Source organism: Phoenix dactylifera, chromosome 7 (assembly GCF_009389715.1).
Source record: "Phoenix dactylifera cultivar Barhee BC4 chromosome 7, palm_55x_up_171113_PBpolish2nd_filt_p, whole genome shotgun sequence".
Taxonomy (NCBI): Eukaryota; Viridiplantae; Streptophyta; class Magnoliopsida; order Arecales; family Arecaceae; genus Phoenix; species Phoenix dactylifera.
Window position 1 is genome coordinate 1334185 of NC_052398.1, and position 70550 is coordinate 1404734.

A 70550-nucleotide genomic window follows, 5' to 3' on the forward strand; every position below is an offset into this window, starting at 1 on the left:
GGAACGTATTGTTAGTGGGCTTTTGACTGATCTTATGTGTCCAGCTTTAGACCTAGATGACTATTGATGATGATACAGCAGCAGCAACAAGAACAACAAAGGAATGAAATTGGAGAAAATGCCTTTTGTTCATTTGCTCATGTTATGTCAAACCTTGTGTAGTAAGCTGTGCGGATAATATCATCTAACAATTATTCAATATTTTATTATTTCGAGACTTCGTTTATTTCTTATATTCCATTGCTCGTTCCCTATTAGTGTTCCTTGGAAAATTATTTCTTCAAACCTGGAGATAAAATGTCTTATTCCCATCCTATGCTAAAATTTTGAATAAAACAAACTATGCAATGCAGTCATAGATTCAGCTCATAATGTTCTAGTCTGTATCTTAGAAAATTTTAAGATCAACCAGCTATTTGTTTACTGTGATATATCTGAGTGATTTATGTTGATTAATTGATGAGACTAGGGATATCCAAAGAACTATTCAAAGGAGTAATTCCCATGAATGAGGAGTGCTGCTATGCTCCATTCTTTTGTATGTCTTGAAGTTATGCTTTTACACTGCCATGAAAAAGTGACATTGGTTGATGATTGTATATGGAATGACAAAAAATACTTTTTTGTGCACATCTGATAAAATTTACATTCTTGCAAAATACATGCGATGTGACAAAATGTGAAAGCCTCTTTTCAGAGCCAGGTCAATGTTTTGGTTTTCCTCGAAGAAAATTTCTTTGGCTTCAAATGTGTATTGAACTATATATGGGGACTAAATATCACTTAGAAAAGCATGGATTCCTATCAAACATATTATGCTGCCCCAGCAAAAGGAAAAAAAATGGTTAAGTAGGAAGAATGTGCCCTTAAAAGTTTGAATACCCGTTTGAAATTTCAGGAGATGTTGGTTGCTTTTATGCAGCCTGAGGAAGGTTGTGTCTAGCTGTTTGCAAGAATTATTTGCAGAAGTTTTCAGAATTATAGTGTTCTTAGCTGAGCATGTGAAGATGCAACTATTTTACTGGAATTAAACCTTCTTTTTTTCTTTTATTTATTTTGACTTTGCCTGGCTCTTCTTCGGAATTGTCTATGTAAACATCCCGAAATGAGAAATTTTGAATCTTGTAAGTTCTAAATGAATGTTATTTATCTGAACTTGGTAGAATTCTACCCTGCTCTAGGTCCCACAATTTTTTTAATATCCCATTAATCTGACTAGTTCAAATGGTCTTGTGATCTGTTATTTCGTCATTGTTCACTGTGACATCATAGCACGTGTTTAATCTGGTTAAAGAAAAATGAAGGAGAACACAGATGCTGTTATGCCACATACACATTGTCTTCGAGGTTAATATTTCCAGAAAATTTTACTTTCATGCCTAGGACACATCAATGACTGAACATTCACATAGGTTGGAACAGCCAGTCAATTCAGACATGGTGTTTTGTATGATGTAAACCAATTGGTTATTGTGATCTTTAAGGATCTCAATATCACATCTTCTATTTTTTGGCCCAATTTCTTTCTAAAAAATATTAAATATATCACATCTATTTGACTCAATTTCTTTCTCAAAAATGCATCACATCTGTTTTTTCAGGCCTGTGACTGACTTCAATGATATTGTGCTCCACTTCATTGAGTGCATATATGTACATTTTGAGACCGGACTGAAGGCCCTTGCATGTAGAGAGGTGCTTATTGTCCTGTACATAAGAGAGAAATTGTCCCTGCATATTTATATCTGAAAACAGTATAAAATACTAACAAGTTTGGTTTTCTTTTGTTTTTTGTTTCTTTTAAATTAAGGTACAGAAAGGTGTTCCAGCTTGGATGCAGACAAATCCAATCACTAGTACCCCTTTTTCTAATAGAGTGAAAGGATATCATGCTCCTCTTACGAATCAAGTAAAGCCACTGTGATTTGATTTTCCCCTTCTTCATAATGACTGTTTGAGCTACATTATCTAATCAAAGTAAAAGAAAGAGCTATGAATTTGGACAGTTGGCTGATAATCTGCAATTTCGGTCTTTCTCAATAGTCTTCAGCTTTTTCAAGCACGGACAGATCTGGAAATGATGCGTACAACTTGGTTTTGGGAGTTTTCCAGGAACCAGCAATCCTGTAAGTTATTTAGATCGTCTAATATATAAATACATACACATATTCGCAGATACATACAATTATATAAGGAAGCATGCGTCGGTTCATGCATGTGTTAGTTGAAGGACGTTACTTGCTACATGGATGTGTTTGTTTTTTTTAATTTTATCTTTCTTCCTCACGGTGAACCTCCGTTTGTGGTTGCCAACCCTCAGATGAGACAAGGCTCGTTATTTATGTTTTTTGAGCTCTTGGTTGACCTGCTGTCCTTTTTATCTATAAAATTTTAACATTTCTAGAGACTTGATTATTTTTTTTTTTTTGTTTATATGGTCAGTGCAGTCATCAAGATTTTGTTTGTTAGTGAACCGTCTCATCCGAGATATGAAAGTATACTTTATTAACAAGAAGCAGATGCATTTATCCGGCTTAGGTTATGGCCTTACGGAGTTATCCTATCTGAGGGAAATTAATACACCTTTCCATCTTTTTCTTTTTTACTCTTCGTTATTTCCGTCTATTTATAACTTTTCTAGCCATCATACGTGTATATCAGTAGAGAGCCATTTCAAAACCGATTATTTTTTTATGACAGTGTATAAATGCTTTTATATGCAAGCCTTTTGATGAGTGCCTGATTATGTCCAAATCCTAAATGTTGTTCTGAGTGTTGTAGCTTGAATTATATTTTGGCAGTGGCCGTGAACAGGGGTTGCATGTTGATGAAGTTGTCACGATACTGGGGGTGCCAAAACATGTTGTCATGTAGGCTCGCTCTCTCTCTCTCGCGCGCGCAATCACGTATTTATTTCCGTTGTGTAGCTGCTTTAGACATTTGCTTTGCTAATTGCATTTTTTAACCAGGGATGCAATTAACTACCATGTCGATGTGGGCCACATTTATTCTACTATAGATGAATATCACTTCAAGTCCGCATGCAATGGCTGACATGCACGGAACAAATCTCGGAACCAAGCAATCAAGGAAAGATTCTGAGGGGCAGTTTTACACAATGCGAACATCTTCACCAACTTGGCGAGATAATAGCAATAAGCCGCATCTTCCTCTTTTTTTTTTCTTTCTTCTTTTTTTTTCGCTTTTTAACGGATTATTCAGACAACGCGTATTCGAATACATTCAAAAAAATCAAAATACACGATCTCACATAATGTCGATGGCAGCTTTCATTCTTCTGTCTACAGGATGTATCATGAGTGGTGGGCTGCGTATGCAACCACCCAATGAGTCATAAATACACGAAATTGTAGGCGGTTAGTTTTGATAGCTTTCACGTGCTGGAAACTAGTTGGGTGTCTCTGGCCAAACCCACTAGTATTAGGTGGTGACCGGCATTCCAGCATGCACCGGTAAGATTTTTTTTTTGTGAAGTCAAAGAACAGCCATATTCTTAAATGGCAGCGGCGTACTATCGAGGAGAGGTAAAATGGAAAGGGACGGTGTACTTGGGTAGTAAAACAAAAAAAAAAAAAGAAGAGAGAGAGAGATGTTCGCTGGTCAGCTACATTGTCCTTGGTTGATGTGGGGACTTCTGTACGTTCCATAACGTTGTAAGTTATCTTTTGCTTAGAATGGCGTGCCTGGAATTAATAATTGATAGAGAGCTTTCCAGCTTTCTCTGGGAGGATGGTCCACTTGATGCCATCTACTAATTCTCCGGCTCCTGATGGGAGAGGGTTGTATCTTTAGCGCGACTCCACCATTGGATCACCCATCGCACAGATCTCAAATCTCCAGTGGGTGATCCAACGGTGCACTCGCACGAAAGAAGGGGAATCCTTCACTCGCGCTAAAGATAGAACCCGGCTCTTGGTGGCTGGCGCGCTCGCCCCCGCGAAAGTGCTTGCTTTTGGAAAAGAAAGGTGTCGACTTTATTAATCTCTTCATCTTAAAAATTAGTAAACTGAAGAAATAATTTGATAAATTGTTAAATGAAAATATTAAATCAAAATTAGATGACACGAATTTCCTTTTTCAATTAATTTTGAATATTTTTCTTCCCCTAAAATTCTATTACCTTTAGGTTAAGTTTGAATGCTGGTTGACTGTACAGTAATTGGTTGGAATGGGTAATCAAATACAGAATACATAGTGAAATAGAAAAAGGGAAATGAATAATTCATCAACACTGTCATGGAAGAAACTTGTTCGGAGTTCCTTCTCAATCTTCTCAAAATTATTATTATCTGGGTTAAATAGGTCCAACCCACATTGACCCAAATGAAATTATTCCCTAAGAAGTAAATGCGGTTGGTAAAATAGCACCTTAGTTTATAAAATTATTCCGAGGGCAAGCGTCCGTCCAAACTCACGGATGCCTCATCTGCTTGTCTTCAGTTAAGGTCAGATATTTCTCTTCCACAGCCAATCACACGGTGCCAACGCCATTTCACAGGGTTGTTTATAAGGGAGAAGTGTTTTAAATGCCCTCTCTGCACCTATGTTCCTTGCCACACGCCCAAAGGCCTTCGAATCTCAACAACCACCAACAACCTTTCAGAGGAAACACAGGCAGGAATAACTCTAAAAGCTAACCACCTTCTCCCAACCCCCGTCATATCTCCAGCGATTTCTAAGACCTGTCTGGCTGTCTCAACTGCTCCCTTTAGTCATTCACATAAATCACTCACATAAATCAATAGCGTATCCTTGCTTCACCCAAAGCTAGAGACCAAGTCTACTTCTCCCAATCCACTTACATGTTAAACTTTTGGGACAAGTTGTGATTTTAATATAGTATCAGAGCAGAGATTTTAAGTTCGAATTCTATCACTGCATTTTTTAATTCTATCATTAAAAATTTCATATATTTGGCTCATCCATTAAAGAGAACGAAAAGTCCAACCTACGTGTAAGAGGAAGTGTAAAAAAATATAAAATATATAAATAAATTTGCCTCATTCTATTAGCTTAAGTTTTTGGAACAAGTGGTGATTTTAACACCTGATACGCTTGTGCTTGAGAGTAGCTTGAGAGTACCCTCCTGTTAAACAGCCCACCACCACAACCACATACCCAAAGAAAGAGTACTATGAGATAGAAGGGCCCCTTGACTTTAAATCAGGCATACATATAGGCAGTGTAGTCTCATTTTGCTAGAACTGACTAGTAATATACATTCTCTCCCCACTCAAATGGAGTTGGAATATTAAGATAGATTATCCCAAGATTGATTACTGTTGGGAGCTTCTTGTTGATGAAGATGATGAGGGGGTATCGCATTCATCGTCGAGATCATCGAAGCCCCAGAACTCGTTTTCCTCCTCTTCCTCTTCAGGCATCTTCCATCGATCTTGCAGCATCTCCTCCCCATCCTCCAATAGCTCCAATACCTGTCGTCATCCATTTCGTTCTATTAGCAATATTTGCGTTTTCTAATGCTATGGGATGATTAAACTATCAGTAGACTAGGACCTCTCTCTTAGATGCATGTACTGGGGCGTGGCATGTTCTGAATCTGTCTTAACTATGATTTCCAAACTGTCAAGCAAAGGTATTGCAACCATGTGCATCCCGTGAGTCACGAGAGTACAAATAATGGGGGAAAAAAACAAGGGCAAGAACTGTCCATGATATCCAAGTTTCCTACACTTCAAACTACACTTTCTCTACACTTCGAACAATCAGAAAGCTATACCAGATTCATGAATATAAGCACAGCACACGACAGATTTTTCAGGGACTCCACAACTTGCATGAAAACATCACACATATAAAGGTGAAGGCAAAGGCATGCCACCAGGACCCTTGTTTGATGACAGCAACTCTTCCTTTTCTTTTTGTGGTTACATGGAATCAATCTAGGTAAACTAATATATGGCATATGGAATTATGGATGCTGACTGACGCTTGTGACTTCTATATATTTGATATTTGGAAGAACATATTACTCAGATATTGCAAGTTACCTTGGAACATGGTTTATAATTACCAAAACTCTTTTTGGTTAAATAAACATATCCCTTTCACGGTGCGCTTTTGTCATACTCTGGTAATTTTACATTCGGCAGAAGAAATCAAGATGATGTTTAGGAGCTAATCAAGGGAAAAAGAAAGATCGAGAATTGTGCATGAGAAAGCTGCATGTGACCAAACACTTTCACCAAAATGATTCATGTCTTGGAAGCAACCTCTGTTTTCAAGCTGGCATGATTATTAAAATGCAATTTCAGAGTAGAGTCTGGAATTAGCTACCCACTCAGGACAAATGAAGGCTTTGCAACAGCTAAAAGCAAACATCTTTTGATGATAAAACGAGCACGTTATAAATTCCTTTTGATGGTTGCACACACAAAAATCGCAGGCCTTTATGTTTCCTGTCAATGCTTATATCACAAGAGAGCTTTTTTCTTTTCTTTTCTTTCATCAATGCTTATATTACAAGAGAACTTTCACAACTTCTAAGCATCATATTACCTTTTGCTATATATTCCTTTTTATAAATATTTCACATGTTTATACTAATGATTATGAGACCCCTTTAACCATGCAGTGCACCTTCATCAATATCAAAAGATATTTGCATCGAGCTGTTAACAAAGATCAGGCAACGTACTAGAAACAAAATTTAGTACCTCGGTCATGGATGGACGCCATGCTGCAGTTGCCCTGATGCAGAGAGAGGCTATGAAGGTAAGCCTCTTCAACTGTCCCATGTCGTAGTCCTGCTCAAGCCGTGTATCCACCAGTTTCTGTATCGCGCCATCGCTTAAATAAGGTTTTGCCTGCCATAAAATTTCTAATTTAGCAGTACAAATATAAATATATAATGAGGATTGTATTGTAATTAAAAAGAGAGGATCCATGCGGATACAAGTTTAATCCAAGTTTAGATGACATCTACCCAGCTAAGCAAGCTTTTGTGAGACCCATCCACCGGTTTCCTCCCTGATATGATCTCCAAGAGGAAGACACCAAAAGCAAAGACATCAGTTTTCTCATCAACGATCCCATGCATGAAATACTCCGGTGCCAGACACCTAGAAATGTCATAAGCTCCATAAGACATTGCTTATATAGCATTCCATGCGAATGTTCATGTCCAGACAATTTCTATAATGTGCGTAAACATTCATCGAAATCGAATTCTGAATTCATGCCGAAAACATTTTATTTTTCAAAGAGGAGAGTTTTCGAAGATCACCAACCCGAATGTCCCTTCGATCGGTGCGACGGCGCGGTGAGTCCACTCCGACGGAAGCCATTTTGCGAGCCCGAAATCTGAAATCTAAGATGGCAATATAGACTCGGTTTTATGTCACCGAAGTTATATAAGGAATCGATCAATTGACAGGGGAAGTGAGTCCTCCTGCCCAGTACCTGAGGTTCAAAATTTGTTGTCAGGAGTATATTGGAGGCCTTGATATCTCTGTGAATAATCCTTCTCCGGCATCCCTTGTGCAAGTAATGAAGCCCACGGGCGGTGCCGGCTGCAATGCCGTACCTCAGCTTCCAGGCCATCGGCGGCGATCTCTCATCTACAGCATAAACATAGAACACACTTGAATCCACCTTATACTTGGTTCTTCTCTGTTTTCTTATTATTATTATTTTGGATTAGAGTGGTTACCATGGAGATTGGAGGAGACAGAACCGCGCGAAGAGAAGTCGAAGATAAGGTGAAGATCGCGATCGATGCAGCAACCCAAGAGAGCGGAGACGTTGGGATGTCGGACATGGCCAATGGTTCCAAGCTCCTGTAGGAAATCCTTCTCCTTCTGCTCATCGGTCGAAGCTCTCGTCAGCCTCTTCACCGCGATCACCTGCCCATCCTCCAGGACTCCTCTGTACACCTCGGCGTACCCTCCTCTGCCGACCAAATTATCTGCTCGATTCCAATGCCAAAAAGAACACGAAGATTAGAAAAGTTGGCAGCTGTGTCCTTCTCATTCGGACAGGACGGGCCGTAATTAATCAGAGCTAGACCTTGGTGAAAACCATCTGTTGCTTTGTGGATTTCTTCATAGGAAAAGCATCTCCAGCTGGGCTTCTGAGTCGGCTTCTTGTCCGCCCATGGCTCCATGGATTTGCTGTCATCTTGACCAGCGGAGGTACTCACCTCCGGACTTCCTCCTACTCCTCTTCTCCTCCCAATGGAGACAGAGAGAAGGCGCCTGAAACTTCTTCTACTAAGAAACAGCTGCCGCTGCCGCATTCTAGCAGGGGTAGCTAAGAGAGAGAAGGAGAGAGAGCTTACTATCTGTTGTCTGATGCTATGTTTGAAACGTACTTCGGAAACCGAAGGGGGAAGAATGGAAGGAAAACAGGAGGAGGAGGAGAGAAGCCGAACCAAGGGGAAGCAAATGGGCAATTACAGGAGGAGGACAGGTGGAAGGGAGTTTTAAATATATTGAAAGCTGGAAACGGTCGGTAAAAGGCTGCATGATGCCGATCAGAGAGAATGCTTGGTAAGCGATTACCATGAGGCATTAATCATGGGCGAACGAACATTTTATTAGTGGAAACAAGGATGGGAGTCCCTTTCTTCGCCACCGATGCAAGCCTTTTCTTGGGCCTTTTTGTATGTGATTGCTTGTGGAGTTTGTTTTTCTAACAAATTGTTTATTTGGACAAAAATTAGGTCGCAGAATCAATTGATAGCCTGATGCAATGTCTGCCCTTCATCATATATATTAAAATACATTAGATATGCTGCACTCGGCCATCAAAAATAGTCTGATGAAAGAATGTTTAACCTAATTTGTAACAATTCAGGATCACGATCGCCCTGTGGTAAGCCTTAATAGATCCGTATTGCAGTGTCTCCTAGTTCACATAAGTTATGAGGCAGGTCTACTTTGATATCATTTATAACAACTCAGAATTTTACTAAAAAAACTAGTCGGAAGGTGTTATTTGAATTTCTTATTCCTGTACAAGTACCCAAGATCTTCTTGACAAATAATCGATATAAAACTAAACACACACCCATACGGATCCTCACATAACCCAGTTCTCTATCATCAATAAGCATGAGGGAGTGGTAGGACCGTCGCGCTGAGGGGGGGGGGGGCACCAACCAGGCCTTATCTCATCTATGGTGCTCATGTCCCCGACTTGGCCCGTTTCGGGTGCGGCTCGTGCTTGGATTGGTGGCTTCATGTTGATGTTGGGGCACTGATGGGAGGTAACCATGAATGGTTTTGGATCAAATGTTTGGTGCCTCTGGTATCATATTTAGTGGAGGGGCCATAACTCGGTTGTCTTTGCGGTAGGCAACGAATTAGAGGTCTAAATGGGTCACGTCATGCCAATTATTCGATGGATGCACAAGTATTCCACCTTTCCAATAATAGTCAATAATGAGGAGGTATTTGTATTATTTACTGGTATATGCATCTATTAGTTGTGCTGGAGTAATACTAGGAATGTCATGAGATAACGGAAAACATAAGAGTTGGCTTCGCTATTAAAAAAAAATATATAAAAAAAAGACAATCAAGCTATAAAATCGATCATATTTTATTTGCGATAGTTAGACGAGGGCAAAAAAATTAGTTGAAGAATGTTTCTATGACACTAGGGTCAAAGAAGTATCCCATCTAATAATGCAAGTTGAGGCTAACTAGCCACTTCTGATGGCTTTGCCTTCCTCTTCATTAAAAAAAAAAATTGTTAACTACCCACCAAGAGTATAGGTTTTGATTAACGGTCGATACCATCCAAACAATCTTTAGACGCATCCCAGAATAACACGGAATGCATGCTCCAAATTCCAGCCTAGTATAAATTTCGCACCATTGGATTTAGTTTGGATTTCCGGACATACAACGGGCCTGCGCTGCCGTGTGTCATCTCTCTCTCTCTCTCTCACACTTTGGTCACTGTACGATTTTGTCATACCCTTTACAAGAAGCCGGCCGGGTCTCGGATCCGCACGCCTCCGCTGTCGTTTACGCACCGCTGTCCACTCACGGGTTCGGTTCCCACAAATCAAATCAACCGTTTTGACTCGACATTGGGCTGGGGCCGTTTCCACTGCACGCTTCGATCACTCACCATCTATACGTGAGACCCTCCTGATGGACGGCGGTGGTGAATTATCGGGAAAAACAGGGGGGGAGTAAGATGTCCCAACAAATTCCCAATTCCCAATTCCCAATTCCCAGTGTGTGCATTTGTATGGCTTCGTTCTTTCTGAAGGGGAGAGTGAGAGAAGACGATACCGATCGAAAACCTCTTACGTCTGGGGCAAGATATCTATCTGGAATTCAATTCAACCGATCCGTTTTTTTTTATTTTTTTGTTTACTAATCGAATAGCAAGAAACAAACTGAGATTGCATGCGATTCCCTTAAACCAAGAGGAAGAGGAAATGGATGGTCACCTTGGGAACCGAAGAGGAGAGATTAGCTCGAAACGTCTGATATCTTGAACGATCGTTTGGCGGATCTCTGCGTCTCCCGATACGCCGTCTCTGAGCTGTCCTTCTCCCCTGTTGTGGGATTTAAGAAGAGATGAGGGAGGGGGCAGAGTTGGCGACATTTGATGAAGATAATTTAAGAAACGGAGATGGAGCTCGTGATGTCGCCACGCCTGGAGTGAAGGGATTTTTACTGAGGGGAAGGGGGCTCCTGTTAGAGTTGCACGACACCGCTAAGTCCTCGGTACGAATGTTTGATTTGCCTTTTGTGGCCGTTCGATGCCGTCAATCTTTTGTAGCCTTAGAATTCAGAAAGAGAGGACCAGAAAAAACAGTAGTAAATTACGGAGAGAGAGAGAGAGAGAGAGAGAGAGAGAGAGAGAGAGAGTAAAAGGAGGGAAAAGGAAGGCGGGAATTTTAATAGCTCGGGTCGGCTGTCCGAGATACGAACATGGCTGGTTGCATGCAAAAAAGTAATTTAAAACTAGGATCATTCGGAGGAGATGATAATCATCAGTGTGGTCATAACTACACGACTTGAACGGTCCAGATTTTGTTTGCTTTATTAGCATGCCGCATTAGATTAGGCTTGAGTTTGATCCTAACATCCGTGCGTGTTTGTTGCCTCTTTTCCTGAAGTTAATCCTGTTCAATATTCATATATACATAAGCACTTTTTGTTTGAAAAATTGAAAGAAAATACATTGGACACGTCAAATTTCTACGAGAAATATTTAGATTTCAAAATTTTGCAAAAAAATATGATTGACACTACCATCTTAATTTTTTGCCATAATATGATCCAACCATTATTTACGCTCCCACATTGTTCATGAACCTGTGCGAAAGACTAAAATACCTTTATCAAGAATGGTTTGAGATACCCGCTAGTTATTTGCCATTCTACGAGAGGGGTCCATTGGTTTCCGAGTCTTTACCGCATCTTGTGACCCTATACTCTCTCAAAGAAATTAGCTGACACCAAAAATATTGATCGAAAAAATATTGAACATCTCAACTTTAGACCGAACTAATCTTTTTGATCTTGAATATAAATCAAGGTGAGTGATTTCGGCCCTAGATAAGAAGCTAGCCAACCGAGGAGCCAATTGACATATACCGACAAAAACGTGAAATGATGCCTATATTGTAAATGTACAACTAACTATTGCCTGGCAACTGATACACGTCACATCAACCAAGATAAATAACAAAATAGATTACTCTATATAAAGGGATAGTTCGGAAGATCTCGAATATACGAAATCATTCACAAAATACTCAACTCCACTGAAATCTCTTCATTTTCTTTTATAGGTGGACTTTGTTCAATGTACGGCCGACCATTATCTTACAATTAAAGTATGTTGCGCCAAATCAGATTATTAATTAGTATTCTATCCTATATAAATTTTTTTTTTTCACACTGTTGCTCTATTATTCCGACTTAAGTGTAAGAGAGTTCCCGCCAGAAATTTTTGGCAAGCGAATTTTTTGCAAATTAGCTTTGAAAGCGACAACTGCCTAGTGCCTACATTGAATATAAGTTTAACAATTCTAAAATAGCCGATGTGGGATTATCCAATCAATATAATATAAAATATCAAGAAATTGAATAGTTTTAAAACAGCAAACAAGACTACTCTCTCAAAAAAACGCTGAAATAAAACTGTTGTATTCACGTCTCCGCTTTAGACCCCGCATCTCTCAAGAGTTCCCATTTCTAGGTTATGACAAAGGCCATCCTCAACAAAAAGAGGTATACAGGATGCTGGTTTGGTGTTCAAGTAGGAGCTTCTATGGATCTGGAACTGGTGTCAGATTGATTTGTTTGGTTCCTTCTATTAGTGCTCTTGGAACAAGCATAAGCTTGGGATCCATCACGAACGATCTCTATGTGGTGTCGCTATCAGTGGGATGTGGATCATATGCGGATCTCCAGCTTCTACAACACCGTCATGGTCATGGTCATGGTCATGGCCATCTGATCCTCCCATCTCTTCCCCGCCTGCATCGCCACCTAGAACAAGTTCTCGCCATGAGATAAAAAGAAAGGCGAAGAGTGGAAAAGGCCGAAACCGAAAAAAGATCAAGCTTTCGCCATGACAGAGAGATTTGGGAGTCCCCAACACAGAGCATCAATCCAACTAAAAGTTAGAGTCAGCACCTGATCATCCACAAGCGAGATGGTGATGACACCAGAGCCTAATTCCCCTCCCAAGACCAACCATCCACTGCATATCGCGGGATATGCAGTGCTGGTTCCTGCACTCCAACTGCCGTGACTAGTTGAAACTTGAAACATAGACGAGAGATGCCACTCCCTGGAGGCCGGGTGCCAGGACTGGTTCAAATATAAGATTAGTGCTGGTTCCTGCATGCCGGTTGCCAGAACTAATTCAAACTAGTATCAAACACGTACCTGCACGCCAGGTGCCAAACTTAGTTTAAACACGACACGGCGAGATCCTGCATGCTGAGTGTCGGGAGCAGCACGTACCATATAGCGTGGAAGATATATCCATAGTCCCTGAATAATTAGATTTCTGAGATTTTTTTTGATGCATGCGATGGTGAGATATATTATATATACTAGCCCCTGCAATCTTATACCATACTTATGTAAATTATATTAATTTCTAATAAAATGAATATAATTTATGAATAATAGTAAAACTAAAATATTGCATGTAGACTTAATCATATATTATAACTTAAATCACATTGTAACTCAAGTTGCAGTGTTTAATTTACAAGGAAGCTCATTTTTTGTATTTGGAAGGAAGAGAAGAAAAAAAAAAGTCATCTCGGACAACATTTCATGAAACTTCTTGCGAGCGGAGGCTAAGGTCGATGAAGATGTTTTGAACGAAGAGGTTGGCGTTGAAGCCATCAAAGACCTAAGTGTGGACCTGGGCACTCATGAGGAGGGAGCATGCGACAACATATATAGACCTTGAGGATGAAGAAGGTGAAGAAGAGGGGCAGAAGGGGTGGATGGCGACGAAGAAGGAGATGGAGCGGAGGGGTCGGATGGTGCAGTGCCTCTCGAAGATGACAAGGCAGGGGCGTGGCATCGAGGAGTGCAACGGAGAGGAACTCGAGAATAAAGCATGGAGGAGAAGGAAAAGGATGTAGGAGGAAGAAAGGCCTGGCGAGCTAGCTTCTCAACTTCTTGGGAAAAAATAGGCAGTTCAATTAAAAGCTCATGCAACCCAGCGACGGCCGTGCGAGGCCGCCACCAATCGCATCTGCTTGAAATCACATGCAGAGCCAGTCGATTCACCTTCCAGCCCGCTGAAGACTACCCCTCTTGCACTGGCTACTAATTTCAGGGCAGAACGACCCCGTACTAGAATTCTGGGGAGGATTTCACAGACCTAGCTTTAGCTTGAGAATGCTAAAGCAATACAAAAAGCTGTGATTAACCCTATGACACGTTCACGCTACAGTGCATCACTCTATGTTCTGAACTTTATCATATGACGACATTTATGTCACGCTATATACCATGTCGCACTGGACTTTATCATACAACTGTACTATATCACGCTATGCTCCAACACACTACATACTATTATGCCAGGTAAGCAATTTCGGTCTCTTATATTATAATCATGCTGTTACAATATATCCACACAAAAATCAACAACCATTCAAAAACATATTTCATTATATCATTCCATATTATATGGTACAAAGTCATATAAATCTATAATGTAACTAACTACTATTCAGTAGCATACCGTGTCAAGCGGTACTATAACGTACTATACAAGAATCGTACATGACCACAATGTTGCCATACAACGACACTGTACAACTTTACGTACATACATAAACAAGCAACACTGTCCTGATTTAAGGAAAAAAGAAAGTTATCATGGATTAGAATTTTTATGGCTACGGGCGAGGACATCTTCGCAGCTATCAAACACTCAATGCAACTTGGTTGTGCTGATTTACCATGATAGAATTGGTGGTGCACCAATTTAGTTACAAATCTACTGCTCTAGATTATACATTAATTTGAGCTTTACCAGTATTTTTAAAATCAGAAAGCTGATTTTAAGCTCCAACTTCTGTAAAATCATGTTTTTCTTCTTCTTTTTTTCCAATATAGTTTTAGCATATAACACTCTCGCCTGTACTTTAATAAATAAAAACTGCGTGTGCAGCAATTACATCATGCATATTGGGGGATTTTAGCTGGTCCCTGTCCAGTCAATCCAGGCAAAAAATGGAAAACGAAGGTCAATAACCAAAATTGCCAAAACAAAAAACAAAAAAACAAAAAAAAAACCAACAAAATATCCATTTATTCTCTAATTTCCGAGACATACCAGACTCGTTTTTAGCAAATGAGTATAATTTTAGCAAGAGCGAATAGGTTTAGTACAGACAAAAGAGTGCTTGGTATTCTAGCCAAGATGAAGAGCAGAACATTACAATTCCCTAAGCACCAAAAAAAAAAAAAAGAGAGGAAAAGAAAGTAGTTCTATGAATGAAAGCTACAGTTATAAAGATGGAAAGCTTTAATGATAATGAGCTAATGTATGAATCAACCTGAAGGTACTGATCCATAAATGAAATGTTCAATGAAGAATTGATGCAACAATTTGCATCCAAAGAATTGGGCTCATATAATACCCAGAGAAGGATTGATCTCCATTCTCAATGCCAGAGCTTCATGCAGAACCCAGTTGGCACTGGCGGCGGTCTCTTGCTGCAGACTGTTTCCGAAAAGGTGTCCACCAGCTGTCCTGCAAGGCTCGCAGGATCATCAATCAGAGTATCAACATACACACTTACAATTCTTCTCTCTTGTGGTGTTGCACGCAAGCTGAACCAAGTCAGAAACTTAATCCTAAAGTTGGTCTCAATGTGTCCCTCGCACTCCAGCCATCTAACAACCTTGACGCAATACTCGTATGCTCCTTCCAGTGACCCATCTTTGATACACATCTCCTCGCACTTCCCTACACTTCTTTTCTTTGATGAGCTCCCTGGTTCCCTATCTGCTTTTGATGGACCATTCTCAAGTGCACCGCCCCCTGACTTGACTTTACTGCTCCTTGCAGAACCTTCTTTACCAGCTTCCAACCTGCAGGGCGTGACAGGCAGGGTGGAATCAGAGCGTCCATATGGAACAATCACCATCTCATTACCAACCGGTGCATTACATTCATTCTCCGACTTTGGTACATCCACTGTCTGGTTGTGCTCCATTGAATTACTGGAACCTCTATGGGACTCACTCTGAATGGTTGAATTGGGTTCCTCATCCACGGCAGAACCAGAGTGTCCTGGCGTTTCCCCAAGCTCGGTACCTTCTGTTCCACTTATGTTGCCCATAATTGCATTCTGTGAACGGCCTGCATTTTTGCAGGTGTGTTCAGATATTTTGTCTGAGTCAAGAATCTCAGGCTTCTCACTATAACCATAACAACTTTCAGGCGACTTGTTCAGGTCAGCATATGCAGCAGTATTGTTAGATTCATCTCCTTCCGAAGTATGATTAGAAAGGCCACTGCTGTTTGTTTTTGGACTTCCACAATGAAGTTTAATTGGAGCTGCTTCTGGTACCAAGTCCTTTGAACCATTCTTTGAGATCCCTTCAGTTGTGATTCCAACTTCCCACTTATCCAATTCCCTTGAGTTGTTCAAAGCAATCACCTTGAACATGTATTTTGTAGCTGGAGAGAGTTCTGTTACCTGGAACCGTTTGTTCGGGTTACATAAAGTACAAGAGGGTTCTGTGGGATAGTCTGCAGTTTCAGCTTTTCGATGCCACACAATGAAACCAGCTCTCTCTTGTGATAATGTTGTATGATCTTCTAAGTCCAACACAACAGTAAGAGAACTTGCGGAGATGGCCTCGAATTTTATAAAGCTGGATGATATCAATTTTTCTTCTGCAATTGGAAATAAAAAAGGCTTATTCATGAATCCTTAAGCTAAGGCCAATTTATCGAAAAGCTTACCCTGTACTCGACGGTGAACTGACAGGGCACTAGAAAGCATAGAGTCTAGTAACTCTACAGCACGTGCGCACAGCCTCTGAACTTCAGCACCAACAGACAGTCTGTTGACAATGCCACGTGCCATGTTTGGCAGATCAGTGATTGACCCAACCTCGGCCTCCAGCTTCTTCATTGCTGTGTCCACAATCTCATGCAAGCTTTGATATTTTGCTGTTAAGCTGAGAAGTTTATGGCTAAGAGAAATCCGATGGCATAGTACATCTACTCGTCGAGCATCTTTTGCTATCATGAGTTGCTTTTTCCAGCATCTGCAGGAAAGGGGAGAATTTTGAACTTAACCACACCTTCTAGCTCCTTTTTGCACTACATAGTAAATCTCAATATCAACGATATAAATCAGAAGAGCGGCAAAGAGGGATCTGGACGATATGCTCAACTCAACTAAGCCTTAATCCCCAACTAGTGGGGGTCAGCCAAAGGATCTGGACAATATAGAAATTAATCATTTCATAGATGAGCAAGTCGTGTATATTTCTATGCGGTTATCAAGCCAGAAAGATAATAAGCCAAAGCAAAGAATTAAAAACTTCAGAAGAATATCAGCAGATAATGTCTACTCGAAGTCAAATGCGATTGACGCATCCAACTCGTTTAATAAGAATTATTGGCGTTAGTATCCTAGAGATACTTGACCAAGAATCCATCATAATGTGGAATCTTTACAGCCCTGAAAATGTCCTTTGAAGGAAAGAATCCATGCATATTTATAGAGTGGGCTGGCACAAAAGGAGAGGCAACTTTTGTATTGTCGGATATTCTATAACCATGTCAATTATTTAAATTAAATAAATCCATAATCATAACCATAAAGCCTAGTCCCAGATATATAGCGAAACTTGAATTTATAAATAAACTGCATAATAAAGATAAAATAATATAATAATTTCTAAACCATATGACAATGTTATGCATACTGAACCCAATTAGAACAATATTTATTATATCTAAAATTAAAAATAACAATTTATTGTTTTGAATAACAGTAGTTATATGTAACAGAAGACTCATCCTGCATGGTAGTAAAAAAAAAATCTCATTCATAAGCATCTCATATATCCTTCTACTGTCATCCTATGTTGCCATAATGACAAACAAGTTATTCCATAGGATCAGATATTTCTATAAATCTATACATTTTGAACTATTTTGCCATTTCATTAAAAGTGATGACACAGATCCATGAGTTCTTTAAAAACAACAAATCTTTACCCAAAAAACAAATTGCATTTTATAATTCTCTTTAAATCTGTCACATCTTAGGTATGCCCATGTCACTACTAACAGCTAGATATGTAGATTCAGAAGAAATTGATTCAGTAGGAGTGAGCATTCATCTTTTACTTCTAAAGAATTGATGGTGGACAAAAGTCATTATGGTAGTCATAGGAAAGCATAGTCCCAAGGAGAGAAAGGACAAGACTGACAAGAAACACCTTGTCCTATCAAAGGATGCGAATTATTAAACTAACATGTTCAGATCAAACGGTCTCATTAATGAGTTTTATGAGTTCTCATTCCAATTCCTACATTCACAGCTTGGCAAATATTAGAAATATGACAAAAATCAGTATATGCAAATCTCAAACCTTGATCACAGTCATAAGAACAGAACATCTTTTGCAAAGACTAAAACCTATTTTCCCAACAAATTATCAAATCAAAAATATGATTTATGTTTGAGTTAAATTAAGCAAAATTATATCATAAGAGATTGAATTCTATTTTTATCATTCTAAATTTCTTTCTCATAAATAGGGTTCTTTCAGTGGAATATGAAAGAATCTTATTCAAAATTTTGCTTCATTTATAGCATCCAACAATGATATCTTAGACACCAAACAAATTCAGGTAACATGGGTTATGCACTATTTTTGGCAAGGTACACTGTCCCGGTACCGAACCCCATACTGGTGCCACTCTATTATTGTGTTGGTATGCCCGTACAACCCGATTTGGTACTGTATAGCATACCTTAGTTTCTGGTGGCCCTTCTCTCTTTCTCTCTCTCACTCACTCACTCACACTCTCACACACACATGGGGTACATTTTTTAATATAAGAATAAGTTTCTTTTTCCTGCATCTATGGTTCAAATATCAAGGGCTCATGCATTACTTATTTTTGCCTGCTCAATTACATCAAGGCCCTTCAATCAAATATCAGGATCACAAAGGAACGGTATTGACAGCGCACTATTGTTCCGTATTTAAGAGTCTGGGAAAGATAAGAAAGCCCTAAATGAACCTAAATACTAAAAATTTGACACGTTGAAAACAAAATAGAAATCTAATTATAACCCTATCATTCATTATGCATCAAATATCTCAAGTCAGTATTGAGTCGAATGCAGCTTTCATCTGTTTTAAACCTTATTTAACTAACCTGGAATCATACATTGCCTCCATATCCCCTAAAATAGGTCCCCATGGGAACCATTGTCTATCTATAGTGTATATATGGGACATTTAATGTCTTTCTGACTTTTCTCGCTAACATACACAAATGGTCAATGTAATCTGACGCACACAGGCAGCCTTTTTTGAAAATAACCAATATGGGCTTGATATGCAGAACTTTAAACTTATGAGCATGATGACAAGAGCAACACTGAAATGCCTGCTAGTGGATATAAAGGGATGCTACAGATGCAAGCTGATCATGAATCACTAGTCCGTGAACGAGCTACAGTTGCAAGCTAATCATCACCATGAAGTGCCTGAGGAAGATGAACAGGAAGACCAAGTTGGTCAGTCAACTCCTAAAATAAAATATGTATTTACACTTCAACGATCTAGCAACATTACACATTGTCTAAAAATGTGGCTAGCATATGATGAGTACTGGCAACAAATGAAGTAATTCAAGTACAAGAAGCCTAGATATCATTTCTCTTATTACATCTAAAGGAAATGCCAACGTCATACATGAAAACAAGGAGATAAATGCAGCAAGATGCCATCTTAGAAGGTTGTGACATTATGGATGTCAATGAAGAAAAATTATAAGCAAATCTATACCATGGTCAAGGATAAAATAACGTGTTGAAGATGAACTTGAAGAAATCCCAGTCATTTCCGGAAACAATCTTTAAGATGCAGATTTATATGGAAACTTAATTGGAAATGAAGCATGTACCAATTACAACCATTTACATATTACATGGTTTAGGTACAGAACAAAAAATCAAAAAGTTTAAAGTATGCATTGAGGAATGATGTTCTAACAAATGAAGTATGCTGCTGACATAGCACTTGCGTGATGGGATTGGCAGATTTTTTTAATAAAATAGCACAAACTAATGAAAGATTATTTACAAAAAAACCATAAATTTAGACATTAAACATTATAAAAGTCTAGGAAAAAGGGGAAATTGAACACATTTAGTTGAAAACCCCAAATCATACATGTAATTGGTCATCAGAAAAACATGTTCAGCAGTTTACACTAATGCAACAAACAGTTCTATTATGAAGAATCAAAAAAAAAAAAGATGAAAATAAATAACTAACAAAGAATAAGCACCACTGTAACCTGTAAGATGCAACTATGATAAGATGAAAGAGCATCAATAAGTTGGGTGGATGGAAGGGCGTATTTTTGTTGGGGAGGGGAACTCTGGTGCTGAGGAATCGTACACCAACAACTCGAGCTGCCTACTATCTTGGTCTGTCCCACCTAATACCAGCTTGCCGCGCCTAATACCAACACACCCAAAATTGTATGTCTAGAACAAACTTGCCTGGGCAGCCTAGGTCTAAGCAGAGACCACTTGGGCACCTGCCAGGCAGTCAGGTAGCTATAAGGGTTGCCCAGGCAGCTACGCTGTGAGTGGGGTGGCTAGGAGCCATCTTAGCGTAGGCAAACGTCTATCAGAACATCGCTGAACGTGGAAAGCACTTTCTATCCACTAAGAGGGTAAGATTTAAGAACTGACAATTCAAAGCATAAGTTCCATTTTTTGTACAACGGATTGCTCGTGGATCCACATTATAATCAGGATCCACTACGATGATTGGCAAGATGACAAAGATCTAAGGATTAAACTTTTCTGACCTAAAGTTGCCCGTTACTTGGAACCTTGACCAAATAAAGGCACCACTAGACATCATAAAAAGTAGAATACACATCAGTCTACATTTTTAGGTTGAAACTATGAGCTCAATAACCTTTCCTTTTGAGGCCATGTTAGAACCACTTGATGAAAATAAGGAGGTCTTCCGTTCAAGGTACGTCGTCTCGGTACTGGGCCCCGTTCCGATGCCACACTATCACTATATCAGTACGGTTCGATATGGAGCCTATTCGGCATACCGAATGTCAGTATGTCCCCTATACTGTGTACCGGTACCGAACCGATAGTATGGCACATTCCGCACTATCCAATTCGGTACAGTATAACGAACATTGCTTTTGTTACTTAACAATATAGAAACAAAATGAGCATGCCACCAGCACTAATCCACATTTTCTCTAATCAATGTAATACACAGTTAACTCATACTTAAAAAAAAAAACCAAAAAAAAATTGTTAAGACAAGCCATAAGTAGTTCTAAAAGGTATGTAGCAGGCCAAACCCCTCAAACGACCCAAACCATCATCCTTTTGCTCCAACAATGGCAAACTAACTCTCAACTAGTTCAGACAATTGCTCAAGTCTTTTGCAGTTCAAAGTAAGTTATGACTTTTTATCTGATAGAAAAACAGAAAACAAGTTTGTTAGTACTTGGAAGAGTGTTAAGCTAAACAGAGAGCCTCACTGACAATCAGATAAAAGGTCTACTGTGATGATTGTGAAATTCCTTATGCTGAATGTTATGACAAGCACTTAGCACAGGAAAACTGATGGAAAAAGGAAGTAAAGGCATGTAGATAAAATTACCCTAGTAAATCATTCACTTTTCTGCAGTATATGCAGTAGTAGCTGCCATCCAATCTTGCACACTGTCCATTCTTCAGAATGCCAGCTCTTTCATGGTTAAGTGCACACTCGAGATGACATGAGAAACCACATGAATTACCTTGAGATGGAGCATCTGAACTACAAAACAGCCAAAGGCTAGGGTCCTTGTTGTCATCATACTTGTGACATATACAGCAGGAGCACCGTTTGCAGAATGCATCCTGTAGGGTAAGAGTAGCCCTGCAAGCTAAATTCTGACAGTATCGAATATCCATAACTTCATTGCCATCACTTGCAGGGAGATTATTTGTTGCAACAGGTAGACGTGATGGATGATCATTCTTTCTCTGTCTTTTGGATGGAGTCTGGGAGTTAGGTTTTGGCGGTTCTGGAGTTGAGTCCATGTCTTCTCCATGCTCCCTGGATTTCTTCTCAGACACAACTCTGAAAAGATATTCTATCATTTTCTGCTTTGTTAAGCCTGTGTACTTCCTCTCCTTTCCAAGCTCTGCACATAAGATCTCTAAAAGGTCCCGGCGGCTCCATGCCTGCAGCTTTTCAGGGGCACTCTCTGGCCATTTTGACAATTCACGAATGAGTTCTCTCTTTTCCTCAATGCTCAGCTTACGGCACTTAGCTGGGTCGAGTACAAATCCTGGGTAAAAAACATGTCAAATTGGACGACTAAATGGCATGTGAAATAAGCAAGAAATAGACTTTGGAAGACTCTGCATGGCATTAAAATGAAGTCAAAGGACATCTAATAGAAGAATTCAATGAGGCGGTATGAGGGTTTTTTGGGGGAAAAAAAAATCTCACAAGATGGAAGGCAAATAACAGCAATCAAGTAAGATGCAAAGATGGCATGAATCCATTTGGTGAGCGATATAGTTTGAAAGGGTTAAAGAATATAGAGCATTTCACGGGTTAAAATCCTGGGGCATCAAACAAAATTAGATGGGGTGTATTGGTGTACAATAATTTACGTAGGAACATAAATGACTTTTAATTCTCAGGCATGCTTAAGTGCTTGGCATATAATCAAACATAAGAAAATGACTAATTTCTATCTGTTCACAAATATAAAGCCATGAGTTAAAAACCTTTTAAAGCAAGCATTAACAATCGCTCTCTCCTTTAGTTCGAAGCAAAGATGATAAAAAGTAAAGCACATTTCACTTTAGAGATAAAGAGGGTGTTTCAATTTAACTAATCTGATGTATTAAAGACAATACATACAAAGGAGGCATACGTGAAAGTTGACTTCGCCAAGTCGGATGGAAGCAATTTATATTTTTTTCTATACAATTATTAAAAAAATAAAGTAATTAATTCAGTTTCGTAATTAAAGAGAAAACTTATAATTTCTTTAAATATATCCACATACCTAGTGGAGATTAAACTTCAAAATTCGATTACGCATTCTAATGGAAATAAAAGAAAAAAATAATCTAATGCATGAAAAAAAAAGAATCTTAGAAGAAAAAAAAGAAGGAATCGAGAGTCAGATTCCTTTATTTCCCTTTTGCACAAAAAATTAACAAAAACCCCCAAATACACCGAATCTAAGCATTAGCCAGAAAGACAACGACTAAAGCCAAGAAATCAAAGAAAACCCACAGAAACCCTTAAAAAATCCGATCTTTCCCAAGCCCATCAGCCCAAGTTCAACTTTTTTACCCCATAACCCAATCTAACAACACAATCAAGAACTCTAAACGCATCGATAGCCAAAACCCAACAAAAAGCAGGAAAAATAAAAAAAAAGAACCCACCAGAGAAGGGCGGATCCATGGCGGCCGACATCAGCTCCTCTCCCTTACATTACCGCCTCAAAGCCGAACCCTGCAACAGCGCCCGACCATCAAAACCAGAAGAAATCGAAGTAAGGAAAACAATAATCCCAATCCCCTCCAAAGACTACCATTTATATCCATTGAAAAAAGAGCGATGAGATACCATTACCAAGAAAGGAATCCACGGGTAACCGGGTCTCCCTCTCCTCTCCTCGTGCTTTTTCGCGTCGCCCCTCCCCAGCCACAGAGAGAGAGAGAGAGAGAGAGAGAGAGAGAGAGAGAGGAGGTGCTAACGGTGGGGCGTGGTGTCTTATGATAACATTAAATAATAAAGAACAAGCGAATCAGGGCTAAGAAGGCAGTAACCAATCAAAGGGAAAGAGAGAAAACATAGAGACTTAATTAATGATTAGGGCGGGGAGAGGAGCAGCAGGAGGAGGAGGAGATGGAAAGGGAAAAGAGGCTGCATGTCGTCCTTTTTTTTCTCTCTTTTTCTTCTCCTCTCATGGGACCATCGTTCCCTATTGAGACTTAGAGAGGAGAGGGGGAGAGAGCGCAGAGGGTAGAGAAAAAAGAGATGTGGACAAAGGAAAAGGGGGCTTGCGTTGCCCTTCAAAAGGTTAGGTAGTATGCAAGTTGGAGTCGGCATTTCTCTCTTAAGACAAACTGCCTCCTTTTTCTTTTTATTTTTTTCCTGCTAACTAGGTGGGAACGTGGAATAGTAGCCACGGTGGGCTAAAAAAATCCAATGCGGAGTTCACACGAGATCTTGCTTAGGCTCTCACGGGTGCATGGCGAGGGAGCAGTCCACACGAGATCGCCATCTTGATTCGTGCTAATGGTGGTGACGATGGACAAAGAAACTGTGTTAGGTGACGACATCATGATGCTACGCTTGAGTACATGCATGCATGCATGGCACTTGTATCTGCATGTTCTGGATACATGACAAGTGTTCTTATGCAAGGTGACAACAAATCGCATGCTTTTTTTTTATGCAATGAAAAGAAACATATCATGCATTTGGTGTGATGGCCGGTGCAGTTTTGTGTATATAATCATCATGCATGCATGCTTTTCTTCTCTCTTGGGATAACCAATCTTATAGATACATGATGCTATAATTTGTACGTTTTAAGACCATTTACTTAATTATTATGTTAACAAAATGTTACATGGACAACGGGTGTCAGTGGATCATTAACATGCATGCTCCCTTAGGATGTAGAACAATAGTTTAGGCTAAAGAACTTGATAGCTACTATACTAACTTACAGGATATTAATGTTTTTGCCGTCGAATTATAGAAGTAAATTCATGTAACACAGCTGCAACATGAAGCAAAAAAATGAGTTCATTATCTTATCATTCCAGTACTGGGTTAAATACTAAACCATCTTGGTAAATAACTATATCATCCACCTGTTCATGGTAGTAATATCGACGAACACTTTTGCAAAATCATTCTCAGTTTTTAGCGTGCTGCATATGAAAGCCAAGGCTTTTGGCCATTTACCATCATAGGTTTAACAACTTTTGAAATTTCTAGACTAACTTTTCAACATTGGAGGATTAAATATGTGCATATAGCTAGTGACTCTGGAAGAGGCTAGGAACATGAAAGAAGCACCGAATATTGTCAAAGTCGTGTCATTTGACCAGGCAGTCATTTCACAGATTTCTTTTCTTAGTAGTTGAAGTAGTTAAAGTAGGTTTCCACGAGCACGACAATGGAGTCAAAGCAGCCGACCGTGAGCACTCCCTTGACTTGCTTGCAATGCCCAGCGGCATAACATCATGTGGTTGAAAGAAAGCCAGCTACCAGTAGATGTATATAATAAATTCAATAAAAGCTGCATCGATCTTCTCCTACCTAACTTGTACAATGTAAGAGATCCTTTCAATACAACTTTAATTTTCATGCACCTACACGCATGTTCATGCTTTTCTTGGAATTATTAGGCTGGTTCTAAGGAATCCAAGGTCCAAACTGAAGACAAAACTTCTTTAAAAAATAACATAAAAAACATTTAAAAATAAGCCTTTGTGATCGGGGTAAAGGAAAAAAAAAAGAAGCAGAGAGAGAAAGAAGTAGGCAAAAAGAAAACGAATATTGAAAAAATATAGTTCAAAATGTGAGGGTGAATTAGAATACATCAGATACTTCTCGGACGTGTAAGAGGGATTCTTTTAACGTGCCAAGATGCAGCGAACCTCCAATAGGGGCCCAAAAAGGTTTCCAATCTTCATGTTTTCGGCCATTCTCCATTTGTCGATACAGATAAACAAATAAATAGTAGAATTAGGACCCATGATAGCGACGAATGCCGACCAGCAGATAAGATTAGAAGTCCGGGCATCACCCACCGACGCCAATACGTGCGCCAAAACGATGCATCATAGTTCAGAAATCAGTGTCTTTTTCTATCAGAGGAGGATATGTTTATCTCCTTTTGTTGTCATTGAAAACGAAAAGAATCACCACCCTCTGCGCTGCGACTTTTACACCGCATGATACTATATAATCTTAAAATGTTGCTACATCATCTATTTCAGAGATGATGGCTTTCTTCGTCACCATCACGTCCTATATTATCTCATTATATTTCAGAAATGAATAAAAGCCACTCGTTTTTGAGATAAATGACGTGATAGCTATATATATAAGGGTCTCATCTTCTCATCGCCTAAAACTAATTAAAAAACTTTTACCTGACGGTTGACAGCTTATTTATTTTGTTAATGGGCAGGATTAATTTAAGAAAAGCCGGATCGGGATTCTATTCTCTTGGGCCCCAGTTTGGGTGGATGGGGATTCTTTGAGTAATAAAGTAGAAGCAATAAATGGCACTGGATCCCCTACAAGTCGGGTTGCATGAGTCTCCTAGAACGAGGGGGACGTGGTGGTTCCTAAGACTGACACATGGAAGCGTGCTTTGTTTTACCCACTAGCATTTTATATTGGATGAGTCCCAATAAGCGACCAAGTAGGATTTTTTTATTATTATTTTTTTTACGAATATACCATATAATATGGATATGGATACAGCCAAAAAAAAAATAAAAAAAATAACAGATTCTAAAAACCAAGTAGGCTTTAGGAATTTGCTGAAGCATAGAAAATTAAAAGTATATAAAAAAAATATATATACAAAAAGACAGAAAGAAATGCGCCAATGAAGAAGAGGTAAAATGGCAAATCTGCATGAAATAACCTAGATTCGGTGGAATACTTACAGGAGTATCCTCCAAAGACAAGAATACCATGCGTTTGGATACACATAACTATGAAACAAGCTTCACTAAATGAGTAGCTGTTATGTAGCATACTGCTACCTATACGGCTTTACTATATCTGTAGCATTCTGAAACCATCATGCACTAGATTCTTTTTTTTTCTTTTTTTTCTTTTTTTTTAATGATATTAGAGTACTTGGGAAGTAGCTAGCCACCAACTTTTGCAAGGACAATGAAAAGTAACTGCCAACTACCGTAAGGACCGGTCGCTCTTTTGCATGGTTGGTCCGGATATTGCAAATACTGTAATGTAACACCCAACCTTGTTCCCTTAATTTGTAGTTTCCGTGAAGCCAAATGAGGGCCTGTAAACTTGGCATGGGATGTTAATTTAAAAGCAGCATTATCTTAAATAGAGGTGAACAACGAGTTCCGCAAAGGAATCCAATCGGAATAACAATTTGAAAGACATGCATGTCTAGCCCAATTGTTCTAAGATCTTAAACCAATTTTGGTTATCCTTGGCTCTTTAGCTACAATCTCGATCTTGAGCTGACACATTTGTCCCACTAACTAAGAGAGGATTTATTTTGTAAGCAAGCACAATGATGCCACCACAAACTTAAGTAAGTTTTGCTTCTAAAATTAAAACCTAAAGGCAACCAATGAAGTAATTGAGCTTGAGTTAGGCTGGGTAAAAGTTTGCTACCCTTGAATATTGGTGGGAAATTGGGGTTAAAATTTGGACAACTGACTTGTATAGTCTTTATATAGTCCAGATCCACAATAGATGCATGGTGGAATCCCAGCTCCCGTAGCTCGTACGAGCCTGCAATTAATTATATGTAAAGCCGTGAAGCTATAATAAACCACCTATCTCTCTCACACACCGAACGTCGTTTTGCTCAATTAGGTTAGGTCGATTCCCACTAAAATCAAACTACATGCAACCCAACAAGGAGGATTGACAGGACAAGACCAAATTGGCGCCTACGACTGAAAAGAACATAAAGGTTAGATGGGACCAAATGTTGATAACTCATGGTTAATTTGGGTCCACCCCAGCCGGTCTCATCAAAAGGTACATTGCCGGGAAGACGAAATGGTTTTAGAAGGCCATGTGGTAGCTCAAATGTCCCCATTCATAATCTTATAAATGCTTGTTTTTCCTCTTTTTTTTGTTATTTGAACATAGGTCTGGATGGTAGTGAGAGAGTACACATGTGAATTGTGGGTGCATGTGTGTCTTCGTGACTTTTACGTATCAAATTTGGATCATAACGCCAAATATGATCCGATCAGAGAGAATGAAGATTTTTCTTCTCATGCTCAACTCAAATCTTTCAAAAGAAAATTAGAAAATATTGGAAGAATTACGAAAGTACAGATTAAGTCAATTTTTTTATTAATGATAAAATAATTAAGGTATACAACCTCTATTTATAATGGTAAGATTTACCCTTGCATAATTCGGATCGGATGGCTCTTCGTAATTCTATTAGGACTCACTTTTCTAAAATAAACATCACTGGTAGAAATAAACTTGAAAAATCTAAAATTCTTCATGGGATAGATCTCGACTTCTATATCAACTTTATCTTCTGACGCTTCATCTGATTTTTTTTTTATTATTATTGAGAGATATACAAAGTCAAAATCTCATCTGAAAAAATTTTTTGGTTTAACTGATCCATTTTAGACTCCAAATAATGGAATTTGAGCTCAATCGCTAGGGTCATTGTCCCTTAAAATGTATGGCATCACATCATAAATCTCCAATAACTATTTTTAAAAAAAAAAATCATTTCAGTCGGATGTCGTATAATCAAGTTATTGTCTCCAAAAGTTTGGCTTGAGAATCAGCTTTTCGATGTGATGGATCTCGCTCATCGAGCATGTCCAGCTCTATTGTAGTAGCCAAAATACTCCACATTGAGTATAGAAATCCTCTAAGATCAAAATAACACGCTTTGAAAATGACCATTGCTGCATCACATTAAGTCTGTTAGTGTGGTGAATTTAAACAAAAATAATAAAAAAAAGAATACTTATGCAAAAAAAAGAAGAAAATGCCACGCAGTCATCCAGAGCAATATATAGATGGTGCATGAGAAATCAATGCAGGTATATATATATCCAAATTGAGATAAGATCCAAAGATTTCTCTTCGGATCCATTTGTGAAAGAGTAGAGTGAATGATTACACGAGTAATATTATAAGGTGTTGATTAGCCATACAGGTTTTCTCGTGTCATATGGAACTGCCCTTGGATTAACCATTGCTACATGATATGAAGCATGTTTAATATTGTGGATTTACATGGACTCGACATAAATTTTGCATCTTTAAAAAAGAAGAAGAAGAAGAAAATGACACGAAGCCAACCACTCTCACACGAAGGTAATGCATGAGCAATCAATGCGACATTATAAGGTGTTGATTATAATGAGGTGTTGATTAGTCAAAACAAACTTTCTCATGCCACATGGCACGAGATGGTTGGTCCGACCATATGAAATTCTTGTGGTGCCCTTGGATCCTTGCATGATATATCCATAAATTAATGGCATTTTTGTTCTTTTACAAGTCAATTTGCTTATGGACACTGTGATGGTTGTCTAATTTGATTCGTTTATTCTAATCAGGATTATGCTTGAGACAGCACAAGAGCATCTTTAGTTAGCAAATGCTCCAATGCCCGGCCTTGACATCTTAGACAGCTCTGCTCATAAACTTTTTAAACTAATGACCTTAGCCGTGGTAGGTTTGAAACCTTACTATAATCATTGTCCTCCTTTGCATAACAACAGCGACATCGCTAAACGCGCAAAAGATTCCTTTTACACGAACTTGATGGTACTGGAGACCGCTCATAAAGAAACAAACAAATGTCGCTTCAAGAACCCCTAAATTAGAAGGGACACAATGATTTTAATCCATATCATATCTTACAATGGAGCTTGCTTGAGAAATTGCCACAATTTGACCTCCATGTATCCAAGCTGGGACTCTGAAACGGAGGGATGTGATGCAATGCATGAGAAGTGTAGAGTTTGACCTATTGTATGGTGCCTTGTTTGCTGCATGAGAAGTTGCACATGCCAAAATTAAAGGTTCGATTTGGATGGATCAAATGTTTGTAGGGGTGGCGATCGGATCGGATCGGATCGGATATGAGTTAGAACAAAAATTCATTAACTCGAATTGGCATTGTTCATTCAACATCTCAAAAAGTTAGACCTAAATCCGTTCTATTTATTATTAAATTAAGTAGCTCAACCCGACCTGCATAAACCGTTTATTATACCGATCAAACCAAGCTAAATGAGTTAAACAAATTAAATAGAAGTGAAATTTTAACGGATTAAGCAGGTTTAAACAGATTAAATGGGTTAAGCGGGTCAGGTTAAGTAGGATAAAAATAAGTTAAGCAGATTTTGAATCGGTTGAACATATCTTAAATAGATTAACTAGGTCGAACCATAATCCGCTCTAATTATTAAATGGGTCAAGATGGGCTAAACGGGTTGATCCACTTATGATTCAAACCAATTTATATCAAATCTAGACCTACATAAAGTAGATCGTTCGTGAGTCAAATTGACGGATTAGATCTTAAATTGCCGCCTCTACGTGTATTTGTGGCGACATCAAGTTTGACCTTAATTTAATACCCACAATATTACCCTTGTAACATATTTGACCCTTAAATAATCAACCTACAGCAGAAATGGAATCAAATTGTTCGAGACCACATATGATCATCACCCAAGATTGGAGGAGGCTATCTTCCAAACAGTTGCATAGAGTACTTGCATCACTCCTTGAAGGCCTTCGATCTCAAGATCCACCATCATTTATCTTCATTTATAACTTGGAAGGATCTAAATATGTACCCATAATCTTTAGATATGATCAAGGATTGCCGAACCAATACCATATGCTGTACCAATCGGCGCCCAATCCGATTCGGTTCCGAGCCCATACCGAGAGAGAAAACTAGGCAGAATCAGAGAAGGAGAAGAGAAAGAGAGAGCAGCCGCGTCCTCTGTTTCGATTTGCCAACTTTACTTTTAAAATTTTAATTTTTTTCTACGGTTGCATCTCCTATTTAAAAATTCTCCTATCTTGGATGCTTCTACTTCAAGAGATTATTATAATTATTTTGTAATTTCTGATAGTTTTGATAACTCCATATAATCATAACATTCGTCTTATCTAAATATTTGATTACAACACCAGATATAATTTCTAAACCCATCTAACCATATAGCTAAGTGCATTTTCATTGTTCCTATCTTCACTCACTTTCTCAAGCAATCTTCCCCTTTTTTTTGTTTTTGTTTTTTCTCAACAGCACAAAGAAAGTGTTAATGATTTTTCCTCCCAAATGAAGCTAACAAGTCTCATATGGAGGACCCATGAACAAGATAGAGCTTGCGTATTGGGACGGACCGAAAGCTGAAGCCCGGGGCCCATGGTCCACTCCAGATATCGACAGGTTCTTCCGGAATCTCTGGCGAGAGAGATGAATGATTTCAGAGAGAGAGGGGGGGGGGGGGGGGGGGGGGGGGGGGTGGGGGGGATGATTTTTAATATTTCTTCAATGATAGATCATTGGAGTTCACTATTTTAGACCTTATCCTTTTTTATTTTCTTTTCGTTGTCTATAGTCTATAGGCCAAATCTTTAGTGCAGTATGGTAGGATGAGGCGAAACTTTGAGATCTAGTATTAAAGCTGGTGGAAAGTTGGCTCGATTTTTCATCTTTTAGTCAGGGTTATCCAGATTTATTTAGAATTTGATATTTTTAGTGCTCAAGTCCAGACTGTAATTAGCTCTACTTATGATGTCTGAGAATATTAATCTCTTTTTTGTTTATTTTCCCCTAAAAAATCTTCAACAATTTTTAGGTTCTGTGAAACGTTGTAAGGGTAAATTTATATGATTTAAATAGCAATCTCTAAGCTCCTATAATCCACGCTAATAGATATAAACTCTATTCTCAAGCTTTCATCCCTCTTGTTTGTGGATGATGATGATTGGTTCAGGTTGTATGTGTTCTTTCGCAACGTTAACTACTGGACTATGCCTCAGCACAGCTCTCAAAGTACTTCACACTTGTCTTTTATTAGCCCACATAGATCTCGAAGAGACCATTGTGTGATCCAATATTTGAAGTCATGAAAGAAGGTGAATCGGAAAAGATACAACCCGGACCCGATAATGATATGCGAAAAAACAAAAACCTAATAGAATTCAGTAAAAACTGAAACTCCAAGATGTTCTTGTTTCCACTGAAGTCATAAGAATATAAACTATATTATGACCGAACAGTCTAAACTAGGTAAAAGTGGAAAAAATTGATTCACCACTTCGCATTTTGGGAAAGATCCACGATTCAGCTTAAAATTATGAAAACTCTCATAAAAGAGAAGATGACAAGAAAAGTAATTTCGCTCCGATCTATTTGCGCTGGATCTCTAACGGGCGTATAGCTGGGCTTGGCTTTCACTCCACGTCTTGTGCTAAAGCCTATCTGTCACGTTGATATGGATGGGCTTGGAGCAGGGACCGATGAGAAGTATGGGTGGGCCTCCATAAGGCTCTGCACACAAATAGGCCCGGGAGAGGCCCTAAGACGATCTGGGGCTGTATCTTATATGGGCCCAGCCTTTCTCTTGAATGGCGCAGACCCAGTTTTCCTTTGATCTCGATAATCTCTTGCTTACTAACCAAATTAAAGTGTTCAACTAATTTACCCAAATATTAAAACATAAACAAATGCAGTTACATTGTTCTAACCAGTTAATTGTAGTTAGAAAACATAATACTTTTATGTGCATACAAATGAACATGCACATTATAAAAGGTATATATATATATATATATATATATATATATATATATATATATATATATATATATATATATATATATATATATATATATATATATATATATATATATATATATATATATCTATGTCTGTGTGTGTTTTATATAATAAATCTACTAATGATATGTTAAAAACTATGACGTTTGTGCTGTAGATTGAATGCCCCGAAAGCTCGCACAAATTGAGCCTCGCTGCAACACTAGGTCATCAAGCTTTTGGTATGGCCAGTTATGTGGCTAACTATACTGTATTTACATTATGAGATTTTAATACATGTCTTCTGCTGCACCTTTTTTTTTAATATTTTATTTTTAAATTTTTATGGATGTATTTACACACGTTTTAAATAATTAATTCATCCGTTGTAAAAAAAAATATTTATATAATATTTTGTTTGATCGATTCTCTTTTTTTTTCTCACTAACTGAAACCAATGAAGAGATGATATCTGAAGATCTCGAACTAAGGTATTAAAACAATTCATGTCCTACATATATCACTTTGCAAGTGTCGACAAAACCCTCATGCAATAATAAATACAAATCCGAAGTAAAATCCTTCCTGTGACACATTTTCTAAAAACTGGATTATTTATGTTCTTTGAATTTACTGTGGATTAGGAAAGAACCAATTCTGAAGCTTTAAATGCTAACTGCATGCTATGATATTTGATATAATTTTTAATTTTTTAAAATATTTTCACTTAAATATAAAATAAAATTTTTATATTTAGACTTAGTTTAGCTCATTTGGCCCAACCAATCAAACATAAATATGATGAATTGAATAGAATTTTTCAAGCGATTTTTGTAGATGGCCGGTCAGTTTTAGAAAATAGGTTTATATCTCGGTTTCAGTTTTACCTCTAAATCGTCCCGACCCGACCTGATGCATACCCCTAGTTTTGTTCCGTGCTCTTTAAATAAATTAAGTATTAGAGAGGTTATTACTTTCTTAAATGTTTAGGTTTTACTCTCTCTTTTTTTTGTACTACAATAGCTCACGTCAGTCGTGCGTGAGTTCTACTAATAGCGTTAGAGAAAATAAGAATACATAAAAGTAGGAGAGCAATCTATCTCTGTCCACAAAACCTCCTCCAAGTGGTGAATAAAGAAGGAGGCGATCACCACTAAGGGGGTAGCCCAGCGGGAGCATGGCCTTATTTTTAACCAAGTGGTTCCGAGTTCGAAATGCATGGGCGTCAATTAAATTGTGGAGACCGGATGCTTCCTGTCTGGACACGGGGTCTGGAAGAGCGTATCGCTCTACTGGTATCCTTGGTGGTGCCAGGTGTGACGTACTCACACGTGGTATTCGTGTCGGAGCCCAGAGAGGTAACCGAACCGGGCCCACGGGTGGAGAGGGTATGAGTAAAACCGGCCGGGATGCCCAACATACGGTCATTTCTGCCCGCATCGAATATTCTTCTGGCGGGCTGGGGGCCCAGTAGGGGCTGCTACGTGGGGGTGGGCTTGCCCCTTCCTCCCCCCTTGCTCTTTTTGTAAACACATAGGCCACTTGAAACGAGTTGCAAGTTCTCTAAACACATAAGCCACCTGAAATGAGTTGCAGGTTCTCTAAATACATAGGCCACCTGAAACGAGTTGCAGGTTCTCTAAACACATAAGCCACCTGAAACGAGTTGCAGGTTCTCTAAACACATAGGCCACCTGAAACGAGTTGCAGTCAGCCACCAAGCTCCGGATGTCACTGAGTAGGGGGTGACCATCGCGTTGTCACCTAATGTCTTGGATCCACTCAGTCACCGTAATCGAGTCTCCCTCTAGGATGATGCAGCCTGCCCCTAGAATTTTCCTCGCATAGGTGATTCTCTCCCACGCTGCTCTGAGCTTCACTCCAATAGCAGTCATATCCCAGGTGCACCTCCCGCCCGCCACAATCAATTTGGAATTATGATTCTGGATCACAAACCTCGTACCTCTCCTTTCTCCACTCACTAAGGCGCTACCGTCAAAGTTTACCTTGAGGTGACCATGGGGTAGAAGCTCCAAAGAAACAAGAGTAACTCGGGGTACTGTAGTAGCAAGATGGGAGCCCCAGATGTCCCTAGCCCACTCCAGTGAAGATGGTCTGGTAGCGGCGATAATTTTCGTCGCCTGACAAGTAGCTCTGTCCACCACAGCCCTCGGGGATGCCCTCCAACCATGAAAGGCACAGACATTCCTGTCCAGCCAGATGTGATATGCTATATAAGCATAGGTGATGCCGCTATACAGAGTCCCTGGTCTCCTTGCCTGCCTCCTCAGGTGGTCTAGCAGATCTCCTGCTGACTCCACACCCTGCAGCAAGGAGCAGGGCGCCCTCTGCCACACCTACATGGCCTTGGGACACCCACGAAGGGCATCACTAATAGTCTCCTCTGCGTCCGGACAGTTCTCACACATCGGAGTAATCCGGACATCCCTACTTGTCAGCCCTCTGTGTCGGTAAACAGCCCCAAGTCACCTTCCAGATGAACAAAGCGACTCGGGGGGTGCACCGCATCCTCCATATCCACTTGCTCTGAATTTGTCGGGTGACTTCTCTATCCATCGGCTCCTGTAAATCACTGGATCTCACCCTCATCTGCCCTGTCGACACCCACAGTCGTCGGTCTCTCCTGGCCTCACCAGGGATCGGAGTCGTGAGGACCCTCTTGGCTAACTGCTCTCCGAAGACGTTCTGAATCAGTGCCTCGTTCCAGCAACCTCTGCCCGGACTAATTAGGTCACTGACTCTGCATCTAGCCAATCTCGTTGAATCCACCATTGTCGGCATCCTACCCAGTGGCTAGTCAGTCACCCAAGCATCCTAGAGGACATCTTGAGGTGACAATTTCATTACTTTTTCATGGAGAAGGCTAGGTGCTTGTGGGCCCTTCCTTGTTGCAGGTGCTTGTTGGACCCCATCTACATTTCTTGAGAAGGTGTTCCGTCTTCTTTCTCTACCAAAAGGAAATACAAAGGCAAGGGAGTCCTCGAATGAGTCTGTTCCTTTACGCCTGCTTATTCGTATTTTTCATTCATTCCTAATTTGCTCGTAGCTGCAGCCTACTTTATCATTCATTTTACCTACTGACATTCTTATATATAAGCTTGTTGAGAAGCCTTAAAAAAGTCTTTCTATTGTGCTAGAACTTGAGTGAATATGATCATAATCTCTACTGTTAAACATACATACACTGTAGATCTATTACGGATAGCGCAGTTGTTTATATTTCATTTTCTTCTTCAAAGCCAAGCTATTTCTATATATAACTTTCCTACTCAAACAATCTTATATTATAGTCTACATTCTCTTTCGAGGCTTTCGGACTTCCAATAGCAAAGTTTTCTTATCTTTTTACGGTTACCATATGACACCATTCATTTATCAAACTTTAGTACTTATGGCGCAAGTCAATCTCTTCAAGTGAACGAAAGCATATAAATCTCTGTAAGATGATGTTGCCAACAAAACAATAGTATCCAAAGAGAAGACAAGTTCTTCTTTGTTTTATCACTTAGGAGCCATGTAAGATAAAAATATCATGCATTATTTGAATGAGAGAAAGAAGTAAGAAATCTTTTTTTCAATAAAAAATCTTCTTTTCAATCACATCTAATTCCAGATCCAGACTACAGTCATTGGAATTATCTCTTCTCCAGAGTCTTAAAACTCTAACACAGCTGGAGTTACTGAAACCGGGCCTATCTCAGTAATCATATTATAAGTTCTGAGTTTGAGAATACCCATCCGAGTGCCATCTTTTTGAATCAAACTCGGGAGCAATTGTTACAGAGCTGCCAAGTAGACTAAAGTCCTATAGGCAATTCTTTCGTTATCTTGAGTCAATTTGATTTCATGTAACCCAACATCTTTGATCACCAGCAATTGGTGCTCTTTTCCATTCAACCAGTCACTCTGTATAGCCAGGATGAACTAGGTAGTGACTGACCATCAGCATTTTCCTATATATTATTCACATATCTTTTGGACTACATCTCACATGTAACTTTCTTTACAAGGTGCATGTTCGTTGTATAATTCAAATATGAATTGCTTTTGTTTCTTGGTGGTGGGTGCTGCAAACATGGCTAAAGGGAACGCATCTTCATGAATTGCTTCTGCAGTCCCATTTCAATTGATTTTGTTATGTAGTTTGACCATTTGTCTTTGATGATGATTGCATCTTATCAAACATCAATTTTCATCCAGACTTTGAGCCAACTTTTCTTTTTCTAAAATTAACAACATTATTTTTATATTTTTAAGGAATAAATATTTGAAGGTAACAACTGGTTCGTGATGAATTCCATTGATGATATACTAGAAAGTGATTCCCACCTTAGCTGGAAGAGGGGTTGGTAGGGACAGAAGGAAGGAAAGGAGGGGGGATCAGTTTGAGCAAATCTTGAACCATGATCGGCGTAACCGTCTCGAACCGCTTAGTTTACAGTGTTCTCAGCTGTACCGTCGGTGGACCGGGACGGTTCCGACAACAAAAGCAACACTGGCGACGGAGGAGAAGGAGAAGAAAAAAGAGGATAAGAGAGAGAAAGCGAGAGAGGAAGAGAGAGAGGAGAAGGAAGAGAAAAAGATAGAAGCCGATTAGTGGAGATTGGAGAGCCGCCGCATGAAAAAGGCAAGGCCAGAAAGCCGCTGCGTGGAGGAAGCGGAAGCCGAAGAGTCGCAAAAAATTTTATTTTTATAAAATTTTAAAAAATTATTCTTATAAAAAAATTATTATTATTTTTTGACAATACTTTTCTTCCTTCCTTCTTGGCAGTCAAACGAGTGTTTTCTGATGTTAACTACATCACATGGAAGTAGGGCGTGGTGAATTTTGTTAAAATCTTCGTGGCCCACATAAGTGGTACCAAACCCAGATCACGTTCCGCGTCCGCTAGAGGCCTTGAAAATAGAGCTGCACGTGGTCATTTTCCTGACAAAGCTGGCACGTGGTCATTGACAGTTGGAAATCCCTTTCGTATATTTGAACGAGGAAAATGTCAATGGCCTAATGTCTCTATCTTTTATTTCCGTATCGTTCCAACGTTTCGTTTTCCGTTTCACTAACGGCTACAACAAGGCATTGCGGTTTTCAAATAACTACGTCACGTCTGAGTATTCTATACAATATTTAAGCCCCGCCGTGTCTGCTGAGTGCTGGCCTGGACTTGTGGTTTAAATATAGACCACGTGGAATATGTCCTTGAGATACGAAGGAATCCAATGGGCCAATTCCATGCTTTAATCGGCTTTTACCTTTTACCTTGAATAATTCTCTAAGATGGTTGCATCATATCACCGTGTCCATGAACATCTCTGACATAACAAGAAAACAGCAGACCTTAATTGTAAACTCAATTTGATCTTATTATATTGTTCATTTAATACATCAAATGGTTTTATTTCTCTCAACATTTGAATTAATTGTTTTGCAGCCATTTAAAAATACTAAACTTCAAGATCTGTATACGTTCTAGTGGAACCAATAGTTTAACCTCACTATATCTACATTTTCATCATTTACATATTTTTTGTCATACTCATGGGCATGTCATTTTGTCTACTGGTGGCTGAGGTGAGTGAGAATTTATCTTTGGATGGCTAAATTGTTCTTCACTTAATATTGCTTTTAACAAAAATAGAGAGAAAAGTTATTAAATAATTTTTTTCAATATCATTGATTTTAAAATTATATATATATATCATTGATTTTCTTCCCTTCTTCTCTCCTTCTCACATTGACCTTGAGTTGCTCTTTATTACTGCCCTTGATGTAGCCTCCAGCACCTGCTACCTCTAGGAGGTTCATCAACGCCTTCTCCATCTTGAACTTCACTACAATAGAATTTTTTTTTCCTTCTCTGTCTCACTCTCGAATCCCTCCTTATCGATGCCCTTCATGTTGTAGTCGGTCCTATAAATTCCGGCAGGTCTATAACCGTGCCACCCTCCTCCTCTACCAGCCACCACTTCTCTTATCTTCTTCATCTTCTCTATCTTTCTCAATTCCTGCACCACCCCCGGCTTCCTTCTTATGGGTGTTCAAATTCTCACCATCGACGACTTCGATGTTGATCTTTTTGTTCCAAATATGCTCATCTTCATATATATTGAGTGCTCTAATACAACATGTGTTAAAAATATGTTTATACAGATGTTCTTTTCCTACCAACTCCTCCAAATATAAAAATTGGGTCTCATTATAAATCAACTATAGCAACTTAAGTTGCACTGGGATTTGTATTACGGTGACTCCAACCACAAAACTTCAAATGGCTTCTAAAATCAATATAGATCAGAAACCTGTCCTGCTCTACAAATTTGGATAAATGATTGATTTCAAATAGGAAAAGTCAAAATTTGCCTCAAATTTCTCTGGTCTATCAAGATCTGCTGCTGTCCAGTCCAAGCATAAAAAATTTGGAGAACTTGGACTAGAGAGTATCCGCTGTCCCCATCTTTTTAACAGGAGTTCATGCATTGAGTCCATACCGCCACATCGGCGGGGGGGCGGGGGCCATAATCCTCGCGCTGCTTTCACGGACGGATACCGGGCCGATTGGTTTGGCTTTCCCAAGGGCACTCCGGTAAAAACATTCAAAACCTTTCAACGCGGTATCTGCGTCCTGCTCGATCCCCGGGCAGGAGGAGATGATTTGGTGCGCACTCGGTTGGTACGCGCCGCTGGCCCTGCCCTGCTTCCAAACCCATTAAAAAATAAACACCGTCACCCCGCAATGTCCACGCCCTTTCACCAGTCCCACTCCTTCCCTTCCTCCCTCTCACTCTCTCCACCGCCAAACCCCTCGCCCGCTCTCTCCTCTCCTCTCCTCTCCTCTCCTCTCCTCTTCTCTTGTCCCCTCCAAGAATCAAGAAGAGAGAGCGAGAGCGAACGAGGGAGAGAGAGAAGCGATCGGGGGGTGATCGGGATCGATCGATTGCTGGATCTTGGGATGCGGTCCGGGGAGATGAAGTTCTCGGCGTTGGATCTGATGTCGGCCATCCTCACCGGGAAGTACGACGGGAAGGGGGTGCCGCCGGAGGTCCGGGGGATTGCCAGCAACCGGGAGCTGCTGGCGGTGCTCACCACGTCGGTGGCGTTGCTGCTCGGGTGCGCGCTCATGCTGCTCTGGCGGAGATCCGGCGGCAAGAAGGCAACCCCGGCGGTCGAGCTGTCGCGGCCGCTGGGGGTCGGGGAGGAGCCGGAGCAGGAGGTCGATGACGGGAGGAAGAAGATCACCGTCTTCTTTGGTACCCAGACCGGCACCGCGGAAGGGTTCGCCAAGGTTAGGGTTTCGATCCCGCCCCACTTCTTGAACCTATTCCCAAATAATAGTCCTAAAATTCCTGTCTTGACTAGTCTCTGACCGAGGAGGCGAGAGCTCGATATGAGAAGGCTGTCTTCAAAGTTGTTGATCTGGTGCGACCTTTTCCTTTTCTATATTGGATTTTTATGAGATGATTGGAGAATTCCTGGCCGCTTGATTGACTATTTGTGGTTTGATATTGATCCTTGGTCCTTTTTTGTTTGCCCCATTATTGGTAGGATGATTACGCAGCTGATGACGATGAGTACGAGGAGAAGATGAAGAAAGAGACGTTGGCGCTGTTCTTCATGGCAACGTGAGCTGTAATTTGTATGTTATTCTTCCTTTCCCCTACATTAGTTGGTTTTTTTATTAACCAACCATGGTTCGGAAATCACAGTTACGGAGATGGTGAACCAACAGATAATGCTGCTAGATTCTATAAATGGTTTACTGAGGTTAGAGAATATTTTGACTGCCTTTAGTGGAAGTTGTCTTCTCAGTGTTGTATTTTGCCATGGCGTCCTGAGGGCAGTGTCTGCTTGTTTGGTTTTAGGGGAAAGAGAGAGGGGTTTGGCTTCAGAATCTTCAATATGCTGTGTTTGGTCTGGGGAACAGACAGTATGAGCATTTCAACAAGGTTGGGATATAATATAATTATTTGTTTTGCCTGGTACTTTCGATTAGAAACATATTTGTGCTGATACACAATATGTTAAATGTGTTTGTGTTCTTATGGGGAAAATATAGGTCGCAAAGGAGGTGGATGAGATCCTTGCCGATCAAGGTACCTACTTAGTAGCTAGCTCTCTGCTCTTTCATCATATTCCGATGAGGACAATCGATATGAATTACTTTGGTTTGGGTTTTATTGATTTTTTTTGTCTGTGCCCTATTCATACGATTTTAAAGAAACTGATATAATAAGCTCCTGTGTGGTTCCACATTTTTAGAAAGCTGGTACCTAGAGCTCTTTATGGATGCTGTGCTTTCTTATGACACAGGAAAAGCCAATCAGCTATTCTCCTTTCAGATATCCTGATTTATGCTTGAGAAAGTTATGTGCTCGACCCACCCTAAATATTGACTTGGGCAGTCACACATGGCTCTGATGATGCCGTGTTCTTTGTCAAATATGCAGTGACACCTAATACATGACCAACTTGGGAGTAACCTTCCAAACCTCTCAAGAGAGTTAACATGAAACTCTGTTTTGATACAATGGAGAGAAGAGGAAAAAAAAGAAAAGGGATGAAAAGAAAATAACTCTCTCCTATTGTTTGGATGCACAAGAGAGAAGAAGAGAAATTTATTTGAACCATCCTGTTTTAGGGGCAAAAGAGAAATAGAAAAACTTATTTTGGTCTTCTAGTCTCTCTCTAGTCCCTCCACTTTTGGACAGAAAAAATGTGATTTTTGAGAGAAATAACTTCTCTCCTCATTTCTCTTCTACTCTCTCCATTTATCTCAATCCAACAAGGGCGTTCAAAAAAAATCTGCTGCAAGAGGTTGTGGCCTCAACAATTCTGACAGATCTTTCATTTAAATAAAACATGATGCAAATACAAGTATATTACATAGTAGAATCTAATCATGTTTCACTGTCAAACTGGCCCTGAGATGCAGAGATCTAGTTCTTACTACCAAGATAAACAAATCTTATTTCCAGTATAAACATTCTCAATATTTTTACATCTACTTACTTATACGTGGCTTTCTGATGCTGTCCATGATATGTGATCAAGAAGCATAGAATCTGACTAACATGTCTGTATTAATTATTCATTTTGAAGTTGAAAATTTTGATTCAAGTAATAAATCTATCATTTTTTAACAGTCTTTTATGATAGAAATGGAGTAAATGAAACTTTATTGCATGAATTATGGACAATCTTTTACATTTATATGATTCATGATTTTTAAGGGGTCTTGACATGTTGTGAGGAAAATTTGGGGTTTAGAAATTATCACAGCTTGGGTAAATCGTATGTGCGCTTGGATCCAGCCAATCTTGTTTTCAGATATCTAGTGTATGTTCTATAGTGCTTTAGTTAATCCGACGGACAGACTGAGAGTATCCTCTAATTGTATTTGTGCGGTGCAGTGAATGTCATCTGTTGCAATTATCAAGGTTTGAAGGAAAAGAACTTCAACAGAACTAATGAGCCTTTAGACCAAAAGTGACTGAAATTGCCTTTACTTTAATAGTCTAGCTGAGAAACAGAAACATTAGATGCTGTCGCTCAAAGATTTAGGCCCCATTTGGTAAAGCTTTTGGAGGGCAAGAAAGCACTTTTTGGCCTTTCAAAAGTACTTTTGGATGATATAGTGGCATGCGATAAAAAATTAGCAAGCTATTTTGGTTTTGCTAGAAAGCTGAAAAGGTCTACTTGGGAAAAACTTTATTTTGGAGCTTTTCTCCAAAAGTGTCTTCTAACCAATGTCGAAAAGCTGTTTTGATTTTAATAAAATTTTTTGATGACCAAAATGCCCACCAACAAATCTCATGATTACATCTTATATCATATCATATCATAATATATTATTATACTATAAATATAATATAACATAATAATAAATTAAAAATATATTATGTTGTATTATATTATATTGTTATATTATAATAGTATAATCTATAATATCATTATAATAATATTATACTATTATTAATAATAATAATACTAATAGTAACAATACTAATAATAGTAATAGTACTAATAACAGTAATAATACTAATGACAGCAATAATACTAATAATCCTAATAATGGTAACAATACTAATAATAGTAATAGTACTAATCATAGTAATAGTACTAATAATAGTTATAATTCTAAAATAGTAATAATACTAATAATAATAGTTATACTACTAATAATAGTAACAGAACTAATAATAGTAATATAAATAAAAATAGTAATAATACTAAAAATTATAATAATAATAAAAATAGTAATAATATGAATAATAGTAATAGTACTAATAATAATAGTACTAATAATAGGAATAATACTAATAATAGTAATAGTACTAATAATAGTAATAATACTATTAATAATAATATTAATAATCGTAATAATACTAATAATAGTAACAATACTACTAATAATCGTAATACTACTAATAATAGTAATAATATTTATATATATGTGTGTATCCATATCCATATATATATATATATATATAGATATATATCTATATAAATATAAATATGTATATATATACACACACACACACATATATGTCCATATATGTATATATGGACATATATATTATTAATATCATAATTTTATATTATTATTATTATTATTATTATTATAATAGTTATATTATGATAATATACAATATTATTATTATTATAATATCATTTTATACGACTAATAATATAAATGATATTATATTATATGATTATATTATAATAATGTTATATTATTACAAAGTATATATAATAATATTTAATAATAATATAATACAATCTATTATTAGATTAGATTCTAATCCATTATATTATATTATATTGTTGTATTATATTACAATATTATTATATTATATATTATGTTATAATTATAATAATATTATATTGCATTCTAGTAATATTGTTCTATTAATAATACATTACTATATCATATCATATTATGTTATATTATTATGCTGTAGTATTCAATATTATATTACACTATATTATAATAATATTATACAAAATAATAATATTTTAATATATAATATTATATTGTATTATATTCCACTATGCAATACTTGCAATATCCTTTATTGTCATTTCATCATACCAAAAACACTTTCTTATTTTGGTTACCAAATATATGTTAAAGTTTCACAATACTTTACAAATGTGTTACCAAATAGCAAATAACTTTTAATAGAAACTCTACTTCCGAAGGCTTTACTTTCTGAAAATTCTACTTCTAAAAGCTTTACTGCTAATAGCAATCCCAAATAGGGCCTTAGAACTGTTCCCTTTTAGGGGCTTCAGCCGAATCAAGTCATTGAAGCATGTCACGATCTGAAATGAAAATTATCTATCACTTTAAGTTAATTTTGGCATATGTTGTTAATATTTTTTTCATATCTGAAATTTTGATGTCTTCTCATTCAAATAGAATGTCGAAATAGAAAAAGAAATGGAAAAGGTTCGCATCAAGGGAACCATCCCTCCTGAGATCCTTTTCGAGGGGGATCAATCTTCCTAGTTCTCCAAAGGAATAACACTCTTAATTTGAATTCTCTTTATAAACATGTATAGTGTACAGAAATAACTACCTCTTAATAACAACTCATATATAAGAAACACTAAACTAATACCACTAGTACCAAATTCTGATGACTAATTTTAATATAATCACTCCAAATAAAATGAGTACATAAAATTCCACCACCCTTTAAGCAACCATGTCTTCACAATTGGGTTTTTGTGCTTTAGCGGAGGAGGCCAGCCAACCTCCTCATCTTTGTAGGAATTTGATGGGACTTTTCTTCCTTGCCACGTAAGAGTAATGCTTGCTATAATTTGGATTAGCATCTCAATCTTTGATGCCTCCATCTTGCCTCCATAAATGTTGATGACATAGATTGGAGAATCCCTGAAAATGGTATGGTTCATCTTCCTCCTGCTAACAATTTCGATGGCTTTTTAATCATCTTCTTGATGTTTCTCAAGCCTTCATCAAATTGTTGCTGTTCCCCCAGCATGTTCTTCAAGCATTCCCTAATTCCCCAATCTGCTTCAATCGCTTTCTTAACAAGGACTTTGATCTCATTTAAATCATCAAAGATCTCCAGTAAAATACCATGCTGCTCAATCGCTTTCTCTGATACCAATTGATGCATGCCTAATTCAAATAGGAAAAGAAATGGAGAAGGTTCACTTTGAGGGAAACCAAACCTTCTAAAATCCTCATCGAAGGGGATCGATCCTCCTAGTTTTCCAAAAGGACACTCCTAATCTGAATTCTCTTTACATTTATGGTCATACAAACAAACATATGTAGTTTACAAAAATAACCACCTCTTAATAAATGCCCATACATAAGAAACATTAGAATAACTACATATAACTAACCTCTAGTCCCAAACTCTGATAATTAATCTTAATAAAATAACTTCAAATAAAATGAGTACGCAACAAATTTTCTCAGCCAAATTTTCTGAGGTTTGATTATGTAAAATATCCCTGCTATAACATGTAGTTCCTAGGCTCTTATGAATCCAATCAGGATTTTGTAGGAAAAATTTATTAATCACTCGCTTGTGCATTTCTGTTTCTTATTAGTAGTTTGTCATTCTTTTGATTGGTTGCTTTTCATTTTTGGTGGAAGAACAAAAATAAAACAAGTTGACTACACATTGATGCTTCTATTGGTTGGAGCAGTCAACTTCATTTTTTGAAATTTTACCATACGTAGTAAATACTGTTTGAGTACCTCTGTAACTTGGGAGTTAGAGAAGCTTATGTAGATTATCTGATTGCTGGGTCATGCACAATACAATTTACATAAGGTGTTCTTCTGTATGTCTTGTTCCCTTTTCTTCACTTGTTAGTGAAATTAATTTTGTTTGTTACTGCAGGTGGGAAACGCCTAATTCCAATTGGCCTTGGAGATGATGATCAGTGCATTGAGGATGACTTTGCTTCATGGTATGAATAACATTATATTAGCAAGTGTTTGAAAAACGAGGGGCTTCATGCTACCCACATAAAACAAACTTTGCCTCCAAACATAATTGCAAAATATATTCTTGACTAAATCTACTCTATGATTGCTTTCAGGAAGGAGCTGGTGTGGCCGGAGTTGGATCATTTGCTTCGAGATGAAGATGATGCACCTGGTGCATCTACCCATTACACTGCTGCCATACCTGAATACCGGGTTGTGTTCCTTAACAGTGCAAATGCATTACATATGGAGAGGAACTGGAGTCTTGCCAATGGACATGCTGTTCATGACCTTCAACATCCTAGCAGGTATTAGAGAAATGTCGATGTTTATGCCAATATTTTCTACTATCAGGACCTGCTGCATGTGTAGTTAAGAACCTAACATGTGCTAGTTTTCAACTTTGAAGAGCTAATGTGGCTGTGAGGCGGGAGCTACATACACCAGCTTCTGATCGTTCCTGCATTCATCTTGAGTTTGACATTTCTGGAACTGGACTTGCGTAAGTTTCCTCATATTTGCTTCACACATGTATCGAAAGCAATTTCTACCCCTTTCAGTCTGCTTCCTATAGTGCAACTTTTCTTTATCATAAAAATTATTATCTTGATGTGCATCGCATCATCTAATTTTAGCCATACATCTGTACAAGGAATGAGTGCTCAATTCATTTTGCTTTCTAGAATTGCTTCATGGTGCTATATGTTTATCGTCAATTCCTCTGTATGCTTTATGTTTTCTTATATATGAGTTTCTTGCTGTCTAAACAATTAAAATGTTTCAGCATGTTATCTTTTGTTTGATGTGAGTTAATGATTTTATGTTGAACCAGAAATATTTGATGCATAACCACATAGTCTACAATTCTGTTTTCTGAATGTCATATATTACATTTACTCATGTCATCTTATTGGATCCTGTCAATTAATTACTTTTTATATTTTGTTATGGTATTCTTGATGAAAATTTGGAATAATCATTTTATTCTTTTTTAAAACATAATATCTCCTGACAGTTTCCTGCTAGTAAAATATTTATTCTTTTACTTGGATAATCTCGAGTCCTGTCAATTTAAACCTTCTTGTTACAATATAATGCTCCAGAATCCATACTTTTTTTGAATGCTGCTCAAACTTATAGAGTATGCAGAAGCTATCATCATAAGTAGTTGCTCACCTTGGGGAATATCTCATATGTGAAATGTCAGGTATGAAACTGGAGACCATGTTGGTGTTTATTCAGAGAATTGTGTTGAGATTGTGGAGGAGGCTGAAAGACTATTAGGTTATTCATCAGATACATTCTTCTCCCTACATGCAAACAAAGAGGATGGCACGCCATTAAGTAGCAGCTCTCTGCCGCCTCCTTTCCCATCTCCTTGCACTTTGAGAACTGCGCTTGCTCGATATGCTGACCTTCTAAATTCACCAAAGAAGGTCTTTTTATTGTGTATAATTTACATTTTTAGGCTTTCTACTTCAAAACTCTTCAATTGATTCTTTATTTGTGTATGTATAATGTATCTTCAGGCTGCTTTAGTTTCTCTAGCTGCCCATGCTTCTAATCCAAGTGAAGCCGAACGATTAAGATATCTAGCTTCTCCTGCAGGAAAGGTTGGTATTATTTCACAGGAAATTGAATGCTTCTACTGTTATTGTCAAAATTTGGTTGACATGTAACTTTTGGTTTCAGGATGAATATTCTCAATGGATAGTCGCAAGTCAGAGGAGCCTTCTTGAAGTTATGGCTGAATTTTCTTCAGCCAAGCCTCCTCTAGGTGTTTTCTTTGCAGCTATAGCTCCTCGCTTGCAGCCTCGATATTATTCTATATCATCTTCTCCAAGGTGAGCACTATGTCATGATTGTTGTGTTCCATTTATTGTATTGTTTTGCTCATGTTAGTGCTAAATTAGTCATTATGCTATGCAGGATGATACCTTCTAGAATTCATGTCACATGTGCATTAGTGCATGGACCAACACCAACAGGAAGGATTCATAACGGAGTTTGTTCAACCTGGATGAAGGTATCTAACTATTTAACATATAATTATACATGCTTTCAGATTTTGAAATTAACTTAGGTGCCCCTAAAAGTTTTCGATGAATAGAAAGGTCAAAGTTGGACTCTTGATATAACCGGAGCTTCAAATATATTTGCCAACTCGAAATCTAGTTATGGATATTTTAGGTGTATCCTTAGGATCTAACATTCTTTAACCTGCCATGGTGCTCTCCATCTTTAATTACATAATTCTAAAGTTCATTGAGCATGTAGCTTCTTTGTTCTCCCAACCTTTGACTGGTGTACCTCAACTGATTGCTGGCTTCTCTGCTGTTTGTGATGGCCTTTCACAAACATGTCATGATTTGATTCATTTTCACAGGACATCTGCAGTCATCATTGTATTTAGCGATTTATGATTCTTAAATAACACCAACTTATCCCACTCTCTTTACAAAGATAGCGAATATTTACCCTTCATTTGCAAGGAAAAGGGAAACAGCAAGAAAAACAATTATAACTGTGTATTGCTGTTTTTTCTCTCCCATCTGTTCTTGTGAGACACTTAGTTGTGCGAAAGGATCTGGAAAGAACATCAGATCTAGCTCTAAGTAAGAATTCTTGGTGATTGAGGAGTCATAAAGCCAAGTCCAAATAGTTGGGACACGGCTTGGATAGTTTTGGACCTTTTGGTTATTTCTTGCTGTGGCACACTTTTCTTGTCAGTCCAATTTACCACTTTTGATTAAGATACAGTTGAAAGTATTTTTTTAAAAAAGAATGTCTTCCTGAATGTTATCAAAATTAAAACCTTTTCTTCTGTGCTAATTGAAAATATGACATGCAACTGCTTCATACAAGAACTAAACAGCAGGTTAGAATTGTCATAAAAGCTTGGAGTGCATGAGGGTTGGCGAATTATGGTCCTGGCCAACCTCTGGCTTCTTGTTATTTTAATTGTATTCTGTTGCCTGTATTAAGTTTGTCTTTGTTATTTTGGTCTTGTATGATATGATTCTCATTTCATAATTGATTCTAATTGCTTTAGATTGTCTGTCCATTATCTTCCTCCCTTCCTCTCTCCCCCCCTCCCTCTCTGTATGGAAAGATTAGACCAGGAATAATCAATTTAATTCAGAAAATGAAACAGCTACTCTTATGGGTCGATTATCAGATGATGAGATGGCTTGTAGCCTAAACTAGCACTTTGCATTTTTACAGAATTCAGTCCCATTGGAGGAGAGCCAAGAATGTAGCTGGGCTCCTATTTTTGTCAGACAATCAAATTTTAAATTGCCTGCAGATAACTCTGTGCCAATTATCATGATTGGACCTGGCACAGGACTGGCACCCTTTAGGGGTTTCTTGCAGGTTGGTTCCATAACTGATGCTTTCATAGATAGTCTTGGGTTAGATAATGGCCTTACAGTGTCAGCTACCTCCACTTTGGTATCTCCAGGAAAGGTTGGCACTCAAGGAGTCTGGAGCTGCACTTGGCCCTGCTATTCTCTTCTTTGGATGCAGGAACCGTAAAATGGTAATTTGTAATAAATCTAACTTCTACTCAATGTACAATTGGTATTACAGATATCACTTGTGTTGCCTTTTCAAACAACTTCTTACAAATTTCAGCTGGTTTAATTTGACGAGCACCATGCAGGACTTCATTTACGAGGATGAGCTGAACAATTTTGTAAAAGCAGGGGCGTTGTCTGAGCTAATTGTTGCTTTCTCTCGTGAAGGTCCAGCCAAAGAATATGTGCAGCACAAGATGGCTGAGAAGGTTGAACAATAATTCTACTGCTTCTGCTGGTTCTTCATGATGCCTGACACCCCAAAGAGAACTTTTTGCAACTTATTTTGATATCAATCTCTTTTCCGCCTTGTTTTCAGGCTGCAGTTATCTGGGACATCATCATTTCCAAGGGCGGTTATATATATGTTTGTGGTGATGCTAAAGGCATGGCTAGAGATGTCCACCGAGTTCTTCACACCATACTTCAAGAGCAGGTAAGGAAAAAAAAAAAAAAGATCCTGCACTGGTTCAAAACCTGGTAAAAAAAAAAAAAAGATATTGCATTGGTTCAAAACCCATTGGTTTCATTGAACTCTCAATTAGCATGAAAGATTGATGATACAGTCTCTGAAATTGAATTGCTGAAGTCGCTTGCTTTCCTCTTTGAACCTACTGGGCTGGTTCTTGTGATGTTAGCGAACCTGATACACTTGTTTCACTTGATTACCTAAACCACTTGGAGTTCATATGCTCTGCCGATCATAGCTATGTTGACCCGAATATTTCAACTTCTGGGTGGAACAGTGCTCCTTGCCACCCTCTGGTTATGCAATGAAGTAACAATTCTCTGGAAATGATATTCTTTTCTCTAAAGCAGTGCCTTGGAATTGGATTTCAGGGGTCTCTGGATAGCTCTAAGGCTGAGAGCGTGGTGAAGAATCTGCAGATGGAAGGGAGGTACTTGCGTGATGTGTGGTGAGCTTCCCGTGAAACGGCTTCCAGTGGATTGTTTAAAGCTCAAGCACTTGACTGCCGTACACAGGGATTCGAAACAGAGTTTCCAGTGGGTGGCATTTCACTGTGTCCCTATGTCGCAACTTAGGAAGTACATGTTTGTCTTTAATTATGATTTTCCGATCCTCTAACAAGGATTTTGCTGTGTAATATAATATCTCCTCTATTTTTCGGCAGGAATATTCATCGGAGAAGAAATAAGAGTGCACTCACTTTGTAGTTTCTTGATAGAGGCGACCCCTACGGTCGGAATGCGGAAGACTTCTATATCAGCCTTTAGTAATTATGTATAATTCAAACAATGTTGCTATAAGATCATTTTAATAAAGAGATGGTGGTGATGTTGAACTTAAAAGGTCGCAATAGGTGAGGTTAGGTTTGAACTGAGAGAAACCAGGTTCAGGTCCGAAAATATAGTAAAGAAAAACCCAAACCTGCCCCATCCATGGTGGGGTTACACAATCTATTTATTTTATGTAAATTGATATCCATGCATGAATCCGTTTAAATTCACTCATTAACTCTATATACGTATATAGGCACATTCACACATTATATATAGAGAGAGAAGGAATTGCAGAGGTGCGGTGATGGTAAGGGAAGGACGATAATGGAGCTGCGAGATGCAACAAGAACTGCATGCAGACATGCATGACACGTATTACAGAGGACGTAGTGTTAAAAGGTATTACATACGCTACTACTGTTTAGAAATCTAATCAAGGATGTCATCATGAAGAGATTTTTGAAACATAAAGGGGTACCAACCAAGCAAACTATCGTTTTCCTCTTTTTTTCTTCAAGTCTTTTTATTTCCCTGATAAAGTAAATATATACTGCATATCGAGTTAATACCATGAAGCAGGTGCTGCAATTTTGCGATGGTTCAAACCAGGACCTGTTGATTGAAGCATGGGAAAGGAGTGCAGTACGGCTATGCATTTTAGATGAGCATGCCACCATAAAAAAATATCGATACATAATTAAAGCAGCAATCAAGCATGTTTTGATTTCACCCTTTTTCTTTTAATGCACGGACAAAAGTGATGATCCGTTGTGTGCTGAGTTAAAACTACATCCACATCTGCTGCATATCCTGCTTTTTAGACATCTGGGTATCAGCAAAAAGAAAAGTGGCTTCTGGATGTAATTGTCATTCAGCAATTTCTTCATCCTCTGGTACTCCACGGAGGTACAGCACATTGTTGCACCTGGCGTGCAGTACACGAAATGGAGACAAACACGATCATCCCCAAATTACAACAATCAGTCCGTAACTCTGAGTCATATAATCATATGATAAATAAGCATAAAAAAGTCCATACATTAAATTAAGCCTTTATACGTCGTGAATTTTCTTTCAGCACCTTGCAGATTTCATAACCAATGCAGTTGAGGATCTGCTACGATGCTTCTAAAATTTTTTGCATGATAATCTTTCAAATTTCTGCTCTCTATTCATTGTAGAATGGTCCTGATTTCTCTCATGTCAACCAATTATAGCTGGTAGAAAGTCCAAGTACAAGCAGTAAATACCATAATTTGGGCAAAAGACAAGGTGGTAAGTATTGTAATTTTTGCAACTCTCAGGGGTCATAATTGATTGTCGCATGATTTAATTTTCCTAAACAGTCCAGCCCTCAATGGCCGTATGTAGAAGGGTTAATGCTCTCCCACGATTGCCAGCCATTCGTTGAGAGGCCTGGGGGAGCGGACAATCAGCGGCCGCCAGGGGAGGAGGTGGGTGGAGAGAGGGGGCGGTGAGTAGTTGTCACGGCGGAGGGAGGAAGAAAAGAGTGAGGGAGGAGTGGGCGGTGTGCGGTTGCTGGGAGCGAGAGAGAGAGAGAGAGAGATTTGGGTTACATCGGGATTGGAGATACATAGGGAAGAGATACAGGGATTAGCACTGTCCAGATTAAAATAATAATAATAATAATCGGGAACCGGTTGGAAACTAGTTAAGATAACTTTTGATCCATACCCACTAATAACCAATGGGTGGGATGAATATCTACTTTTTAATTAAAAAATATAAAGAAGCACTGTAGCTATCCCCATGAAGTTGTGTTTTCTTTTTTTATTTTTATTTTTCTTCTTAATACATGCATGGAGAAAAGTCTAAAGATATTGGTTCTCTTAAATTGAATACTCGTAGTCTTGACAAATGAAGAATTTAGGAACAATTTTTGGACTACTTGATGTAAATTTTAATCACCAAAGATGTCAACCATCCGAAAGTAAAAATATAGAGCAAATCACATTGGAGTAACAATTGATTACCTTATCAGTATCTCCCCAAGATTTCCTGAGAATTGCCCATCAATGAATTCTTCAGTGTTGGCTAGCTGCAGAGAAGGATGTTACTGTTAAATTAACCTAGTTAATCAAAAGGACTATGTAATAATAGCACACATTGAGATGGCAAAATCCCTAACAGAGAAACTTTATGAAAAGTGATACCTGCAAGTTCATATAGGAATCTACTGAGACAAGATAACCTGAAAAAGGCACAGAGAGAAATTTAGTTATATAAGCATGTTCTTAGAGATAGGTGAATAAAACTTGACACCATGTAATGATGATCTCTTGCACATATAAAACACAAAAAAATTACCTTTGTATTCCATCCCCCACTTCAATTTCACAATTACAGGCTTCCCAGTCAAATTGTTCAAGAAAGGTTTTGGGTTAACTGGAACTGTCTGCAACATCAATAGGGAAACAAGGTTGTTGAAACTTGATAGTGCAACAAGACATTTTACAACAAAAAAAGGCATCTAATCATTAAATATAATGCTTTTCACACAGCAAAAGTAAACAATATTTTGCTAAATGCCCCCCCCCCCCCCCCCCCCCCCCCAAAAAAAAAAAGACACAAACCACACCACAAAAAAAAAAAAAGACATTCTTTTATTAAGGACTCCAGACAGCATGGAAGTACTCTAAATGCGAAGAATGTTGGATTGTCCGAAATGCAGTAGCCAGAAACTTGTACCTAGGATAATGCATGCACTTTTGAACCTTCCTAGAATCTCGAATGCGCAGCCGCTTCCTAAACACTTCCTTACTAAAAGTGTCTCTACAATATCTGCTTGCTCACGCCCACAACTGTTCCTAAGACTGGCAACTAAGGCTTGAAGCCCTAAAGGGAATTCCCTCTCGGTTCATGTTTCATTAAATTGAGCAACCAATGCTAGATGCTTTAGCCATCAACAATTCCAACTTACAGCTTTCCTTACCCCTGCTATCTAGAGGTGTCGGCACTTTGGACATTTGGGCATGGCAAGACAAAATACGCAGCTAGATACTCCACTTTGAAGTGTTCTGTTGATATCAGCAAAAAGTGTTCGACACTTGACAATTTTTTTGGAGTGTCATGCAGAGAATTCTTAATTTGACGCACTGGACACTTTCAATAAAGTGTCCTTAAGCTTTTCTAGACATTTCAAGTGAAGTGCCCTTATGTCTATAATATACAATTATCAAGATTATACGGATACTTTAAGCAAAGTATCATTGCACTTTTAATATAAAGTTATCACAGCTATACTTTAACAAAATGTCATTATATTCTAAACATGAATATATCATGATTAGTCATCATTTTTTAAGTATCTCAACATATCTTAAATGAACCTAAAAAATAAATTAAACAACTTGCACACTCAAGGCTATTACATTAATTTATTTGTTAAATAGCATCTAGAATTCTACATTTCTCTTTTTCTTGAATAAGCATTAAAAGATACAAATACACTATATACATATACTTCTATACATATACATATGCATATACATATATATCTATAAATATTGTGTCCCTGTGCCTAGACTTTTGGAGCTTGCCAAGTGTGTACATAACACTGTTGCTAATGGATAAACACACCACAGCTTGGAGCATCATAGTTTTAAGGTTTAAACCAAAAGCATGTGTTTTGTCTAAAATGTTTTGGTTTTCAGGCCTACAAAAGAGAAACAATAGCAGGCACATGTTCGGCCCCACTTTGAGCTTATACTGAATGAAACCATCTCGATGTTATACAAAGCATGAGATCCAAAGGAAAAAGCTATGCTGTAATGGTACAATTTTAAACTACTTGTTTTTGCCAATTACTACCATAAATCCATTTGAATATTAGCAACTACTAAGTTTTCTATAATCTTTGTCCTAATAATTAGATAAAGGAGATATATATAGATATAGATATATACACATGTAAATACATATACGTACATATACATATGTATGTATGATACAGTAATCTTTTTTTTAGAGCCAGGATGGGAGGAAACCAGGCCAATATGCTTAGTTTTGAAATAAACAGTTAATGCACAATATATACATATATAATTATGAATTCAAGAGAACCAACTGACCAAATACTAAATTCTCTAATATGCCAATCTTAAAGTACACAACTAATACATTACCAATCTGCTTACTCCTTTTATACACAATTGGTACAGCCTATGTCAAAAATTAGACAGATCCCTTGCTTATTTTCCATTCATAAGTCATACATACCTAGATATTGATTTATTTAATATATTTTTATTTATGTGATATCTTCTTTTGATTTAGAATATATTGCTCACAACTGAAGTAAACTTCACAGCATGGATGGGCTAGAAAAAATAGCCAGAAATCATCATAAAATGTCTATACGCTCGCCATTAAATAATAGAAAAGGAAGAAACACCTATATCATAGATGCTAGAGGTTTTGCATGATAAATCAAAGTTGTGAAAGGGATTTCAACATGCTTGCGCTCCATCATGCAGTGGAAAGTGTAAAAACTTTTGTTGTTATCTTTTCAGTATGTCCTCTTTATAACATATATTTTACATCCTAACTTTTGCACCTGCCATAGAGAGAGATTTGTTGATATATTAATGTTGAGTTGGTGAGTCATTAGTTAAAAATAAGACAGGGAGTGGCTGTTTTAAAATGCCGTGCATAAGGCCAAATATACAGCCGCATATGCGTATACAATCCCCTGATGGCACCACATATCCTATATGCGGCTATCATATGCAATCAGGCCATATATAGGTCGAAAAGACCATTTCTTAGCACTTCGACGATACATAAGCAGTAGGATTAATATTGCACAGCTGCATATGCAACCTACCTATCATTGTACAGTCGCATGCATGTCCCTTTTAGCATTGCGTGACCATAGACGTGGCCATTCCTACACAGAGCCATGCAAATAAAGCATGTTCAAGCTACCGGTTGAGTTGGATGTGGGTTTCAAGCAGGCCAATATGTATATATTAACAATATCAATATGTTAATTATGCTACAAATATTGCTACTAAGAAACTACTACGTAGTAATCACTAATTGCTAGATGTCATTATTATTAATGTTGCTACTATTTATAAAAATATTATTATTATCACAAGTATTCACATTATTATTTATTATATACAATCTATATTATTTATTTAAACATTTAAATTACTAACTGCATATGTGCCTGTATATGCAGCCTGCATAACACGTATATGCTATGCGGTCCCATGACTGCCCATATACCACAGCTGAATTTTAAAACATTGGTGAGCGATCAGTGAGATATTTTGGAATTTTACTTGGAATTATGAACAAAATTTTGGAAGATAAGCTTTCAATAATAACCAAAACAAAATACAGTTATATAGTAGAGATGCAGTACAATACTAAACAAAGGTTCTAACAAAACAAATACTAAATATACTAAATATACTAAAACAAAATCTAATTTACCCTCATCTAGCATATATATATATATATATATACATATCTATAAACATATACGTATACATATATACATATACATATATATATTTACATCTATATAAACACACACACATATATATATGATTTATATAAAAGAAAGAGATAAAGTGGGAAAATTCTATAATATATAATCCAACCAGCGTTAACAAACTGAAGGGCTTCTAAAGAGTAGCGTATAATATTGCAAACTCAAGAGAGATAATTGTAAACAAATTATTTTATTTTGAGACATATGGTGGAAATGCCACCATCCATAGTCGAGCTTGGGACCTCTCCTGTAAGGAGAGTGCCAACTCATCTGAAATAAATCTCGTTGGCCTTATAATCAATTTGCCTACAACATTGCATAAATCACAATGCTAGGCAAAAATTAGAATGTTAAGGCGAGCATGTGATAAACATCAAGACCATTCGTATTTGATACATTAGAGAAAGTATAAACATGAAACAAATTGATAAATAAGTGATGCACTTCTGAAAAATAGATCTACAAGGATAAAGAGGGAGATGAAAAAAGAGCCTCTATTTCATTTAAATCAATTAAATCATAATTCTTCTCTAGTCTTGGAAATGGCCTCATCTCCCCATGTACAGTCTATTTGTAGAAGCATGATTGTAGAGCAAATGCAGAAGCAGGGCAAGAATAATAAACCCTTTATAGATCTTGGTTACGGATCTGCTTGGTTGCCCATGACTGGGCATCCAAACTCAGTTGGGCCAGCAGGAACCCATTTCAGGTGTTTGGTTTGCCTGAATTGGAATTGAAGTAGGTTCCAAAAATGGCTTGTGAAAAGAAAAAACGGCCGAAGCCAGTTCAGACCAAGGGTGGCTAAGGCCACTTCCACAAAGCATGGTCCCGCTTAGCCCACTTACACCAAACCAAACAGGCCCTAAAAGTATGTGCTACAAGGACTCTATGATAAACACCAACATATAGGTTCTGAATAATTACATGAATTTAATAAGGAGAGAGGAGTAGCAGTATTAGGAAGCAGGTTTGATAGCAGAAAATTTTCAAGCAGGTGTGATGATCAAGATAAAATATTCCATCTACTAAAGGTAAATTTACTAATTGTAATATAATTAAAGAAAGATCCTAAATTCTATTGATATATTTTGCGTCAAGTTCCTTCCATTCCATGGGATCACTTTTATGTTGGTTTTTCCATAGACCATGAACTCACAATTAAAAGAAAATCAAATTTAAACATCCAAATTTGGTAGTTGCAAAGAATTTATTTCTCCTAATGAAATGAAATGATGCCTTCCAAAGTCTACATGTAAATAAACAACTAAAGTACTATAGCAAAATAGGAAATAAAATTAGTGAAGATCAAGGTATGATCTCATTGCATATCAATCCACCAAGTGAAATATAGCAATAGTAAGTGCTAGCAAAAGCAAGTTGTTTAAATTTTAACCTTAAAAGTGAAAATGTGACATGTCTGGGAGAGTCAAAAAACAGAATCACCTCTTGGAGATTGTAGTTGGGAGGAAAATAGAGAACATGAATAAAAAGAAAAAGGAAAAGGAAAGAAAATAGGAAAAAAAGAAAGCAAATATAGGGAAAAATATAAGGAGAAGAAACATGGTAGAAGGAATAAAAAAAGACTTTTCAAATGATATGAGAAGGGATGAGATGGAGAAGAGGGAAAAAAAAAGAAGAATCCTTTAACAAAGAAGGGGATGAAGAGGAATAAAAAGAAAGAGGAGAAGACAGGAAGCATTTAAGGGGCAAAACTTTCGGGGCCTTTGAGCAGTTGAATAGTTGTCAATGGGATGCCAGAGGGCTATCAGTGGTCAAACAAACTAATAAAGGACCTCTGTTGATGCATTGGCAAATGAATGGGTAGTTAGCCGTATCTCTAGGTCAAGCGAGGGTGGATGGGATGAGGGAAATGATAGCATACCTTATATTATTTTAACTTTTGAAGCACATAACATAAGTTTCTTTTAGTTGCGAAAGTGACCCAAAAAAAGCAAGTGGATTTTTTTTTTTAAAAAAAAGTACTGTAACTTTGAGCTAATGCCGACACAGCCATTGCCTAGGTAATTTGGCCTCTCTAGGCAAATTCACCAAGGTGCCAATTTTGATAACATTGCTAAAAACCTAACATCTTCTAAATTCTTTTTGTCTCTAAAGTTCATGACAATCAACACCATAACTTTTTTTTAAAAAAAAAATGGTAAAAAGCCAAATCAAGGTTCGCCATCTCAGTAGAAGACCCCATACAGTACCATCCTATTACAGTGCCGGTACGCTCAGTACGGGGGTCGGTTCAGCAAACCGAGTGTCGGCATACCCCTCATGTCGCGTACCAGTACAATACGGTCAGTATGCATCGGTACCAATCAATACAGCAAACCTTGAGTCAAACTATTGATTATATCTGGAATTCATGATATGTAAAAATTTTCTTGTCATAGCTACAATATATATTAAACTATAAAGATACATGTTTATCTTAATAATCACCTTTACCTAATTTTGCTCTCATCTTAAGTGATTAAGTCACAATAGATATCCATCAGATTTAAAATGGGGAGTAATTATATATAAAGACTCAAAGTCCATCAACATAGAGAAATATCATAATTTTTATAATCCAATCTTGACCATCCATAAATTAAAATAATAGAATCATATGCATTTTTATATTCTCACGCTTCAGTTTCATAAAATCTAATTGTCTTAAACTACCTTGGACCAAATATACAATTCTCAGAATAATTGCTACATTCTATAATGCCAATAAGCACCAACAACACCAATTATCTGTGATTGTCAAAGGAGGCATACCATGATAACCTATCTAATCTCAACATGGTTTGATGATACAAATCAAAGAATCGCATGTATCTGCATGTAGCTTGATGCATGTATGTGTAACACCAAACAGCTGGTTGAATTGAGGCCAGAAATGGTTGTGCATTAAAAATGCTTTAATCATTTCATGTGACAATTTGAAGCTTTGAATTCCACAAGCCCATCCCAAGCATTAGTGAGAACTAATGAATGGCCTTCTACATTATCATATGTAATTTCTTTGCTTTTGAATGTACTTCTAAAAAATCATATGTTATTTCTCTGCTTTTGTCACTTTCTTGAACACTATCTAGAGAAAAAATAGTTACAAAAGTGTGGATTCAAGGAATGCAGTTATAAAATGTCTAATAAATCATTACTCAAAAAGAATTTGAACTATATTTCTGCGCATATGTTGACCATTTATTCATCAAATCAGAACATCACTTGCATTCACTTCAGTCACATGCAAAGTCAGTCATCGTTTGACCTTTTGACTTTATTAATGTTTTAGCTGTGGCATGCCTTGAAAGAAAATTGATCCTTTATGCATATCTTCCATGGGAATGGAAGGTATAAATATAAGCATAACGTGCATGGCTCATGAACCTTTATGTGTGATGCATATGCCCTACTCCAAATAGCCTCTCCGATGAACCTTAAAGGTGTTACTGAACAGCTGTTCCCTCAAGGCACGATGTCAGACAGACCTCAAAAGGCATTTTAAACAGTTCTTTGCCAGTGGCACTCCAATTTCCTGACAATGCCCATAAGGAAGATTCTCATTAGTTATACTTCCACCCCCTTAACCTTGCAAAAAGGAATATTCTATATATTGTGTATTTCTTCGAAGACATTCTTTGGTTACTCTTATCCATAACTAACCAAATCTCTATCAACCTAACCTTCTAGGGGTAGCAAAAACGAAGCACCATCGTTCAGCAAATTCTACAGCAAAAACTGAAAATGTCCCTAGAATGCCAAAAGGTATTACAAAGAAAAAACCTCCCATGTAGTTTAAATTAAACTGGAATTGCATAAACGGATGGCTAACTGTCATCGGAAAGGCCCATGATAATCAAATCTTAGATCCCATACTTGCACAATCAGAATCATCTAACTTTTTCCCAATGTTCCCACAAAAAAAAAAATGAGGCCATGCTCTAGCCTAGCATACATTGGAACCTAGACAAATTAGCTCTCACCCATTGTTTTATGCTGCATATTGCTAAGACCCATTCCCTCTATGAAAATATCATCAACATACTTTTTGAGTATTCGTTTGGGTCCATACCATCTAATAATGCCAAAGCCACTACTTGAAATCAAACTATGATAACTAAAACAAGGAAATGGGCTGTCTATGGATGATGTTATCTGCAGAGCTCAGTGTTCAATCAAAAACCAAATAATCAATAATTAATAACCAAGCTTAGTGCATTCTTTTTGCCTAGGGTTTAATTTCTAACATGATTAAGGTCAGGATCACATTATCTGCACCTTGCCTGCAGCCAAGAAAACAAGCAAGCACTGCAAAACAATGATCATTCTTATGCAAGAAGAAACATAATTCTGAATCTAACAGATAATCATATAAAAATTTCACGATCTAAACTAGCAGCACAAACACTTATCACATGGCACCTAATATTGCAATAAAAAAGAATAATGCATGTAAAATAGATCTGATTTCACCTGCCAAAATTTCAACAAAAATTCACTTCTTTTCACATCACAATCAAGAACAGTTCGAAATACGCAATACTTATATGCACTGGCTTTCTTTGAGCTCAGGATAGGGAATCTTTAGGCACCGAGTTGGGTGCAGCCCTTGGAGCGAGACAGCGCGGCGTGACATCGTCTTAGGGTTCCAGGGTTTGATATGTAAACCCAAAGACAATTTTTAAATTTTTTCAGCCGGAGGGAGGGGGGGGGGGTTCTTGGAGATGGGATACGCTCGGTTAGGGTTAGGGTTTGTTAGGTATTAGAACCGGGAGAGAGATTTCTCGTAAAAAAACGATGATGTCCAGCGAGAGAGAGAGAGAGAGAGAGAGAGAGAAACGGGGGGGTTGGAAGACTTACCGCCATGGAGACGAGAAGCGAAGCTTGGGAGGAGCCCCCGTGAGAAGCGGAAGCGACGAGAGAAAAACGACAGCACGAATAAAAGGAGTGGGTTGGTTTAGGGCTTTACAGCCTCTTGAGTTTCGACGCAGTAGGGTGGGGGTGGGCCGGGCTGGGCCAAGGAGCGAGCTGGCCTGGATCCGGAGCCATGTACATTTCCTAGTCTAAACAGCTACAGGAAAAAGTCCTATCAGACGTTAGGCCCTCCGGCGGTGCATTTTTAACCGAGCTGCACCCATTCCTACAAAGTATCAGTCAGTCACTTGGTCTTCTCTTGGTTAGTTTGGGAGACGTAGGAGTGGTCAAGCAACTAGGCATGGCCCAAGTATTAATGCAGCATGTATAGTGGACTCGAATACGTGATGTATAGCCTGGGTTGATGTACATCAAAGGCACATTTTGATCAAGATTCTACCTTTCTTGTGGCGTGTCAACTAAGATCCATGCTTAATTAATTGCGTGCCACAACCTGGAAATGGAGCACAAACTCAAAAATCCTACAAATATCAATATCTTACACTATAACTATTTTAGTCTTATTTACTGCCACACATAAGACAAAGCACAAAGAACACAATATCGGCCTGTTTGATATAGGTCATTTTTTTCGGGTTTCTTCTTCTTCTTTTTTTAACAGAAACACGGAATTTAATGAAAAAAATATGTTTGGCTGTCCTATTTTTATTTCTATTTTTAAAAATAATTTATATTATTTCTAGAAAAAGTGAAAACGAATGATTTTCACTTCCAATTTTTTAAAAGTAGATTTTTACCCTTCTCTCAACCCTTCTTCTTTTGCCTAATCTCGCCCTCGGCTTCACCACTCTTGCCAAACCACACCAACTTTTATCGTTTTAATAATAATAATAATTATTATTATTATTATATTAATATAAATATATATTATGCATATTATATAATAATATTATATAAAATAATATAAGTTACAATATATAATATAATAAATAATATGTATTATATAATATATTCTAATATATATTATTGATATATTATTATATATTGTAATATATATTATATATATAAGGTAGAAGGGAGGTGCCGGGATTAGGAGGTTGGGCAAAGAGGATGAGAAATGGGTAAAAATCCACCTTAAAAAAAGTAGAAGTGAAAAATTTTTTACTTCCACTTCTTCTAGAAATAATGAAAATTATATAAAAAAATAAGAAGCTGAAACAAGATAGCTAAACATATTTTCTGCATTGCATTTCATTTTTTTCTAATTTATTTACCTAGGTTTTATGTACTACCTAGCATCCTAGAGTTGAGAGTTATTTACCACGTCTGATAGATATGAAAATGAGGGCAAAAAATATTCTGCACCCCGAACTATCTTTTATTAGAATGATGCACTTGTTAGCTAATAATTTATTGTCTCACAACATGGATCCTTTCTCCCAAAAAATGAAATTGGATAGAGAAATTTAGATGCACAAGTACCACAAACAACATGCATGGAGGACAAAAATGTGCAGTTTGAGGACCAAATCCATTCTCCTCGCTTTCTTTCCATTTTCATATCTTCAATTTGTTTCATGTAACAAGTTAGTCAAAAAAGTTTGCTTGCCACAAGTAATAAACGAATATCAACTAAATATACATCCATAAGATGTAGGATCCATTTTGGCAAGCTTGAATATTTATGGACAGATCAAGCAAGAATACAAGTGTCTGTTGCCCACAAGTGTCAACTAAATCATTCATCTCAAGCAAGATTAAAGAGTTAGATGATGAACTAAGGGTGCACTCAATACATGTGCACCATGCATACCCTAATAATCGTCAAAGGAAGAGTGGATGTGAGATTTGGTCCAAGTTAACTCAGCTTCTGATAATCCATCACTTTATATGATTCGACCATTGCATATAGTCTAAGAGTGGCAATCGGGTCGAATCGGATTAGATACGGATCAGGTAGAATATAAGATAGATCAGAAATCTATCACCTTAACTCTTACCTATTTATAAAACGAGCCAAAAATCTAGATCCAGGCTTGATCATTAATTTTAAACCTAAGCAGATTTATAATAGTTTGAATCAAGTTAAACAGGTTGCATGGTCCTAGTATTTGTGCCCTTAATAATATGTCAATAGGTCAACGATCCATGGATCACATGCATGGGGACTTTAAAGATTTAAGCCACGTACACATTAAACACTTTATACATGCAACCACTAGAAGGTGTCCCATAGAGTTTAGCTTGAGCGCACATCCCTCTTTTTTGCTCTCTCTCCTCTCTATGTATATCTCACACACTCTCTCTCTCCACATGGATTTTTATAGTTTCGAGGCCAACAAGAAATTCTTTTTAATAATAAATCAGCTCTTTATATGTTTTTTTTTTTATATATATTTTCAACCATGAACCATGGGCTGCCTTGACACCACATCTCCCTTTTTTCCCTCCCTTAATCACGTGTATCACCTATCTCCAAGTATGGTGCGAAAGAATAATTAGAGTCGGCAATCTATTTGATTCTACGTCATGGAAGGGTCGCAAGCAAAGAACCATCTACTCATCCACTTGTGTTAGCGTTAGCTCATGGACAAGCAACAACGTATAGCATGAGGAAACATTGTACGGCAAATTCATGCCCTTAGATCTCATCGAATCACTATTTTGGATTACCTTTGATTATATTCAAATTTGTATTAAGATAAGCATTTTCTATTAGAGCCATGTTTTTTCTAAGTGAGACCCCTACATACTATTCTTTGATTAATTCTAAGACTACTTGGAAGAATAACAAGCAATCATATTTTCTCTAATTAATTGAGCAATGCAAATAGTCAGGTCGTATATTCCCTATCTTACTAGACAATTAAATTATCTTTACAGGCCAAACGATTAAACCACATCAGGAATTCCTCCGTCAAAGAAATTTGCTGACGGTTAAGATGTAAAAATCTAATGCATAAAACAATCTCATCAAGAACATTATAGGCTATTATATCTCGCAAGTAATATATATATATATAGTAAGTTCAAAGACGGGGGAGATAGTCGGCAATACCAGCTCGTTCCGCAGATTGTGCGTATACTAACACGAATAAATGGATAGAAATAAAAGATCGCAAACTAAAAGCAAGACCACAAGATAATGTGATACGACTACTGATTTGATCGCCAGACCTCAAAGCATGTGAGGATGAAGACGGGACACCAACTGAAAAAGCCATGCACCCATCCCCCGTCACATCCCTGAACCAACAGCCATAGACACCGTATCTCTCCAATGTTGCAATCCTATTCCAAGGAAACCTTCGTTCATATTATATCATGTCAGATCATATATTCCCACGAAAACAACCTCCAAAGAGAACTAGTTACAGCCTCGCTTAATGAGGAATAAAATTCATAAAATAATAAAAATACAAACTTCACAGAGTGCAATGGTGGCGCCAGTTGCATCTCCATCACACTCATGGCCCTTTGCAGTGCTTCCGGCGGCTCGCCTTCGCTGGTATTATCCGAATTCTCTTAGTCACACGGACAAAATCCCTGATCAGATCCATCAGAAATCACATCAATTAAAAACATAAATTTTTTTATATGCTTACAGGAGAGGAGAGAAAAGAAAAAAAAGAAAAAGAAGGGCTAGTAGGTGGAATTAATATAATTTACGGACTTCCAGTTAAGATCACCGGCGAGGAGGAGGTCATCTTCCATGTCTTCATAGGCAACCATGTAGCCCGGCACGGCGTTGGAGAGATCGAGCCCATCGGGTGCATTCCCACCGAGGCCTTCATCGTCGTCCACATCGACAAACATACGGCGTAGTGCCATTGCCAAGCTCTTGTAGCTGCTGTGCTTGTGGAGATGGATGCGGTGGCAGATGGAGCGGCCCTCGAGGACGACCGTAACCGAAGGGACGACGGTGGAAGCTACGTCATCGTCGAGGGCCGACAGCCTGAGGAGTTTTCGGGGGTTGATAGGCGCCGGAGGAGGCAGCGCACGCATTGCAGTACTTGCACCGCCAGCATCGCTGGTGATTCGAGGGTAGAAAGGGGCGCCGGTGCTCAAATAGAGGCTGCCCTTCTCGTCCCACGGCCTCTTCGAAGCTTCTCGGTAGGAGTCGAGCCTGTTCATGGTCTTCACCGGCCTGAGAAATTCTCTTGGAACGAAGAGATGTGAATGCGAAGTAGCGTTTGGTAGTATCTCACAACCGTCCGTTGATGGACAGCAAAATCAGGCTTAGGGTGAGGGTTGGGGTTGATGCTTCTAAGGAGAGAGGGGAGGAGTTTTAAAGACTCACGGAGAAGGGCGTTTTTTATTTTATTTTATTGGATTCTTTGACAGCGTGTTTTTGGGGATCGGGGGAAACGCGTAAAAGAAATGGTGCTCGGGATGGTGGGCGGTGGCCCTTGTGATCCACGCGGAGGAACCACCGTTGCGATCGCCGAATGGCTCGGCGTTTCTTCGGAATATTTTCCAATAAATCTATCTTTTGATTGTCACCTCATGGATGTGGGTTGGATTTATTTAAAATTTGGTATTTTTTTGCGCCCAACCGATTGTAAGCTCTAGTTTGAATCGTCTTTTTCCGAGGGAGCAGTGACAAGATTCAAATCCATGTCAAAGAATTTTGGTGGGAATGGTTTTCTAGATTGGACTGGCGTGTCGTTGGATATCGAAATTAATATTGGTGTACGCCGATCTTAACTGGAGTCATCCACGTTTTCCCCTTGCGCCAAGATTCTGGGTTCAAGCGAGCGGAGGTTCTAGGTCCAGTCTTAGATGGCACTTCAAAGAATTTAGATCGCCACCAAGGTGGTAGCCTAGTGGTACTGAGCAGCAATTCTAACCACAATGTCCCAAGTTCAAATCGCTGCGGCGATGATTAAATTGTGGACCGGAGCTTACTACTTTGGCCACTGCTTGAACTTGTGGTGTAGGACCGCTCTTGAACCGCTAGTAGTCGGGGTGGTGCCGGGTGTGACGTACTCACACATGGGACTCGAGCCAGAGCTCAGAGAAGTAGCTGAGCCGGGCCCACGGGTGGGGAGGGTATGAGTAAAACCGGTCGGGGTGCCCAACACACGGTTATTTCTGCCCGCATCGAACATTCTCCTGGCGGGGCGGGAGCCTAGTGGGGGCTGCTACGCAGGGATGGGCTTGTCCCTTCCTCCGCCCTACTCCTTTTCTTTAGAAAAAAAAAAAAAAAAGAATTTAGACCTAGATAATATCACATGGGCGGATCTCTGTCTTAAAAAAAATTCTTCGTCTTATATTTTTGATGCAAGTCTTCGCGTTATATCAAAAAGTCAACTTTTGACGACATCTTGAGTGGCTGATACGATAGATTTAGCGTCCACATGTAAATGAGTTTCTAATGCACATGTCCACATGATGTTGTCGATTAAAGCCAACTTGCAACCCAAGTACAACCAGGATGCAGAGGAAAAGTATCCGGCCTCTATTTTTTTTTTAATAAGTTAGAGACCATACATCTCTAGATACATCCCAAGATCAGAAAGTAAAAAATAATTTGAAGAAGAAGGTATGGTTTCATAGTTGCGCCAAAAAGTACCATCTGAATTCTAAGCAACGAAAGAGGCAACCTAGTCCGCCGCTCCATTTGCCTCCCTGTAGATAGAAAGCTTGGAAAATACTACAATTCCTAGTCAGTCTGAGGATGTTCTGTAGCAGTGGGTGCCCATATTGCGTTCTGCAATGAGCCTAAATCTACTTAATCACTACAACAGAGTCGTCTTCAATCTAAATACGATCTGCTCTCAGGGTGAGCCTAGCATAGGTAAGACCCTCTCAGGCTGCCCTCAACTCCGCACCAGGAACAGTGACATCAAAAATGCGGCTACCCCTAGCCGCATGCAATTTAGAGTCCAAACCTCTGATCACAAATCTAGTGGTTCCAACTCTGCTATAGTCCTCAGATATGCTGCCGTCAAAATTATTCTTGAAAAAGCTCGAAGGTGGGGGATCCCATTGGATGAATACCGTCTGGGTCGCTGAAAGAGCTGGATGGGAGTCCTAGATATCCTTCGCAATCAGGGCATCTCCAACGAAAGACAATTGAGAGAACCCAGCCGCCTGAAGTAAGGCTCTATCGACTACCAGCCTCGGATGTTGCCTCCTATTCTTGAAGATCCGAGCATTCCTGTCTAGCCAGATGGGGTCGGCAATGTAAGCAACCCTCACCCCTTGCGGTCCCAAAGCAAAAGTTCTCATAGTTCCTTCCAAATAATTCAGAAAGGCAGTGACGGGGGTCATGGATTGCTAGATCCTCCAATCAGCACCAGCCAGCATCGAGGTCTGCTTGACCCGGGGAAGCAAAATAATGCATGTGCTACCAGCTCCTCCTCCAGACATCTGTCGCATGCCGACGGAACACTCAGCCCTCTGCCGCGTAGTATGCCCTGGTTGGTAGGCATCCCCGTGCTACCATCCAGAGGAACAAGGCAAGGCCCGAACACTCTCAGCCAGCTGGTCCCCAAAGATGTATTGGACAGTTGCAACATCCTATCTCCTTTTCCTAGGCATGAACAAATTGCATACCTTAAGTCCCTTAGCACTTTAAGCATCAACTAAGGTGGGCCAAATACGCAGTGGCTGATCAAACAATCAGGCATCATCCATGATGTCAATCAATCGCGTTTCACCAACCAACAATTGATGTTGGCTAGCACTAGCGGAGCACAAGCACACATGTTCCGCCATATGAAGGGAGCTTTGCCAAGTCACCTGAAAATCATATACTATGGAATATGTCCCATACCTGGCCCTCATCATGGTGCACCACAGGCCATCTAGTTCAAGCAAGAACCTCGCCACATATCTAACATCTACCCTATCCTGCTCCTAAGTATTGCCATACCCTATCCTACTCACCCACCCTCAATATCTGCTTTATGCTAGCTTTGAGTTGAGGCTTGATCTTGGGGATGAAGCAGATAGCGGATTTGGTGAGGTTCACTTTCTGCCCAGAAGCAATGCAGTAGTCCTCCAAGGTTCTCTAGATCACTAGGGCATTCTCCCTAGTGGCCTTGGTAAGTAGCAGGCAATCATTGGCAAAGAGAAGATGCAAAATCAGCTCAACAGTGGGGGCTGGTCTGTAGGCATCGAGCACCTACATCAGGGCAGCTGCTCGGAGGGCTCTAGACAGGGCATCAATACAGATAATAAATAGGTAGGGGGATAGAGGACAACCTTGTCACAGGCCGACAGTGGATTCGAAGAAGGGCATTGGTGAGCCATTCACCAGGATAGCGAAGGAAGGCATCTTAAGGCAGCTCATGATCTATCTGATCCACCTCTTATGGAACCCGAAGCTCTCCAAGAATGGGTCAAGAACTGCTAGCTCACACGATTATGAGCCCTCTTCATGTTAAGCTTGATTGACATTAAGCTGCGTCAACTCAAGGCTCAGAGCGATGAGGACGTTGTCCATGATGCTTCGGCTACCGATGAATGCCCCTTGCTCCGGACTAATGAGATACGGAATAATGCCCCATAATCTGATGACCAAAATCTTTGCGATAACTTTGTATAAGGTTGTATATAAGCTGATGGGCCTATAATTAACCAGCTCCGTGGCCTCCTATCTCTTCGAAATCAGAGTGATAAATGTTCTCTTCGAGGCATTGGGCATCATCTCAGTGTAGAAGAACTGTTGGACCGCAGCAACAATCCCATGCCGAAGGATGGCCCAGTATCTTCTAAAGAAGAAGGGGGGAAAGCCATTAAGGCTAGGGGCCTTATCCTCAGCCAACGATCACATCACCTCCTGGATCTCCATAGCCATGATCAGGGTGGTGAGAACAATGTTCTCAACATTTGAAACTCTCACTGAAGGTGGCATGCCCAGCATATAACTGTTGGTCCCATGCTATGTCGTCCATTTGGATCTGAAGAATTGCAGAAGTTCCCAACTGATAGCACCAACATCTTCAGTAGTCTGGCAATTGCTAGCCCTCAAGCTTCTGATTTTGTTCCTCTATCTCCATATGGTTGTGGATTGGTGGAAGTATCTAATATTCCTATCACTCTCTGCAATCCACTCTCTGCAATTCACTATGCTTTGGACTTATGTTGCCAAAAAATCTCTTGCTAGCGTAAGAGAGAGTGGTGCGCCACCAATTTCAATCTAAGCTCATGCAGCTCATCTAAGGAGAGCCCTCCACACTACTCCTTAGACTAGAGTTGGAATATAAAGGCTTCAGCTTCCTTCAGTCTTCTGAAGATGTTACCCACCTCCACTCAGTTCCATGTTCAGAGCCAGCGTTTTGTAAGCTCCAACTTTCGGGTGACTCAATACATTGCATCCCCACGCACAACCGTCTACCGGACATCCCGCATAATATCTCATAACTGCGAGTAGAAGAGCCAAATCTTCTCAAAACAAAAGGAGACTGATAAGGGGTGCGCGAGTCTGTACTAACCAACACCGGACAATGATTCGAGGTAATCTGTGGTAAGGGGCTCACATGATAATCCGGAAAGCGCTGAATCCACCCGGCCGTTGCGAATACCCGATCAATCCTCCCCCAAACTCTTGCATGGCCCTGACAATTATTGCACCATGTAAATCTTGGTCCAATGAAACCTAAGTCAATGAGACCACTAGCTACAATGAAGTCCTGAAACTCTTTAGCCACAGCCTTGGAGGAGAAGGATTTGCCTCCCCTCTTCTTCTGTGGCCCATCAATATAATTGAAGTTACCTGCCACAAGGGACGAGATGCCCTACTAGGCTACTAGATCAAGCTAACCACCTCACTCTACAAAACTTGATGCTCCCTATAATCAGTACAGGCATACACTACAAACAAAATCCAAGGATGCCGGTATGATCAGAAATCACTATGATAAGTTGTTGATTGAATTTATGAAAAATATCAAAAGTAGTAAATCCCTATCTCCACACCACCACGATACCCCTCGATAGGCCTCAAGATTCAATGGCAAAGAAACCCACGAAGGTGGGAACCGCCGCTTGGCTGGTTGAGGACTTCTACCCTAAAGTCTTGTCTCAAGTAGAACACACACATCCAGATTATAAAATTGTACCCATCTTCTGAAGGAGGCTGAAAAAGACGGCTTCCCTGCCCTCCCACAATTCTAGAGCAAGCACTTCCCTATTTCCTAATCCACTGTCACTGGCCGGCTCTGTTTTGTTTTTCGACCATCAGCCACCTCCATAGCCAGATCTAGTCCGTAAAGCAATCACCTCCATTGTCGGTTGGCCCTATGAGCGTGGTCCCCTTTGGCCATAGCAGACCCCTCCACGGTCATCTCTCTCTCTCTCTCTCTCTCTCTCTCTCTCTCTCTCTCTCTAGGTGAGGAGGCAAGCTGCCAAAAAGAGTCCGAAATAATCGATGAACGCTTGATAGTTGCCGGGAAAGGATGGGAGAAGGTCAAAATTGGAGGTAGTAAAAAAAGTCATTTGAAGATGCTTGAAGTGGATATTTTCATCGTTTGAAACGGTGGGCTAACAGCATTTGCTGGTTGATTTTTCGAAAAAAAATTATGGACGCCTAGCTTCTGCATGTAATATCCCTGCACCAAGGTCCAGTCTTAAGCTCATAAGCCACTACAGTTGTGAGACTCGATAACCAACCATGCATCAGAAGTTTTTGACTTCAGTAAGCGGCCATCCACTCTTTGTAGAACCAACCGTGATAGTTCTTAGTTAACCGAATATATTAGTAAAACAGATGTTTCACATTTTCTGTAAGAAATGGGATGATGCAGACAGCTTACCATCTTCATTTCTTATGGGAGAGTTTATAACGTGATTGCCCTTGACTCGTTTTGACAAGCTCGCACTCAGGTCATCTAGTTGGCAGCTGCTTCCACTTTTTAATACCGATTATACCGACTAAATAGCACATAGATGTAAAAAATAATTCATTAACGAAAATGTAATTAAAAAATCATATTTTATATGACACAAAATGTGATCAGCAATCAGTGTATAATAATATAGTGCAGA

At 38.7% G+C, this 70550-nt stretch overlaps 7 protein-coding genes across 20 annotated transcripts in view; 2 read left to right on the plus strand and 5 right to left on the minus strand.

Annotated features, from left to right (window-relative positions):
• Positions 1-3278, plus strand: part of LOC103697733 (replication protein A 32 kDa subunit B-like) — a 5032-nt gene extending 1754 nt beyond the window's left edge. For 2 of the 10 annotated variants that reach the window (XM_039127869.1, XM_026801355.2), the window contains 5 exons: positions 1602-1695; positions 1811-1909; positions 2044-2126; positions 2802-2870; positions 2970-3278. In XM_039127869.1, the coding sequence (XP_038983797.1) occupies positions 1602-1695; positions 1811-1909; positions 2044-2126; positions 2802-2870; positions 2970-3054 (430 nt within the window). In that variant the 3' untranslated portion in view covers positions 3055-3278. Of the gene's footprint in view, positions 833-1601; positions 1696-1810; positions 1910-2043; positions 2406-2442; positions 2750-2801; positions 2871-2969 lie in introns of those variants that run through there. The other 8 variants (XM_039127870.1, XM_039127873.1, XM_039127871.1 and 5 more) reach the window with 8 other exon arrangements.
• Positions 3279-5003: 1725 nt separating this feature from the next.
• Positions 5004-10772, minus strand: LOC103697732 (probable receptor-like serine/threonine-protein kinase At5g57670). The gene is made up of 8 exons (XM_039127875.1): positions 10451-10772; positions 8050-8292; positions 7694-7948; positions 7444-7601; positions 7272-7351; positions 6968-7103; positions 6699-6848; positions 5004-5456 (listed from the first exon to the last, which is right to left on the minus strand). Exons 2-8 carry the CDS (start codon positions 8276-8278, stop codon positions 5298-5300), a joined length of 1167 nt encoding a protein of 388 aa, XP_038983803.1. The 5' UTR covers positions 8279-8292; positions 10451-10772; the 3' UTR covers positions 5004-5297.
• Positions 10773-12020: 1248 nt separating this feature from the next.
• On the minus strand, positions 12021-13063 carry LOC113461380. Its single transcript, XM_039127876.1, has 3 exons — positions 12909-13063; positions 12654-12830; positions 12021-12506 (listed from the first exon to the last, which is right to left on the minus strand). Exons 1-3 carry the CDS (start codon positions 12987-12989, stop codon positions 12432-12434), a joined length of 333 nt encoding a protein of 110 aa, XP_038983804.1. The 5' UTR covers positions 12990-13063; the 3' UTR covers positions 12021-12431.
• A 1740-nt stretch (positions 13064-14803) lies between these two features.
• On the minus strand, positions 14804-23819 carry LOC103697735 (VIN3-like protein 2). 2 transcript variants are annotated; one of them, XM_026801356.2, is made up of 5 exons: positions 23397-23817; positions 23207-23276; positions 21411-22086; positions 16471-16778; positions 14804-16401 (listed from the first exon to the last, which is right to left on the minus strand). In XM_026801356.2, exons 2-5 carry the CDS (start codon positions 23235-23237, stop codon positions 15161-15163), a joined length of 2256 nt encoding a protein of 751 aa, XP_026657157.2. In that variant the 5' UTR covers positions 23238-23276; positions 23397-23817; the 3' UTR covers positions 14804-15160. The 2 variants fall into 2 exon arrangements, with proteins under 2 accessions (XP_026657157.2, XP_038983802.1); XM_039127874.1 differs by having other exon boundaries at positions 15161-16401; positions 23391-23819.
• A 15239-nt stretch (positions 23820-39058) lies between these two features.
• Positions 39059-50249, plus strand: LOC120111284 (NADPH--cytochrome P450 reductase-like). Of its 3 annotated transcripts, none has more exons than XR_005512401.1 (19): positions 39059-39641; positions 39716-39775; positions 39902-39978; positions 40063-40120; positions 40219-40302; positions 40413-40449; positions 45244-45313; positions 45446-45640; positions 45742-45834; positions 46540-46768; positions 46862-46945; positions 47025-47176; positions 47262-47358; positions 48558-48707; positions 48796-48873; positions 48997-49119; positions 49230-49346; positions 49751-49915; positions 50044-50249. XR_005512401.1 is itself a non-coding variant. In XM_039127877.1 (18 exons), exons 1-18 carry the CDS (start codon positions 39093-39095, stop codon positions 49829-49831), a joined length of 2334 nt encoding a protein of 777 aa, XP_038983805.1. In that variant the 5' UTR covers positions 39060-39092; the 3' UTR covers positions 49832-50221. The 3 variants fall into 3 exon arrangements, 1 of the variants encoding a protein (XP_038983805.1); XR_005512400.1 differs by having other exon boundaries at positions 39060-39641; positions 49751-49957; XM_039127877.1 differs by having other exon boundaries at positions 39060-39641; positions 49751-50221.
• A 499-nt stretch (positions 50250-50748) lies between these two features.
• On the minus strand, positions 50749-60644 carry LOC103720419 (probable small nuclear ribonucleoprotein F). Of its 2 annotated transcripts, XM_039127879.1 has the most exons (5): positions 60540-60644; positions 52481-52568; positions 52327-52364; positions 52147-52211; positions 50749-51077 (listed from the first exon to the last, which is right to left on the minus strand). In XM_039127879.1, exons 1-5 carry the CDS (start codon positions 60543-60545, stop codon positions 51020-51022), a joined length of 255 nt encoding a protein of 84 aa, XP_038983807.1. In that variant the 5' UTR covers positions 60546-60644; the 3' UTR covers positions 50749-51019. The 2 variants fall into 2 exon arrangements, with proteins under 2 accessions (XP_038983807.1, XP_038983806.1); XM_039127878.1 differs by lacking the exon at positions 60540-60644 and having other exon boundaries at positions 52481-52592.
• Positions 60645-63828: 3184 nt separating this feature from the next.
• Positions 63829-64844, minus strand: LOC103720420 (auxin-responsive protein IAA33-like). The gene is made up of 2 exons (XM_008810110.4): positions 64228-64844; positions 63829-64100 (listed from the first exon to the last, which is right to left on the minus strand). Exons 1-2 carry the CDS (start codon positions 64686-64688, stop codon positions 64022-64024), a joined length of 540 nt encoding a protein of 179 aa, XP_008808332.1. The 5' UTR covers positions 64689-64844; the 3' UTR covers positions 63829-64021.
• Positions 64845-70550: the final 5706 nt, after the last annotated feature.

Bases quoted from the DNA above. Each gene is read 5' to 3' on its own strand.
- LOC103697732 (XM_039127875.1), bottom strand. From the start codon at position 8,278: ATGCGGCAGCGGCAGCTGTTTCTTAGTAGAAGAAGTTTCAGGCGCCTT. The intron at 7,104-7,271 runs GTTGGTGATCTT...TGACATTTCTAG, and splicing joins CCGATCGAAGGGACATTCGG to GTGTCTGGCACCGGAGTATT. The intron at 5,457-6,698 runs GTACTAAATTTT...GGATGACGACAG, and splicing joins GGCGTCCATCCATGACCGAG to GTATTGGAGCTATTGGAGGA.
- LOC113461380 (XM_039127876.1), bottom strand. From the start codon at position 12,989: ATGGTACGTGCTGCTCCCGACACTCAGCATGCAGGATCTCGCCGTGTC. The intron at 12,831-12,908 runs GTACGTGTTTGA...TATTTGAACCAG, and splicing joins GTTTGGCACCTGGCGTGCAG to TCCTGGCACCCGGCCTCCAG. The intron at 12,507-12,653 runs GTGCTGACTCTA...AACTTGTTCTAG, and splicing joins TCTCGCTTGTGGATGATCAG to GTGGCGATGCAGGCGGGGAA.
- LOC103697735 (XM_026801356.2), bottom strand. From the start codon at position 23,237: ATGTCGGCCGCCATGGATCCGCCCTTCTCTG. The intron at 22,087-23,206 runs GTGGGTTCTTTT...TTTTTTACCCAG, and splicing joins CATGGATCCGCCCTTCTCTG to GATTTGTACTCGACCCAGCT. The intron at 16,402-16,470 runs GTAAGCTTTTCG...TTCCAATTGCAG, and splicing joins AGTTCACCGTCGAGTACAGG to AAGAAAAATTGATATCATCC.
- LOC120111284 (XM_039127877.1), top strand. From the start codon at position 39,093: ATGTCCACGCCCTTTCACCAGTCCCACTCCTTCCCTTCCTCCCTCTCA. The intron at 39,776-39,901 runs GTGCGACCTTTT...CATTATTGGTAG, and splicing joins TCTTCAAAGTTGTTGATCTG to GATGATTACGCAGCTGATGA. The intron at 49,347-49,750 runs GTAAGGAAAAAA...ATTGGATTTCAG, and splicing joins ACACCATACTTCAAGAGCAG to GGGTCTCTGGATAGCTCTAA.
- LOC103720419 (XM_039127878.1), bottom strand. From the start codon at position 52,577: ATGTTGCAGACAGTTCCAGTTAACCCAAAACCTTTCTTGAACAATTTG. The intron at 52,212-52,326 runs GTATCACTTTTC...CCTTCTCTGCAG, and splicing joins ATTCCTATATGAACTTGCAG to CTAGCCAACACTGAAGAATT. The intron at 51,078-52,146 runs GTAATCAATTGT...ACTGCACGCCAG, and splicing joins CTTGGGGAGATACTGATAAG to GTGCAACAATGTGCTGTACC.
- LOC103720420 (XM_008810110.4), bottom strand. From the start codon at position 64,688: ATGAACAGGCTCGACTCCTACCGAGAAGCTTCGAAGAGGCCGTGGGAC. The intron at 64,101-64,227 runs GTCCGTAAATTA...GGATCTGATCAG, and splicing joins GCCGGTGATCTTAACTGGAA to GGATTTTGTCCGTGTGACTA.